Source organism: Anopheles gambiae, chromosome 3 (genome assembly GCF_943734735.2).
Source record: "Anopheles gambiae chromosome 3, idAnoGambNW_F1_1, whole genome shotgun sequence".
In the NCBI taxonomy this organism is placed as follows: domain Eukaryota; kingdom Metazoa; phylum Arthropoda; class Insecta; order Diptera; family Culicidae; genus Anopheles; species Anopheles gambiae.
This window is the reverse complement of record NC_064602.1, coordinates 38,848,805-38,920,704: the sequence shown is the minus strand read 5'-3', so window position 1 is coordinate 38,920,704 and position 71,900 is coordinate 38,848,805. Positions and strand designations below refer to the sequence as shown.

At 40.7% G+C, this 71,900-nt stretch overlaps 6 protein-coding genes across 9 annotated transcripts in view; 2 read left to right on the top strand and 4 right to left on the bottom strand.

The window, feature by feature from the left end:
- LOC1279091 (putative odorant receptor 83c) overlaps positions 1-1,243 on the bottom strand; it is a 1,304-nt gene extending 61 nt beyond the window's left edge. Inside the window, exons 1-5 of the mRNA XM_061653369.1 lie at positions 1,208-1,243; positions 604-1,148; positions 429-528; positions 275-364; positions 55-210 (exon numbers count right to left, since the gene is read on the bottom strand). Of these exons, the coding sequence (XP_061509353.1) occupies positions 55-210; positions 275-364; positions 429-528; positions 604-1,148; positions 1,208-1,243 (927 nt within the window). The remainder of the gene's footprint in view (positions 1-54; positions 211-274; positions 365-428; positions 529-603; positions 1,149-1,207) is intronic.
- A 1,469-nt stretch (positions 1,244-2,712) lies between these two features.
- LOC1279090 (uncharacterized) lies at positions 2,713-4,061 on the bottom strand. The gene is made up of 4 exons (XM_318760.2): positions 3,289-4,061; positions 3,123-3,222; positions 2,970-3,059; positions 2,713-2,877 (listed from the first exon to the last, which is right to left on the bottom strand). The coding sequence occupies exons 1-4, from the start codon at positions 4,059-4,061 to the stop codon at positions 2,713-2,715; spliced, it is 1,128 nt and encodes a 375-aa protein (XP_318760.2).
- A 10,414-nt stretch (positions 4,062-14,475) lies between these two features.
- Positions 14,476-33,114, bottom strand: LOC1279089 (plasmanylethanolamine desaturase 1). Of its 4 annotated transcripts, none has more exons than XM_061658336.1 (7): positions 32,630-33,114; positions 25,864-26,696; positions 20,789-20,969; positions 16,505-16,716; positions 16,212-16,430; positions 15,940-16,109; positions 14,476-15,863 (listed from the first exon to the last, which is right to left on the bottom strand). In XM_061658336.1, exons 2-7 carry the CDS (start codon positions 25,987-25,989, stop codon positions 15,773-15,775), a joined length of 999 nt encoding a protein of 332 aa, XP_061514320.1. In that variant the 5' UTR covers positions 25,990-26,696; positions 32,630-33,114; the 3' UTR covers positions 14,476-15,772. The 4 variants fall into 4 exon arrangements, with proteins under 4 accessions (XP_061514320.1, XP_061514319.1, XP_061514318.1 ...); XM_061658335.1 differs by lacking the exon at positions 32,630-33,114 and adding an exon at positions 32,362-32,491; XM_061658334.1 differs by lacking the exon at positions 32,630-33,114 and adding an exon at positions 32,308-32,490.
- A 3,303-nt stretch (positions 33,115-36,417) lies between these two features.
- Positions 36,418-37,880, top strand: LOC1279088 (mitochondrial ribosome-associated GTPase 2). The gene is made up of 2 exons (XM_318758.5): positions 36,418-36,690; positions 36,760-37,880. The coding sequence occupies exons 1-2, from the start codon at positions 36,535-36,537 to the stop codon at positions 37,792-37,794; spliced, it is 1,191 nt and encodes a 396-aa protein (XP_318758.5). The 5' UTR covers positions 36,418-36,534; the 3' UTR covers positions 37,795-37,880.
- Positions 37,846-40,968, bottom strand: LOC1279087 (alanine--tRNA ligase, cytoplasmic). Its single transcript, XM_061654745.1, has one exon. It carries the CDS (start codon positions 40,966-40,968, stop codon positions 38,065-38,067), a length of 2,904 nt encoding a protein of 967 aa, XP_061510729.1. The 3' UTR covers positions 37,846-38,064.
- Positions 40,969-42,549: 1,581 nt separating this feature from the next.
- On the top strand, positions 42,550-44,030 carry LOC1279086 (WD repeat-containing protein 82). Its single transcript, XM_318756.3, has 2 exons — positions 42,550-43,445; positions 43,537-44,030. The coding sequence occupies exons 1-2, from the start codon at positions 42,746-42,748 to the stop codon at positions 43,776-43,778; spliced, it is 942 nt and encodes a 313-aa protein (XP_318756.3). The 5' UTR covers positions 42,550-42,745; the 3' UTR covers positions 43,779-44,030.
- The last annotated feature ends 27,870 nt before the right edge of the window (positions 44,031-71,900 follow it).

The window sequence follows — 71,900 nt, the reverse complement described above, 5'->3', positions numbered from 1 at the left end:
GTAACAACTACTATATTCATCCATTTGAAGGATTAAAACAATATAAAACATTACACTCATGTATGACTCGAAGTTCATGGTGAGAAACCCATAAGCTGTTAACATCATGGGACGTTGCTGTCTGCACATCAGAAAGGCGAATTCCTTCTGTTCCTCCACTGGTAGTTTATACCACGGCATCGAGATGATACTGTTGTACATTTCATCGATCTACGTAGACAGAAATCTTATCAATCTTGTGACACTCTTATCGTCCCACAACGTATAGTTGTACCTTCAGTTCTACAAAATGTCCAATCACAAAGTAAATTGAAAGCTCGACAAACATCACCAACAGAAAACAATAGGTAGGAAACCAAAATGTCTAAGAAAAAAAATTTTTTGATTGTTAAAGAACCAAGTTTGTATCGTCGCTAGCTTCAACTTACCAAAGCTACCAGTAGCATTCCATCACAGACCGTGAATATTCCCATAAGCACTTGTGCTAAACACGTTATTCCGAAAATGTCTTCAGCCGTATTTAGAAAGCTTCATAGAAAAATGTTTAAAAATATAAGCTGAAACAACATCAGAGATTCGTATGAAAGGTCCATACAAACGCACCTAGTAGCTTGTTGGTGATCTTGCATGCACTGAATCCATTTTTGCCGCATTATTGATGTTTGTTTTGCACAGTCCTTTTCATGAATATGAATTTCTTTTAGCAGCGTCTCTAGCTCACGTAGGTGCACAATAAAAATATCAATGCATGTCATTGCATACATCGCATACATGAAGAATAGAAAATCGGACATTATAGCTCCCATCGTTCCAATCACCAATATATTCGCTTGACAAAACATGTTCATCGCTAGTCCCATGGTAGTTGTCCAACCGTAATAGGGAAGCTCGATCATGAACAAAGGCATCAGTTTCCCGGTCGTATAGTAAGCAATAACTGGATATAAAAAGAATCCAAATGCAGCGCTACTAACCGATGTGCGCATGAAACGAAAAATAAACCAAAGTATACGGCCAGTACGTTGCAGTACGGCAATTTCCTCTGCTTTTCCATTTTCATAGCGCTGCAGGATAGCCTGCTCAATGTTATCGCTAAGTAACTTGAGCTCACTTGCCTTTTTATGTCCGATGATGAACTTGACGTACAGCTGAAAGACAAAAGTAACAACTGAGCTTACCTTCGAGTTCAAACGCATCCGAACTATACCTGTACACAAGTGCCCAGCGTAATTAGAGCCTTCATCGTGTGCAACGTATCTTCGCTATACTTCATCAAAGTGAATACCGTGCTAGAGAAGTAAATGGCCACATGTAACGAAAGATAGTAAGATGCTGGTACAAATTTTCCAGGAGCAGTCCATATTTCTACTCCTACACCCTTCGAGTAGAAGATTAGTGGTCTTAAGAGCTGCCGAAAACTTTCAACGGTTGCCATTGGTATCGGACGAGATATCCTGGTGTCAAATTTGTACAATATACAATTTTTTATGCATAAATGTTATATTTCACAAAGTTTTACGATCTTACTGATTCTCTGTTCAAAGCAAAACTAACTGTATATTGCAATGTTTCAGTATAGGTGAGCTTGGGATTCAACAGTTAATTTACTTTATTAATTATGTATGCGCGATATAGTTTCGCCACATCTTCGCCACATACCTTAGGCCTACATCTATGATATTGCTGCACCAACATTTTCATTAGTAAAACAATCAGATTTTTCTATTTGTTTTTAAACTGTTCACGCCTTTGCTTATGAGAATGACTTCAAATTAAAACGTATTATTTTATATCCGTTTTGATTTTGTCAATTCGTCTGTAAATATTTCCGAGAAAACTTACCATACAACATTTCATCAAATGGCGTCGCGTTATGAAGCTAAAAATCAATGACATTCGGTGATATTCCATAAAAATTCCAAACAAAATCAATCAATTTACGGCGAATACTTTCACGCCATGTGTGGGCGTGTGAATTTTTTATGCATTTCATCGAACGTTAGCGCACTAGGAAATTGCTCTGTCAACCATCGAACCATCAAACATAAACGCAAACCGACGTGTAGAATCACATCGACGGGCGCAGTCAGACACTTTCGTACGCACAAACCTATCAACGAATAAAAAAATCAATTTGTTAATGTTTCAATGTTCAAAAAATCAATTTGTAAGTTTTCAAGCCTCTATGTATAGTATTACGACTTAACAACATGCCCGTCATGGGTTCAAGTCCTGAATACGCCATTGAGAAAAAGAAAAACATATTAAAAGTAATATTGTAGAATTGAATGTTTATGTTATCAATTACACAAAACTTGTTGCATTTCGTTCATATGGTACAATATCGTATCGAAGTTCCGCAGGACAACAACGAGTTAGCTTTTGATGTCTTTGTTCGATACCTGCCAGAGCGGAGCCTAAGCAATAATTTGTGCAATTAAAATTTCGAATGCTATAGCGTAAAACCTATTTGCCACTATGCTGGGAAAAATGCCATCGGACGATGCTACTGCGTGTGGTGTACTTCATTACCAACGTGCTGATATATTTCGTTTGCAAGTGTGGTATCAAATTCCAGCCACTGGTTATGTAGTCTGATCTACTTTAAGAAATTCATAGCGAGAGCAAACAGTTGGTACAACATTTTCATGATCTGCAAAAGGTTAGTGGAAAAGTAGTCGTTACACGTTTGAATGCCTAAAATAACTTTAGCTATCGCACCTGAGTGTAGGTTTCATAATTAACTGGCGTGAGACCAGCAATCGACATTCCAGATGGTTGTTGCGCACGTAATAGTAGCAGCTTGTATTCTTTCTGTCGCCTATCGTCCATCAAATACCAAGGGAAATGCATCAAACTAATATGCAGATCGTCAACCTGGAGGGATAAAGTACGGATTTGTGAATAAATCAAGGTATTTGGAAAAACAAAACTACAGGTACTTTGCACTGTTAGTGCAAGGTGCTCACCTTTCTCTCGATGATAGCCCCTAGCACAAAATGTACCGACAGGTCTATGAACAGTGCAAACAAAATTGCATACGCCGCATACCAATCGGTCTGTAAGGAAAGTAACAAGAATCTCGAATTATGGTATACTTCTGCTCTTACGATGTACATTACCAGGAAAATAATCAGCATATTGATGCAGATCCCAAACACACTACAGCTCACTTGTGCTAGGTTAATCATACTCCACAGGTCGGAAAAATTATCATAATATCTGAAACATCGGTGAAACGTGATCGTAATCGAGCCATACATTTTAAACAACACACTTTCCACTCACTCTACGATGCGTTGATGCTCCACGAGACACATTCTCCATTTGCGGCTCACCTTCGCCATAATTTCCGGCGAGTTGCGCGTCTGATAACCCGGACTAGCTAGCAGCTCGCTGAGTTCGTCTAGATGAAAGCGCAAAATGTCCACGTACAGTGACCCGTTGATCGTGAAATATGCGCACAAATAATCGACCAAAATCAATCCGCACGTTCCGGTGATGTAGAAGAAAAGCTGCAATATAACCGTGATCCAGTAGCCTTTCATCACCGTCCAATCGACGTACGGAATTTCGCAGAAAAACAGCAACATCACACGACCTTCTTTAAAATACATGATCAGCGGATTGATCCATATGATAAACAACGAACCAAAGTATCCTCCGATCATGATGTGCCCAGCAATGTACAATACCCGTCCATACTTCAGCACCACTGGATACTCGGGGCTCATCTCCTGATACTTGGTGTACATCTGCGTTTCAATATTGCCCGAAAGCTCACGGACCGGGGCCGGATTCCGAATCATCGTAAAGTACTTGATCATCAACGCGGCACCGGTACAGATGAGCGATTGCGTCTCGAGCATCTGTAGCGCATCATAGCGATACTTGTAGCCCGTCCAAGCATGCAAAGTCAAAAACAACACTATCTGCATCACGCTCGCGACCCGACCCCACAATATGCCTTCCTGCTTTTCCCACAAACCCGCACCGATCAGCCGACTGGAAAGCTTAAGCCGGTTAAAGCTGGCGTTGTAGAATTCGATCGCAGTGTACATTATCGAGAAGTCACTGTCCCGCGAATGATAATCGGCTACTGACGAGGTAGCTTTTTGCGACGTGTAGTAAAATTGAACCTATTAACACCTTCACAATCGATGAGAAGATTTTAGAAAGTATCTTGAGACATGTCTTGATGGTGATTGGCAGCATAATGAATATGTTATAGTATGTTTTAAATTGACTTTGGTAACGTCTTTAACAGAATTATTTATTCAACAGCACAACAAGAGAGATTTCATTTTCATTGTATTAAAAATATATTCGAACTTTGAAGGGCTTCTTATCATCTGTAGCGAATAAACCCCAGTTAAATTATAACAAAGGAATCGTTTCGCCCATCATGTATTATGTGTCAGTTAAATCCATGCCAAAACCGACGACATCACCTATGCGATGTCATGTCCATACAATAACAATGTGTTTTATGGCGAATATTGTTTAAGCCATGTGTTTCACGCCGTGAAGTTCTCACGGTATGTCTAAACGCACGGTCTAAAATTGCAATGAGAATTATTGAGGATGCGAGAAATATGTAACAACGGTGAAGGATAGGGTAGGATAAGGTGAAGGATATCTCTTTCGTTTAAAAATTATGAGTTTTTTTTCAATGAGTTCATTTAATTCATTTATATATTGTTTGGAAATGTAAGAAATAGGCATAATTCAAAACACTGAAGCAAACAATAATGATATAGTAGATGAACAATATAGATAATGATATAGTTTAGATAGACAATATTATGGACAATTGCACAAGTATAGCATAGACGCTTGATAGTCCTAAACAGAACAATAGGAGCTATCGAGATTTCGAATTTGAATCAATCATGAAGCTCCATTCCGCTAAGTAGAAAGGGTAGGGGAAGGTAGGTAAAGACGGACACGCTAAGGGAAATGGTAAATGGTAACGATATATAGGTGCAACGACCATGAAAATGTGCATACATTATCTTACATTATCTTATTATGTTTTATCAGAAAATTTGTTGAAACTTTTCAGTTTCCATCGATTTTTTCATGAACGAAAAACATGATTTTTTTCGTGCAGTTTTTAAATGTTCGGGTAAGACGGACACCTGATATGGGAAAGATGAACACCATGAAGGCTAAGATGGACACCTTTAGAAAACGTTGGAAATTGATGAGTTTTACAGTGTTTTAACAAATTATATAGCTTTCCACGTCCTGGTACGTTTATAAACCAATTCTTGGCCTATTGCAACGACGATTCATTCAGCCGTGAATTTAGAAATTGTAAGCGGCGCTCCTAATAGAACGTAGAATGCAGAATCTAAGGCATCTTTTTTAATATCGGACACTAATAGTGGACGTTGCACCAGCTAACAGAACACCAATTTAAAACTTCGTTTTAGGAAATTATTCCGCGAAAAACCCGCGACCACAGCATATTTGAGGGACTTGTTATTAGGTCCAGCTATTTCTTACATTGAAGATTAAACTTTTTGATATCTGTAAACCCATAGAATCTCTCATCTATTCCTGAACGATTTGATATCAGTACTTTTTCTTTTTTTATTAAAGTTGTCCAAGTCATGACAAAATATTGGATTTCGTGAAAAACCTCATCAGCGTTGAGCGAGTAATATCATAACGTATGACTGCTATTTTGACCGGTGTTTCATTTCTCGCTTATTTATTACTTTTTCTAGTTGAGTAATGGTTTATAGCTTCAAAATACCCTTATTTAAGGTGTTTGAAGAAATATATTCATCACCAATTGATATCAGAAGTAAATTAACTCGACAAATTCGGTGTCCATCTTTCCCTATGACAAAATGTCCGTCTTTCCCGCTTTGGTGTCAGCATGTTTAAACCAGCAGAAAACATTTATTTAATTCTTTCATTCTCGTTCTTTCGCCAGTTTTTTGCTTAACAATAATGACAAATCGTTCATGTAATAAAACTTCCGAAACTATAAACAATGCAAGTTACAGAGCTTAAGACCCGCAGTAATAAAATTAGATCCATAAAGGTGCGCACGTTTGAAAATTTGTTTTGTTCGTTAATTCAACCAATTTCGCATATATTACACGAAAAATGTTCTCAATTGTGTTGTTTTACCATTAGTTTGGATTCTACATTGTTCAATTACTCGATTACTTTTTTCATGCATTTATAAGAAGTGTCCATCTTACCCGCAGTGTCCGTCTTTACCTACCTTCCCCTACGTTTTTTTTCTCTACGGTGTTTCAAAGCATGTATTGAAAATTAATAAACGAGAATACGAAATGTTTTCGAAAGGAAAAGTAAACTTAAATATGAGAAAAATATATGTTGAGGCACAGGCACGGAAACTATGTCATCTAATCGTGTTTAACGAAACATGAAGATTGTTTCATTGAGCTTTGAGCTTTCGACTCGGGCAAATAGTTTATAAGTATAAGTGTAGTTTTAGAATAAATCTTTCTTCTAATTTTACAACTCAACATGCTACAACCGCCGGTAATTATAAAACGCTAGTAAAAGTTACACCAAAACACGAAAGAACAACTTATCCGAAATCGTAAGATTGAACATTATATAATACTTACTAAAAACATTTGATGTTCTAAAACAGTAATTTTCAAACTGTTAGCATCTTTTCCCCTTTGTAGAGTGAATGTAGGATTCTATTTCTCTGTCACAAGTTCTTGCGCGAATGGGGGGGGGGGGGGAGTTTTTTTAGTGTGACAATCCAGACTAGGAGCAGAGAATGACTTTAGTTTATCCTGTTTGACAATTTCGAAACTCTATTTCTTCAGCCTTCTTTTCAAACCTTTACTGCCTGCCTAATCATGACCCACAATATTTTACCCTGTAATACTCAACCCCGGCTTCAAACTGGCTTCACAAAAATCGATACAAAATTTGTAAAATAAGATTTTCTGTTGCTACCTTTCCAAAAGCCACATCGAGGCACACTTACCTTTTATATTAATACTTGCATTGATTTGTAAAATACGTTTTTCTGACGCGGCGGTTTAAACTTGAAGATTTGCCAGAAATGTGTTCTACTTTTTTAACGAAAAACAAAAAGCTGGTCATTAGAGGGTCATTCGGAATATTTTGATTCTCTGAAAGAGCACCTCACATTATTCTATGATCATGAAGTGGTATGATAAGTTGACTAAGCCGTTCTATTGTAGCAGATTTACTGCTAACAGTAGTTCAAACACAACTTAAAAACACTTTAACAGAATTACAATTAAGAGTTGAACCAACTCAAAAAGCCACCTGAACATAATTGTTGCTTACCGAAACCATCCAACTAAAAACACATCCAAATTAACCAACAATCGAATCAGGTGAGACAGTAAACTTACCATGCAATAAATGCTTAGCATACACAAATCGTAGGACAGGAAGCGCGGACCGACAACTTATAAAAACATAACGCGGCGATAATATGAAACGCGCCTCGCAACTCAGAACGGCTGTAAAACGATTGCGCAACAATAACACAAAGTGACAAACAAACAACCGGACATTGACTTTATATTTTGATAAACGAACCTCAATCCAGGAAGGTTAGCAACCACATAATGAAAGTAGGTCAATATTAGTCGTAAACATAAAATAAGTGTAAAAAGACATAGTGTCATCACTGTTTCAGAATGCGTTATAAATAAAGCTTATTCGAAACAGTGAGACAGTTCACTAGTTTCATACACGTAGATCACTCGTGTTTAGTGTTTCTCCCCATTAGCAGATGCCGCCGGAGGCTCTGCCCAATTGGTAACCACGTTTGGTTATCAGCTGTTCAGTCGGTTGACCGATCAGCAATACCCCTTCTACGGAAGAAGTGCAAGTTTGCACCTTAATCGGTTAATACTCCCGCAGCGTTTTAACGCCGCCTGGAATCCGATCCATCGCGCAAGTAAAGTTCCGTAGTTCCACCCGTTCGTTGCATAAGTGTAACTTGACCATCTCTTCCTAACGAAGTGAACGAATGATACAATTCATTCGCAATTAAACCAACTACGGCACGTTCTCGTCTTCGTCTACCCCGCCTCGTTCTGCACTCTTCCTCCACATTCCGCGCATCGACTTACCATACACGGTTCCGGTAAGCAAAGTGCGCGCCGAACCTACCACACTATAAACATAATTCAATAAATTGTTGATCGGAACCCACAACACTAAGGATATTTTCTTTACGCATTGATTTTGCAGAAAAATCAAATTGCAGCTGAAGCATAAGCTTATTCTGGATTTAACGTTTGACATCAAATCGATTTTCGTGGGTTTATCTCCACCCACCCTACAAAACATTCATATTCATATTCATATTCATATTCATATTTATTTGTCTACCTTTTGGTTACACAAATGCTTAAATAATACTTATTACCTATGTTCCTAACCTAACAAAAATTAACACAAATTATCAAAAATTTCAGAAAAAAATTTTTTTAGAAAATTAGAATCTAAAATTTAAAAATTAAAAATTAAGGCAGCACGGGATTATGGAGGGTTCTGATGCGGGATCGGAAAGAGGATAAGGGAAGGTTGAAATCAAACATAGAGTATACACAGTTAAATCGACGAATTGCACGAAGAAGGGGGTCATTACGGCCCACTGCAGTTCGGCGGGAAGGGATCACTAGGGGAGGGCGGTTTCGAAGAACACGGTTATGTTTATGTTTATTTGTCTATCGATGGACAATAATGCCCTCTCGAACCATTTTTGCAATGTTTTACAATGAGTTCTTTACAATGGATTACAATAACATAGAACATAAAAATGTGCACTATGGAACCAAGTTTAACACAGAAACACGATCATTAAACTCAGTTGGCGAAATCCTCGGCTCAAAAGCGTCGCTGACTGCGTTGAAAGCACGGCACATGAGTAGGAACGGGTCAGAGGAGCCAAATTGCGTTCTACGGTCGTCGAGGGCCAACATTGCCCGAGTCCGGAGCGGCCTGGCCGGAACGTACAGGTTGATGGCAGCCAGTAGTGACGGAGAGTCAATACGGCCGTCGAGAAGTCCCGTGATGAACGACAACCTGGCTTTTCGTATACGCTCACTTAGGATGGGTAGCCCGAGTAGTAAACACCTAGTCCGGTAATCGAGCCTTTGGTTCCATGAGCGAAGTGCAAATCGTGAAATTTTGCGCTGGATTGATTCCAATCGAGCTAACGGACGCGCTGCAGTTGGCCACCATACGATATTTGCATATTCCCTCAACGACCGGATAAGTGAGCAATAGAGCGCCTTGGTGCGAGGTATATCATTAAGCTCGCGAGTCATATTGATAACTAGTCCTAGCATTCTATTGCTGGTGGCTACTACGTGATCCAGCTGATCCTTAAATGATAGTTTTGTATCGAGCAAAACACCTAGATCCTTAACACATTTTTTTTCGCGCCAAGGACTGTCCATCAAGCGCATATTCATACAATGATGGGCAGCGAGAACGACTGAAAGTGATGACTTCACATTTATGTGTGCATAGGGATAAAGCATTACGGTTGCACCAACACTGGAACTCATGCAAGGAAGTTTGCAGTCGGGCGTGGTCTTCTGGTTCACGAATAATACGAAAAATTTTCGCGTCATCTGCGTACAGTAGATGATTATCAGCCGGAAGGATCAATGTCGCGTCGTTGATGAAAAGAAGGAACAGCAAAGGACCCAGGTTGCTGCCCTGCGGGACTCCAGAAGATGCATGCACTGGACTTGACATGTACGGGCCTAACTTCACAGAATATTGACGATCTGTAAGGTACGATCTAAGCCACATTATCATAGGGTTTGGGAGACCAAGTAAGTCGAGTTTCGCTAGCAAGATGGAGTGCGATACACTGTCGAATGCTGCCTTGATATCCGTATAAATAGCATCTAGTTGTAAACCGTTATCGATAGATTTATGGCATTTGCTAACAAATTCTAGTAGATTAGTCGTTGTAGATCGCCTGGGTACGAAACCATGTTGATTCACACTAATATAGTTGCAGGCCGAGGCCAACAATGGCTCGTAGATTAGCATTTCGAACACCTTTGCACACACGCTGAGTGAGGTTATGCCACGATAGTTTACAGCATCATTCTTACAGCCCTTCTTGTAGATGGGTGTCATCCAGGAAGATTTCCAAGTGGCAGGAAAGGTTCCACATCTCAGGGACTCCTTAAAAATCTTCATCAGCGAGGGAGCAAGCGCAGAAGCACACCACTTTAGGATAACGGCCGGTATACCATCTGGGCCAGGGGTATATGAGGATTTGACACGTTTGATGGCAGAGGTGATCGTATCGACAGTGATGACTGGTAGCATAGGGAGCAGTGCACCAACAGGTGTGTTAGAGAGAGCATCGGCCACATCTTCTGGACCAGTAGTTTGAGAAGCAAAGTTGTCCTTGAAGCGCAATGCAAACAATTTACACATTTCTGGCAGGGAACAGGCACTGTCACCGTCATAACGTATAATGCTTGGTAGCCCAGCAGATTTTCGTTTTTTGTCCATATAACTCCAAAAGCGCCTAGGGTACTTGCAGAGGGAACGTGCAGTTTGTTTCAAATAACTTCGGTGACAGGATCTATAGGCTTTTCTTTTTTCTTTTTTTAATGCATTTAGTGTGCGATCAGCCCATGGTGGTCCACGACGAGGAATTTTAACAGGAGTGCATTCACATATAGCAGATCTCATGAACTCACAAAAAGCCTCTGTGGCATCGTCAATGGTTGAATAGTCCGAACAGTTAAAAGAATTGTCAAAAGATAAAATCAATCGCTCCAATTTTGGAAGGTCAACACGAGCATAATTCAGCCTTTTATCAGCATCAATGGCTGTAGCGATCGTAACTGGGGCTACGTTGTCCAAGTCAAAGTCAAGCGGAGGGTGGTGTTCGTCGATAGTAGTAAGGGGATATTCACAGACACGTATTGAAGAACATGTAGATGCAGCTGGCCAATTTGCGTAAATTAGGTCAAGTATTCGCCCCGATGAGTTAGTATTGAAGTTAAGCTGGTATAGTCCACTCTGATGCAAACCATCAACGAACTGGACACTGCGCGCGGAGCGTGCATGAGGCTCATAGAAATCAAAAGCAGCTCCATTTTCCTCTGACGCCGATGTCCAGGATAGCGTAGACTGGTTGAAATCACCAATAAGCATGAACCTGTCTCTCGGACCAAGAGTAGTGCAGATATTAGTAACGAAGTCGATCAATGCACTTATTTTCTCCTCATTCATGCTATGGTTAGGAGGCAGGTAGGCAGCGGCAATAAACAAACGGTGGTCGCATAACTGAATACATACGCAAGTGAGTTCTAACAGTGGCGGCAACGTAGGAAGCACATAAGAGAGAAGAGAAACGTTGCATGCAATTAAAACACCACCCCCACGAGAGTGAGAGCTGTTATTGGCATCCCGGTCGCATCGGTAAACACGATACTCATCTCCTAGAAGGAGAGCGGTGGGAATACAGGGATCAAGCCAAGTTTCAGTGAGTACCAATACATCGTATTCCGTCTCAAGAGCCGACAAACGGAACTCATCGGCTTTAGAACGCAGGCCACGCACATTCTGATAGTACACAGTGATAAAAGCCGCTCGATCAGTGGGTGCTTGTTGCGTAGTGTTAGTAGGCGCTGTGGTGTTGCAATTTAGCGAGCTTATCGTAGAAGGTGAGTGTATTGTGTTTGTTGTCGAAGGATTTGCTCGTGCCGTATGCGCAAAATATGGGTGCGCTGCTGTAGTGCGGTTACTTCGGAAAAAATTGAACCAGTGTAGTTTGAAGTGTTTTTGAACGTGACGTGGACGGAAGAGTGGGTGAAGGGAGAGTGCAGTTCATATCGGTTGGTGAATGTTCGGTTTGTGTTCGTGCGGGTACATGGATATGTGCAGGTGAGTATGGATTATTGTGGGGATTATTGTGTTGGGTACAAGGCTGCTGTGGTGCCGGTGAGTGTTGAGTGCGAGGCTGTTGTGGTGCCGGTGTCTGCTGAGTACGGGGTTGTTGCGGTATCGGTGTGTAAGTGTTCGTGTGTTGTGTTCGTGAATGTAGAGATCGCGGCGGGAGTGAAATGAACTCACGCACACCGAGCCCGACCGGCCAGGAGGCTGCGTTAAGTGCCTTACTACGAAGGGCAGCAGGGATTCTGACCTTGAACGATACAGCACTCAATGGGCTAGGAACCGTTCCTGCTTTTAGCAGACTAAAAGCAATTACGTCTGCAGTGTCCAACTGCAAACACACCAACGAGACAACTTGCTCTATGGTGACGGACGCAGCCAACCTTGAAAGATGCAGCCACAAATAATCGGTTCTTGGTGTCTGTGAAACAGTTGGTATTGAAGCGGAGGTTGTATTAGTACCTGTGATTATTGGTGGTAGTGAAGGACGATCGATTCGGTGAGTGTTGTTTGTATTTGTGACGTTTGATATTGCTGCACTGTCAACAAACACGGCATCTGAGGATGCAACTGCATCACGAAATAATCTTCGTCTTTTTCCGTTTGGTAGTGCATCTGGGAGCAATTGATTGCTATGCTGCAAGGATGCCGAATGGGCCGTGGCGATTCCGGCAAAGCCATCCCGAATCTCCTGTATTACCGGTGGGACCAAGCTAGCCTTCATGGCATCAACAGCAGCTGTGAGGGCTGCCTGAAACCCAACCTGCATACCCATGCCCTTGACCGCCTTGCTACGCGGATTCCCGATGGCGTTAGTACACCCAATGCAACTCCAGTGCAGGGAAGCCATCCGTTTCACTTCATCGATGACCGATATAGGCACCTTAGTGCACACCAGATGGTATGTACCCTCACAATATAGGCACGTAATTGACCCTTCAACCGGGCCCAATGCTTCAGAACATGCATAACACACATCCTCCATTTTAGATGCCGCTGCAGATGAACGTCGAAGCAGCCACAAATAAAAGCCAAATATATCGCGAACACGGTGGTTTTCGTCAGGAACACGATGGCAGGGTCACGAGACTACACTTATGGACACACTAAAACTGGTGTTGATTAGAGCAAAACCAGATCACACCAATAAAATAGCGGATAAATGCGGAGCGATAGCAGTAGACACGCTGTGTTGACAACTGTCAAATATGATATGGTTAGGGGCGTAGAAAGGGATAGAAGAAAGAAGGGAAGGAGAATCAATATTACCAAGGAGTAATGCGGCAATAAAGGTGGACTGGGCATGGGAACGGCGGTTTTCCAATAGTTCCAGGCCAAGCTGCCGACACCTGTCCTCGTAAGGAGGTATGGGGGAGGACAATCTACCCAGGATTTTACATATAGCAAACCTGGTGAACGATCGCTGCACCCGCTCGATACGTTCCACATGGGTTCGAGCTGTAGGGGACCAGACTATTGAGCAGTACTCCAAAATCGATCTGACCAGAGAGCAGAACAGAGTCTTCAGGCACATTGGGTCGGAGAAATTGCACGCAATTTTCTTTAGGAGACCCAATGTTTTCCGCGCCTGATTGACAACTGAGTCAATGTGGTGGCTGAAGGTGAGGCCTCTGTCAAGCAAGACACCGAGGTCTTTTACGACACAAACACGATTGACTTGCACAGAATTTAGGACGTACGAGCAAGTGATTGGAGACTGCGAACGACTAAACGAAATGACGTTACACTTATCAGGACATAATGTGAGGGAATTACTAGAACACCAAGACGAAAAACGATCAAGAATATTTTGTAGGGAAATGCAATCTCTAGGAGACGAAACTGGGAGAAAGATTTTGAGATCTTAAAAACAAACCTGCATGGATGTCTTCGTCCACCACTGCGAAAATTCCGGATAACTGACAAAATGCCGCTTGCAAGGTCATAGATTATTATAGAGATATTTACCTTTAATAGGATGTTCATGGAGAGAAATTATCTCTCTTTGTTGTTATTTTCTACAGCCAGCCGAACAATGTCATTTTTTTATACAAAAGTTATTAAGGAGTTTTTGAGAAGAAATTCTTAGTCTCAAAAACTGTCTACAATGTTTGACTTCAGTTGAGTATTAGATACATAATCGTTTCTTGAAACTTACTTTTTAAGATACTTATAATTTAAGGAAATATCCTTTAAGATAACATAATTATGGCCCATTACATTTTGTGAATTTTTATGGAAATTTCCCAAAAAAGGTCCGAATTATCCCTCCTGGATGAAAACCGCGGTTCAGAATTTTTATGGTTTATACCATCCATGATCCACCATCCTATTTCAATTACAAGAAAAATGCTCTGATTGTCCTGCTGTTAGTTGCAACTACAGTTCAACACAGGTATATTTCACAATTACTCAATTATCAAAAATAGTCCCGCCAGGGACTACGATTGATTAAGCCATGACCCAACTCTGCTAAATAGGATTCTCTGAAATATTGTTCTTTCCGTGTGTATTTAACATTTGTTATTCATATTTATAATAGTATAGATGTTTGCTTACAAGCGATGTATTCATATGATCATCTCGTATAATGTACAACTTAATCAAACTACTAAATAAATCATCCCTCCTTCTCCAACAAAATCCTTTAGCTTTGCTTCTTTAACAGAAACTTACTCTTTAACATGATTCTGTACTTTGTGCAAAAAAGCTCTTGCTCATCGTTTATCTGCTCGCTTTTACTGCTTCACTTCCTTCAAATACTTCAATAACAATCGTTTTGTTAGGGTTTCATTCACCAAACTAGTGTTCGACTCTACTAATCTTATCTTTACGGTTTAAAAATTGTAGCACAGTGTGTTTATTGTTCCCCAAACCCTTATATGCCGCTATATAATACATTCAAAAAAGTGATTGTACGTTTAGTGTCTTACGCTAGTGTGAAAAAGTGTCGTATTTGTATCTGTGCATTTTTTTGTTTTTTGCTAAAATATAGTTGTTTTGCGTAAGCTTTATTTCATGTATTTTTCTCTTTTTGCTTTTTCATTTGTAACTTTGTTGCTTGTTCTTGTGCTTGTTGTACAATGAGGCATCGCGTGTCAAATAAGGATTTTGTTCATGAATTTAAATTTTGTTCATAAATAGATAAGCATTATCTATCAATTTCAAAACGGTCGTATACAATTATCCACAACAAATAAAAAAATGATGTAAAATTCCGTAAATTTAAACAATAGCCGGAATTTCGATTAATTCTTTATTGTATCTCACAATGAATCAATACTCTCCAAAACCTATCCACAGCATACTTTACATCCGTTTCATTAAATTTTACAATTGATTTTGTGCATAAAGGACTCTGATTTTGACTTAAATTATGCTCTTTTGCAGGCGTTCACTCCCTTTTAACTTTAACTTCCTGAGGCAATTCTGCTTAATTGTTAGCTTAATTTAATTCAATGTTTGTAGCTTTTTGCATGTGATCTTTCAAAGCTTTTTTTTCTTCTCTTACCTTGCAGTTTAACATTGCATCGAACAGACATTGGATCTATAAAATATCAAAATTACTCAAAACGTACGATAAAAACTGTTCTAAAATACATAAAGCAACGATGTACGGTTTAAAGCAGCGCTGAAGCTTCTTTTCGGCCATCGCGTTGTTATTTGTACAAAACACTACTGGTAAAATGGGTTTTGTGTGAGTGCAATTCAAATGCGATTCTGTTAGTCCGTTTGTTCGTTTTTTACCAATATCGTTATCATCCTAGCTCAGAACTTTTGATATCACGCAATATAATTGTCCAGCCTGCATGGTAAGGTTTAGCGAAAACACCATGATGGAAAAAGATCAAGTACGCTTTTGAGCCCATTTGAAATCATCCGCCCGGGGTTTATGGCCTGTCGATAGTTCAATGATTGCTTCCAGCGTTGACCAAAACCTGTTGAACAGAAAAATAAATTGAATGCTCTCGTACGCACATCACATGGTTCATTTATTCGTGAATAAGGAATTACTTTATCTTTTCCAGTGGCCAGTTCAACCAACCCGTCGTTATGCAGAAGTACGTTTCGTGAGGTGCCACATGGTGAATGCGATGATGGCGTCTTGGCAAAATGATATGATGATTCTGCAGAAACAGGACCCACTTCGGTAGGCCCCAGTACGTATGGGACCACTTGTGAATCTGTCAATGGAAAAATGGTATGCAGTAATAAATACTTCAGTCAACCGTACATCAACTTGTTCCCCGAAAAGGTACTAGAAATCTCTCTTTTAACCCACTTACCTGATTCGTCATGGCAATGAAGATTGAACAGAGAAACAAGTACGCACTGATGGCATAGTCCTGCTGTATTTCTGCGTTCGTTTTGGTGAAGAAGTTCCACGCCAACTTCCCGAGAATCGGTAGTGCGACCATAAAGTTGTCCCCGTTCGTTTCGATAAAGTCATGGCGCGTGATGGACGTCGGATCAATATGATGCTCCCGGAATGGCCGAAGAAAATTCTGCACGAAGGAAAACAAGGAAAACGTTTAGTGCTGCGAAGCATTCAGAAGCCTTCAATCCAATCACAACCTACCTTACCCACGATGGGCAAGTCTACGGAACCCCAGGTGTCGGCACCCCAGTGTACCAGCCCCGAACCGAAGTCTGCCGTCAGAATGCCAAAAATGGCGGCCACTAATACGTTGCTGATGCGCTCCAAACGGAAGTGCCGCAATATTAAGCCCAAATTCAGTATCATTAGTGAGATGCAAATATAGACACAGATCAGTTCCTGAGTTCGCTTTCCTGGAATGATACGAATAAACAATTATGCTGGTGTTGTATAGAAAAAAAAACCCTTTACACGCACAATGTACACACAAAACCACTGAGAAGGGAAAGAGGAAGTAAGTAAACCTATAAAGAGGAAACTATTTTAATTCAAAACCACTAAAACACGGTGTCTGTGAAGTCACATAGCTTGTGGTAACCCTCGCATAACCGCAATAAGAAACGAAATGATATTAATTAAACATTCCACGCCTCAACAAACCACACTGGGAAATAAAAAAAGAAGCTAAATTCAGACACGAGCTTTCCCGGTCTTGAAATTAATTACATTAAACCGCAACTGTCAATTATGAGGTTTCAGAGGGTCAATCATCAATCATACAATCATCAAAATGCTTGCCACCAATTTCGTATAAGCGCAAGGTACTTTTAATTATCTCTGTTGTGGTTACGTTTAACGCATTGAATGATTGACAGTGTTGGTCAAAATTAGCACATGATGTCACATGCCATGTGATGTGTTTTTACTACCTAACTATCGTTTCAAGAAAAATCTGATATTATACTGTCGTTGCACAGAAAATAAGCATAATTTAAAACAGTTTTGTCTGCATAAAAGTATGCGTTTTGATTGAATTGAAACCATCGAACATTCGACAAGAAAATATGCCTGATGAAAAGCGTTTGTTGTTACGAGTATAACAATCTGTTGGCGAAGGTTTTTTTAATTATACTAGTTGATTTGGCCCAGTTAAAAAGATTAAAAAAAAAAAACATCAAATGTATTTACAGACTGCAAGGCACATTTAAAGGTTTTCAAGCAAGCATCTCCATAAGCAATCCTATTCTCTTTTCATGTCCTCTTATAATTACCCTATATGACCGTGTTGCTATCTTGGTGCAGTTTTCCATACAACTCTTATCCCATAGCCCTTCCATCGTTTTGTCTTATTTACAATATTGATAAATGTAATTGTTTCCGTAATATTAGCATCCGTTGTCATATTTCTTTCTCAGTATGTTTGACTATTCTGCTATTAATGACCGTTTTGCAAACGCTTACAACATACTAAATTTTAATTTAGCCGTACTGGACTTTTGGAACAGCTCTCATTACATATTCATATAATATATGGGTCCCATACGGCTCCCATCCACAGGACTCACGGTCACGACTTATAGACGGTGGGGCTTTGGTCAATAATAATAATTTTTGTGTACCACGCAACCATGGATGTCCAGGCCGATGAGTGGTTTAAAACAATTAAACTAACTTAATTCAAGTTCGCTGCTTCATCATGCACTCATAAAATAAACAATATGAAACAAACTACTTATTAGTTTTTAAAATATAATTCAACAACAATTCACAATCCTATCCTCTATTCCTGTTATTTCATTTTTTTGCAAGTCGACCCATGACGCATGTTGTTAAGTTGTATGAGTTGACAGATGTACTGAATAAAAAAAGTCTAGTTTTCATTTTTGCTTTCTCGTACATTAAATCACAAACAACCAAATTCACTTCACCTCACTAAAACCACCTCGCTGCTTTTTGCCAGCCATAAAAGCGCACCCAAACCAAAAATCCAATCGATCGTCAGTGACGTCCTGAGCAAGTCAAGCAGCTATACCACGTACCGTGTGCCACGATTTTCTACGGCCAATTTCGCAGTAATCTTCAATCAACTTGATGCTAACCGCAACTCCCGTGACCGACTAAGCGTGCCCCATTAGTGTATAGCATGATGAGTATGAGTTGCTTAAACACCACCTGTACCTTTCGTTCGCCATCATGGGGTGCAGCTGTACACCCGTGCCCTCTTAAAGGAAGCAGAAACAAACACTGCCAAATGGAGCTCATTGACTATAGGTGCGGAAGGAAACGACAGAACAGAACCGACCGGGTAAATATCAACAGTCAAATCTCATTTACATAAAACAATCTTTCGACTGGCCGGCTAATGACCAGGCGTCGCCAACCGGTTCAGAACGGTCGGTCCATTTGGTGGGCAGCCCAAATGTGAAACCTGTAGCAAACCCACTCAACCAAACAAGGCTTCTGACCGATTGGCTGTGCGGGAGCTATTTATGGCCCTCCGGGCATACCGAACAATGTGGCGCACGGGGTCACAAAGGTAGTGATGTCCCGTGGTGCTTCTCGATGGAACTACAGTCACAACAACAACACCACCACCACTCGTTGAGTTTCGCAGAAGTCGTTGGTTCTAGCAATCAAAAGTGGGTTAGTGGAGGGGATTGTGAAGGACCGGTATAGTACATCCGGTTCCGATGGCTTTCTGTTGCTGTGCTTCATACCGCCGAGCAACACAAAAGTCTGTCGGAACGACCTAAAGGAGCTGCGGAGTCGAAACGGGCAAACGCTTTACCGTGGATCCGACGAATACAAATATCTTCAAACAAGTGTATAATTACTATAAAGCAAGGAAAAAGCTCCCGTGTTCTATATATAGTGCTAACCTTTAGAATTCATTCTAACATTTCCCAGCCAACATAACAAACAAATGAAAGACATATTTATAGCACAAGCCATCGTCTCAGTGCTGCTTTAGTGCTGTAGAAAATGGAGCATTTTATTGTCATCCTAGGTCGAACGGTTCCACTACGAACACGTTTGACCTTATCCGTTCAATGAGCGAAAGCATTTTTTGAACACTGGTTGCCAAATCGAATGCAACAGAAGGTAATGCATATCCTTCACTGTGCGCTCTCTCAAGGTTGTGTTTGAATTGGCACAACAAATATTGCCAACTGTCGGACGCAAGCAATCGAAACAGCAACAGTGGGTAAAGCGAAAGTGCATCAGACGGCATGGAATGTCGTACGGGAAAAATAAAGCGACATCGATGATCGATTTCTTTTCGTGCTTTTTTGTATGATTCTATAGAATTGTTTGACAAAGATGCAATGATCTGATGCAAAGAGATCCAGAGTAGAAATTTTGAAATAGTATCCTCACCAATACATTCCATAGCTACCAGTTATGTAATTTATCGCTTCTCGTTTAGTATGGAAATTGGGTAAAATATATTTTAATAAAGGAAAGCACAATGAGTTTACATTTTCATGACAACGGAGACCGGATATTGGTCGGTTCTCGCATCATGACGTTTGCTAGTATTGTCTAGTAAGTAGTAGACATCTGTTAAATATCATCGATGTGCAGACTTTTTAAAAACGCTCATAATCCTTCATAGTATGCAGTAAATGGATAACTAAACGAAGTTCAATGAATTCAAAAAAAAACGAATTAGTTTTTGTTGCACCTATTTTGATTGGCTAAAAGTATTTTATGACAGTTTTAAATATTAGTATAAAATTAATTATTAAACTAACCCCATAATGGAATAAAACCATCAAGGTGTGCAACATTTGGGATTCAATATTTCATACAAAAAATCATACACACAACCGGCACAAAACCAATTGCATTTCAATTTTGAAATGAAAGGTTTCTATTGAAAATAATTACCAGATTCCAATGACAGATACTGTTGGCAGAACGTATTTAATTTCCTAGTCCTTGCCTGTCCTATCCGTTACCTCTTAGTGCTCCATTCTATAAGTCCATCTACATGCGCCCTATCAACACGAAACCTTTGCTCTAATTGTCGTTTAGCAACCAATCGCAAAGCACCAACTGAGCTCTCTGATGGAACAATTTAATCACCGGCACTAACCGGCACAAATCATAAACTACAAGTTCAGCCAGAGAGCGGTTATTAAATCACCCTCTATGGTGTGCCTGAGCTCAACAACTCCTTTGTCGTAGATGCAAATAACAGTTGCGTTAGCAGCTGGTTTGTGAATATGTACATCCTTACTGCCAACTGCCAACAAGAAGCTACACAGACACCACACCTTTGGCTTTTGTGCTTACGCATTTCACTCTCGGATCATCTTATCGCGTAAGGTATCAGTTCAAAACGTCAATCACGTTCCGGAAATACCCTATGCAGCGCATAATTAAGCCATCCTGCTCACGAGACAGCTGCTCCGCGGGCGGGATATTCGACTTATGGGAAAGCTCAATTATCAAAGCAAGAACATCACGTCCTCCACTCACCATTACTGTACAGCTTCGCCAGCTCCTGTGCTCCTTTGTGCCGTGGTCCCCAGCGTGCCGGTTTCTCCAGGCTCGTACGGTGCTCTTCGCTCAGCTCGTTGCTTGGGAGTATTGTGTTGGAATTTGGGTCATCTTCCAGCATGGAGTTTTGGAGTATTTCCTGGTCCGTCTTGACAGGCGTCTGCAAGTAGATGTTATCGATGGATTAAATTAGAACCGACTAGGCAAGGAAGCAGGGGTAATGATTGAGCTCATAAAGAGGGTGGCGTACAATAAAGTGCAGCGAAACCGAAGAAGGCAAGCATACCGACAGCGCGACGAATTAAACTGTTTTAGCTACAATGATTATTTTCGGTCCCCTTGGTGAGCCGGTACTGCACGCGCCGGGGAGACATCGGCCGATTGGCGTCAATATTCTTGGCGTCAGCGTTCTTAACAGCGCTCCTCGCTTGTGTGTGCGATTGTGTGCAGTAGCGCTACCCCTTTCCGTAAGGTAGAAGTGCCTAGCGCGTTATCAAATTCACTCAGCTGCACGGTGCAAAAATAAGCTGCAGAACTATGGCAAGCGACACATGCAACCAAGAGTCCCGTTTGTCGTGGTTTTGGGGTCGTTTGCCCAACACGATCACGGTTGTGGCTTGCGTGCAGCATGATAGACACACTCATAGCTTGGCGCCGTTGAATTGCAACCTGTTCAACGTTGCTAATGCGCCGACAATGGCGCTACACTGCGAGGAGCGGGAGAGGAACCAGGATAAGAAGAAAGTCGGCAAATTGTGTAGCGACACTCCAGGAAGCACAGTTCAATGGAACGACACGAAACGAGACAAAAGCTCTCCATCTTTCTCCTACCCTTGACCGGCCCTGCCTAATGGAACGATTCATGGGGAAATTATTGTATTCCTTTTCAAACAAACCCTACACCTTGATAAGCTGAGCGCAGATGTTGACGATGATAATGATGATAACAATCATGCCCGTTAAATATGCACCGATGCATCAGAAGCGGCAGCAGCAGATGTGTGAATGCGCAATCTTATGCATGAAATGTTCCAACAGCCAGCTATCGTGTGCCAGAGGCAGATGCACAATCAGGAATCTAATAATCCGAATAGTATTTGCTCGATCAATCGTACTCGGAAGCGTCTTAATGCATGCGGAAATGTTCTTCGAGCCCGATGCTTTGCACGAATAAATAGAGTTTGCATTAGCAATCAATCAACAACAACATTCCAGTACCGACAGAAGGTATAGCTATGAGCATTCCATTTAATTTGCGAGCCATCGCACCCGCTGTCGCTATTATCATTTTCAACAGCCTGTTCGGCATTAATTAAGCGTACAATTAATTCTCCTTCAGGCGTTTAATTGCGCCCTGAAACGTGGTGCCTTTGTGGGCTGTGACCACAATCACTTCGGATGTTTTGTGCTGAGTGAAACCTATTGAGAATGAATTGCAGTTTCCATTAACCCAGTGAAAAATATTTATTCTTTTTTTCACTCATCATTCTCCTCATCATTGTTTGAATGCAAAAATCGATAGTACATCATGATGTGAGGTTATTTATCTGTAGGTTAGATGTAGAGAGCTATCTATCCAATTTCTTATGACATTGCGATATTGATTATTATCATTCTAATCAACCTGATCTGTTTGGTTTCCATAGAATACACTTTAAATTTTTTCTTCGTTAGTTTGATAATAATTTCAAAAATGCCTGATCACATGGCAAATCCAGAGTTAAAATATAAGTGTAATTAAATAAATGTTCTTAAGGACTTTATGTCAGCTTTGAGAGTAAAATCAATAACTTTAGATAGGTAACGATTTATGCTACGGAACAAAAAACATAGGCCCTACCAATCATATATCAGCCAATTTATTGATTTATTTATTTAGTTTATTATTACGGCTCCGATGTTGGATTTTCGACATCTCCTTCTTTAAAATAAGAGGTCCGCAAAATAATTTGTTTTAAAGTCAAGTTTTTTGTTATTTGTTTTGTTTTTATATATTAATTGCTCGGCCACATTGGGTTACAGGAATAGTGCTTACAAACTAAAGCGTACAAATATTTGGGAGTAAGAATAGGACGGAAGAGAGGAGGAAGGAGATTATGATATGAAAATGGATCGAGGACGGGATCGGTAAACGGGAAGGGATAGGTTGAAATCGTACAGCTCTGAGGCACAATTAACAGACGAAATAGGTCTTAAAAACAACTCAATGCTAGCAAAACGTGTAGGGCATATAAGTATTTGGAGACGACAGCGATATCGTAAGGAGCGACAAGGAGCATTAAAATATACAAAGGAGGCAAAGGATGGAGTATCAATCCTACTAAGCATCAGGTCAGCCACGAAAGAAGCCTGAGCGATTGAGAGGCGGTGCTTCAACTTAGCTAGGCCTAATAGAGCGCATCTATCGTCATACGAAGGAAGGGGAATAGAGTGATGATCCAGCGACCTACGAAATACAATCCTCGTAAATCGTCACTGGATCCTCTCAATCATTCGGAGCAGAGATGCGTGGACAGGCGATCAGATGATACAGGCATATTCCAGTACAGAACGGACCCAGCAACAATCAAGGGTCTTAAGACAGGAAGGATCGCGAAATTTAGTGGACATACGACAAATATATCCAAGACATTTGTAGGCCTTATTAATGACAACGTACAAATGCTCTTTGAAAGAGAGGCTCGGAGGCTAGAAGATACTGTAGAAATAGCAAGAAACCGTTAAAAGGAAGGAGAGAAGTACAGTCCTTGAGAAAAAGAATGAACAGTAAGGGACTAACGACAGCCATTATTACGATATATATGGGGTAACTGTACCAGTATTCGACAGTGTACCTGTTTTCGGCAGGGTAACTAAAAACGTGTAATTACGCAAAAACGCGTTGAAATTTGTCTCAACACATATTTTTTAAATAGAGCTATGCTCATTTGCTATTCATGTACGAAGTTTCACATCATTTCATCATCATTTCAGCATATTTTTCAAAATATCAAACAAAATGTGCAGAGTTCAACATGTTTCGGCAGATTTGGTGGTAGCCAATAGTTCGGCAAGTTTCATTATTAAGAGAACCAGAGCACTTAAACAATGGAAGTTTGGTTTTTGTGAAAGATTATATGATTGCAGAATTTATTCTAGCCCGCTTGGAATTTTAAAATCACTAAAAGGAATTAATTATTCTCTTTAAATGCTGCCGAAAATAGGTACACGATAAATGTTGATTTTTGACAGATAACTTGAGAGACGAATAATAATTTGTGAAACAGATTGTAACTCACATCAAAGTGACTGTAACCGCAGGACTCCACACAGCATAACACGGCGCGCAACATAACAACTGACAGCTGCCAAAAGCTTCATAAAACGCTTGGGAAAGCAGGTAAAGCGTTTTATCACCTGTCGGTCATCGTAGTAGGTTGGTAGCTTTTCTATGAGCAATGAGCGGCCTACTAAGGATATTCAAAACATGTTACCATCAAAGAAGCGTTTTCTGAAGGCAGCTGTCAGTTGTTATGTTGCGATCCGTGTTATGCTGTGTGGAGTCCTGCGGTAAAAATTGCGAGCAAAATGCCCAAAATGGGCAACATAAAATTAATAATTTAAGTACTTTTCTACACTAAGTTTAGGAAAGTGAGAGTGTAAAATTGTTTTAACCATTTTTGTCTACCTATTGGTGTTAATTAAAACATTTGCCGACCCGTATTCGCGTTGCCGAAAATAGGAGCACAGTCTGCCGAAAATAGGACCAAACTGCCGAAAATGGGAACAAAAACTGTAATTGCATTTTCACGAATGTCTCTAAAAAATATATTTGAATCGGCAAATAAAAAATAGCACAACACAATGCGATAGTTTATCGTTCAAAATAACGTCACTTTCATGAAAAGTAATAAAAATTGTAAGTGTACAAGCAGTTTTTGTAAAACTACTGCACTAACTTGCCCAAAATTGGTATATTTACCATGGTGTATTTCTTTTTTTTTTTTGACATCAAGATCAAGATTTTCAACTGGCATGTCTAGTATAATATTTAAACAATTTTTTTATGAAAAAGCTTTGAACTAAGTCTACAAAATATATGTCCTCAGTATATATTTGTGATGAGATTAGTGATGCTATTGGACCATTGAACTGTTCAGGTGACATCAGAATGTGATCAATGTCGTGGTGTTCTTTGTTGCAACTGCATACCTTTGTCATGACTACGCAGTAGATGAGCGTCCAAAGCATAATAATTAGCCATGAGTTTTGACATCATTATAATGAAGCCCCGCTCCACCGAGAGTTCGCCGAATCAGGGTCTTAAATATACTTGTGAAGACATCGAATAAAGCTGCCTCCCAGGTTCGTTTGAATTCCAGAAGCTCTGCCAACGAGCTAAGCAAAATTCTCGAAGAAGTCTAACCGTATGTTTACATTAGCCCTCTCGAACCTTTCGAAACTGAGCTACTGCATACCCGCAAGTGATGGAAAACCTATCCATCGAACCCGTCGTACTCACAACTCTATATAATTTTGACAGGAGTTCGATGGGTTCGCTACTGCCGATTGGCATGTGTAAACAGGTGGTAAGGAACTCGCAAATAAGAATGGGTCTGTGATAGAGGGCCTCTACTGAAGTGCCGTTTTTTCTAATTCATCTGTCTTTTCATTGCAAGTGATCCCGGCGTGTGAAGGGATCTATCCAAAGTGATGTACGAAATACTTTATAAAACGAGGAAGTTGGACTTTTAGTTTAACAGATTAATTTAAAATTAAAATTTAAATTTTTATATTAGATCTGAAGTACAAAAAGACACATCGCCAAACTGAAGCGCCTGAACTGAATCTGAATCGCCAAAAACGGATCTTGCCCAGCTACGCCAAGAAGAAGAAAACATATACGAAACATAACCATCGATATTCCTCTTTACGACATAATAGCAAAAAGAAAGCTTTCCGCACGAAACCTTAAAGGAAGCACAGAAACAAGTATTGTGGGCATGCGTGTAACGATGAATGAAAATAGAAACAAGCGAAAGGTATAAAGCTGTTGGCCAATCGGACCCATGTACCTTTAAAAATGTCGTCGAGATCTTAATCGCCGAGGTGGACGCCGGCGACAATGCCATCGGTTGCTCGTTCGCCATTGTCGTCAGTTCCGTGCGTCTCGAGCAGGGTGGTAGCGATATCAAATCCATGCTAGTGTTCCATGAAACTCAGAACAAAAAAACCGTTGATAAAACACACACACACACACACACCGTTAGTGGCGCGTGGAACAGGAAACTAGAAGAAGAGGCCTAAGCGATTGCAAGGTTGCTGGCTCAAGTAGGTACACGATTTACGAGCTGAAGCAACAGAGTGCGAGCCTTCCGGTTTGCTGCCAAGACTTTGGTTTTCACTCCACAAGCACCCACTCACACAAAAACACTCACATAACGTATATTGCACCAGAGCTTTCTTCGAAACCGTTTTTTTCTGGCCGCTGTCCGAAAAATGTGAGATACACTCAAAACGGGAATTTTCCTTTTCACTGCGGTACAAAACAACACTTGACACTGGCGTACACTTTACTAAACCAGTCTCACTTTCTCACCTCCCTATTGCTTTATCCACAACCTTTTTATCAGTCTCTTTTTTCAGAAACAGAAGCACTCACTCACTTTCACACCTACACACGAACACACCTACGACAGTACGCCATATCATTCGATGACCCTAATCATCAGGGGTCAGGGTGTACATATCCTTCGTCTCCTGTACGGATTATCACAGTTTATAATTTGTATTCAAACAAAAGCACCGCGCTTTATGCACTCTACCAGACGAAGAGTTTGTCCTTTTTGCGGTTTTTATTTTCTGTGCCTTTTCTAGAGTCCTTCTAGATTGTATCCTCACAGGCAACCTAAATTGGGTAAGAAAATATATAGATCAGGAACTGGTTAGACAGGCGTGAAGTGAAAACGAGGGATAGAAAAAACTGTGCGACTACAAGAAGATGATTTCATTATACGGTCCTGGGGTTGACACTGCAATAATCCACTCAACACCCACCGAAAGTGTGATTTAGATTTGGGTTGTTTTATTCTATATTTTCTTGTCGCCTTTTACCCCCTTTTATACAGTGAAAATAAAGCAGTAAACCACCTGTTGGACCCTTTCTAAGCCCCTGGAGTGAAAAGAAAGGTGCAAGTTACACATTTTCTGGTACAATAGCTTTAGATTTTCGTGTATGCACAACGCGTTCCTATATATGTGGTTGATTACGATAGAATAGTATACCACGTGGGATTAAAATGTTGCAACACCTACAATGCCCACGCGGATGCTTCTCATAATGAAATATTTATTCGCATCGATACGTTAGCGTTTTCCCCTCTCTTCTGAACAGATACCGCCAGCAATCCTTTATACAGGGTTTCCCACGATTTATTGGTTGGATCCCATAAATTTTTGGTGTATTCCCATATTTTTTTGGTGCGTTCCCACGATTTTTTGGCCGTTTCCCAGAAGTTTTTGTTCCAATTGTATTGATATCCAATCGGAAAATACCAATAAATTATGGAAAAGAACCAAAAATCTATGGGAACCCACCAAAAATTGATGGGAACCAACCAAAAATTCATGGGAACTGACCAATAAATCGTGGGAAACCCTGTAAAGCTTCAAAGTAATCCCACCCCCAAAACCTCGATGTGATGTGTTTTGCATATTTTATAAGTCGACGTTTAATTTATCGACCAGCTGCAAATGCCGTTTTTCTCACGCATCCAAACCATACAAGGAACCGTGCTGTCAACGTTCCATTCAAACGAACACAAACATACACTTCCCGAAGCGTTCATCATACCTCGTTAGTAATTAACGGGTAAAGCTTACTTATCAGTGTCCAAAAACCTCACCATCAGTGTTCTTCGTCTTGGAAAAAGTTTTCCCAATAGCAAAACTCACCTTGATTCTACTGAAACTAATTCGGCTAACGATTAGGAATGGTTTACTTCCTCGAAGGTTTTCCAACCAATTTTTACGTCACATTGACCTTCGATTGGCACTGTAATACATTTTGCAAGCACCGCCAAACACGGCAGACACCCGTAAACCAGCCGGGCCTGATGACGGTGGTTGACATTCTTCGACAGTGAGGATCCAAAAAAAAAACGTTCTCGCTCTCGTTTTCCCTATGCTACTCTGTGCCATGACGTCACGCTCCATTTTCGGTACCAGCTCACAGCACCCGAGGCTGCACCGGTACCGCACACGATGGAACAGTGTGCTACCTTGCGTGTCGAGCGCGTGCACTCGAACGTTACTTAGAGTAGGTAGTGTGGCAGCGTCTTCGCTGCGTCCGATAGATGTGTTGAAGAAAACGACAAACAACAACAACACGAGAGACACATTTCGTTGCTACTGAAAACTGATCCGGTAACGGTAGGCGGGAAAGGTGCCGAGGGTAGTCGCAAAATTCCCTTGACCTCGATGATGGATTACGACAGCGAACTCAAACCCAGGAATGGAGGGGAGGGCTGATGTAAATGGTTTATGTTGGCGCAATTTTCCGTCGCTTTTTTGTTTTCAATGAAGAAGGATGGGAAAACAACAACAATATTACAGCTGACGAGATGGAAGACGCGACCAAGTTGACGGGAGGGGGGGGGGGGGCTAAGGTTTAGTGGCACCTAAAAATAAAACCTCCAAAATTAGTGAAAAGCAAGTGAAAATCACCTTTGGCGGGTGTGACTGGTAAGCCTAAGCACGGTGTGCAAGGTGTAGCTGTCGATCGTTACCCATCAACCGACCCGACAATGGATCAGTCATATAATCGAGCGTAGTAAACGCGTCATATTTTATGGTATTGGGTAGGATAGAGCATGGTTTCTAACTTTTCTGAAACATAATACGTTATGTTATGGTTTAATTAAAATTTTTGTAAAAATAATACATCTCCTTTTGTAGTTATGTATTTAACAGACTTAAATAAACATAAATCATACATTTTAAGCTGATTATCAACTTGTATTTAAAAACTCTGTTTTATGCTTGATAGACAGACAAAAGACAAATATTTTCAATAATTAAAGTTACATTAGCATTAGAAAGAAAAAGAAGTGTACTAATGTTTACATTGAGTAACTTGTTTTATTTTGTTCTTTAATGTTTCTTTATCGTTGGATATCTTATTTATCACTACAATTCTTATTTGATAATTAGCAACCATTAATTGTCCATTTCATGTTTGAGTTGAAGTAGGTGTTAAGGTACAAAATGAAGCCCGTAGTAGATGGGCTAGAATTATTAATCTTCTTAGAATCTCCATGTGGCAAGAAAAAAAGTTAATAGTTGTAAAAATAGTTTATATTGTTATTCATTTCAATCGGCTTTTTATTAAATAATGGTTATGAGTTTCGATTTTTTTTTTCGCCTGCATTATAGCTGATAAATCATAGTATACTAGAACAGTTACTAATTGCCATTAAACAACTTCATAATAAATAAACGCTTATTAGCTTCTGAAAATGTGTTTAGACAAACATGCATAACTTACAAACAGAATTTCTTTGATGGTGATTGTTTTCTTTTTTTATTGCATATATGATTCCATCCAAAGGTATTATAGTTTGTCTCTCACTTCGGTAAATAATTCGATACATGTAACATGCGAAGCCACGTATAAATTATTAAAAGGTCATCGTTTCATGATTGACCTGTGTTACTCCACAGTGACCAATCACTCCCTTTTAATAAACATCACGGTAGTGCGAGTGCTACTGAAGCTTGTGACAGTTTAACCTTTAATTCATGACCACATCAATTGCGGCAACCTGCAGATTGACTCCTGCGATAGTGAAAATTTGACCGCGTGTAAAAACTGTACCAACCATTGCTTATTTTTACTACTCATCCTCTTCCGTTGTTTTATCTCTTTTCCCCCATTTGACTTATGGTCGATGGTTCGAACTAGCCGACGGGCCCCCGGTGGGTTCGTGCGTGATAGTCAATCCAAAGGAGTATGCGTGGAGTGGTGCCTTTCAGTCTCGAGAGCCGTCGACGTTTCGTTTGCTTTTTTTTCGCTTATCAATTATTTGATCTGTGTTGGTATATGTCTTTGCTTAGCTACCAAAGGGTAGTGGCATCGTCCCCAAACAGAGTGGGGTTTGGCAGGTGAGTCATGGCAGAATCAACTCCCAGAGCTAGCCGATGAGGAAGGCATTCAAAAAAGAAAATGGTCATTGTGATAATTTAGACTTAAATCTTCTTTTCAATCATTGAAGAACTCCCATTTATTTACAATTTATATTATACCAAAGAGAAATTTTAATAAAAAGCAACCTATCATAACACAACAGGCAAGGCCAACGACCTCTGCAATGTAATTGCAATTGCTGTATGCATTATTAAACGAGCCGTGATGCAATTTATACGCTAGCCTCGCGTCGTTTTATGCAACTGTAAGACAACTGTAAAAATTGCCTGACTACTTTGCCATTGCCCGTACCGATCGCTAAGCTACATTTATTCTCACTAGCTTCCGCTCTCAATAACTTCCCTAACTATGATTTTTTACATCTCCGTCTCATACCGTAAAAATGCTCGATTTACGATAATGTTCTATACAGGGCTATGAGTGATGTTGCACTCTTCCTACCACGATCGAAAGATCAGGCTCGACCTAGACCAGAGCAACTATTTTACTCTGACACGATGCATTGCTCCACAGAGAGATAAGAGTGAAATCATTGCACATTCCTGCATTAAGTAATTCTCTTCATCCTGCCATAAGAGGGGTGGTCGGTTCTATCTCTTCAACTCTTGAACTATTTCTCTATCCTTATTAAACCTCCTACTGCAAGACTCTAAAGCAAGTGAATCTATTTACAGTCCGATTTCCAAGCGAGAAAACCAACCTAAAACCCAACACAGCTAAGACAAAGCACATACCCTTTGCCAACCCTGTGCTTCAACCAGGATGACGGGTAGCGGACAAACGAAGCTGTAAAGTAACCGAAACTTTACCGTTTGCCGCACTGGCGGACTTGAATGCACCAAGTCCAATCAAAGAACACCCGGCAGGTACGGTCTCGTACCGTTTTCGTTTTTTTTTTTTCGTTCTATTCCGCCTCCCTCCTTTTGCTTATTCCGAGCCAAACATTTTTGAAGGTTATTTACGAGTATCACTGGCAGATTCTTTTACATTCGGCGCTGCGTCACGGTTCAAGTTTTGAAAGCCAAGCCAACGAAAAAGGACAATCCCTATCAAGCGCTTTGGCGCTTTTTATGCCAGCTTTACTACCTTCATTTCCTTTTGTGGTATTAAATTTTTAAAATGAAGAGCCTTCCTGCAATTCCAACACGTGCCCGTGGTGGCCACGAAGCATCACATCTGTGGTGGTGCTTCACTGGTTTTATGTGCTCTTTCAGCAGCATTTACTTGCTCCTTTATTTCTGTTGTGATTGCAAGTCCTCGCGGATGTACTCGCTGGGAATAGAGCACACTACTTGTGCAGTTCCTAGAAGTCCATTTCCGTCTCGGAAGGAAAGCTTGCTCGCCTTTGTTACCGTCACCGTGTTTAAGTCACCTGTTACTAGCTAGGAATTTTCGCCACAGAGTTTTCTACACTACTTTTCCACCGGGGAAGGAATTTCAAAATTCAAATACTGCTTTGCATGCCTTTCCCCCCCCCCCCCCCCCAAAAACACCGTTCTTTTTGATATTTTACCAGGTCAAATGTATTACCATCAAGCGACAAAATTGGGTCACCAATACATACACACACACACACACACGCTTGCACACATTAATGCTTTCTTTTTCCTCCCATTTGTTTTCATGGAACTAATTCACACGTTCTCCATTCCCACACGTGTTGAAGGCGCCAGCCAGTTCGATGGCCCTTTTGCTTTCCACCGTTCGCCGGACCACGCAACGGAAACCAAATCGGGAGGAACAACGTGCCAGTCGGCTCCGATTACAGGACAAAGCAACCAGTGAACGAACGTCCCTTACAAGGGTGAGGAAGAGAGTCCACTTCCAGCTGTGTGTGTGTGTGTGTGTGTGTGTGTGGGAGAGGTTTTTTTTTCTTGATGGACAATTTGATAGTCCAGTGTCGATTTGGTCAGGGCGTGTGAGCGAGTGTCGCAACGGGAACCATTAATAATTCACCAACCCGCACGCTCGCACCCTGAAATCCCTACGCAGGGAGTAGCGCAGAGCGGCGAGCAGCACTCAATGCGGTTGGGTATGTTCGTTACAATACTAACTATATTAAACCGTACCACTTAATTATTTTATACAAAACACAAATTCAGTTCTCCTATTCAATCACTGATATCGTTATAAAAAAATTAAAAAATACGAAGCCCTAAACTATTTCTCGCGATTGCTCACACCGCCAGTGATGATCTCATCGGTGCAGACAAAAATCACAACAAATCACACACGCACCACACACACACACAGACACACACTAACTGGCTGTCACTTCGGTGCAACGGTGAAGTGAACCGCATTCTTTACTCACGCTTCATACTGAGAAACGCAAACAAACTTGCTCACTGAACAAACAAAACCATACACTCAGCTCATACACCGGCCAGCCGAACCGATCCGAGCTTGCTCCACTCATACATACACACATACACACGTTGACACTGACACACTGGTGGCACGATCTATTCCTGACCAGCGACAGACGGTGACTGAAAGTCGCAACGGAACGAATGTTTCCTAAAACGCTCGCCGTCCCGTCTTCCGAACGCGCGTCAGGGTCTGTGTGTGTGTGTTTCTTGTTTTTTTTTTCGCGGCCCGGTGTTAGTTAGCTTCTGCCGAAGGTCGTGACTTACCGTACCGATGGATTGTTCCGTTTTTTTCTTCTTCTTCTTCTTCTTCTGCCCAAATGGGTGGCACCAAACCCACGACCAACTCCACGAAATGTACCTCTCGAAGCGTCTGGATAGGGGTCTGGCACCGATCTAACACATTCAAACGTCGATGAAGGGTCCTTTAACGACTGGCTAGCGCAATGGGGGGAGGAGGGAGGTTCTGTGTAGGGCTGGTGTATGGCTTTGTTTGTAAGGTCCTGTCGCACGCTCGTATTACTCAATGGAGACGCATGGTTCGTCACGCTCTGCTGCACGCACAGACACACGCATAGGCACGCACGCACACATACACGTAATTGTGTTGCACGCGACGTTAGTGTTTTTTTTATTATATTTTTCCCTTTCGAGTGAATATGTGTATGTATGTGTGTTTTATATTTTAATCTAAACCTGCTTCTTAAGCTTTCTCGCTCGAGCTTACAGGAGCCGCAATGTTGCCTGATGAAGAGGTAAAATAAAATACGAAAATATGTTTGATTAATACAGCGCCGATTCGACAGTGATTGGAACGGTTCCCAAAATAAGCCACCCTATGAATGGCTCATTCCGTTACCATTGGTTTTGCACCGTTTGTTAGCTCCATACATTCCACCCATCAACAATCCCCCTCTAAAGCAACCCAGAGACCGCGCTAATACAGACGTCTGGCAATTAGGGCCTTTTGTTGTGTGCCGCGCCAAGGTGACAAAAATAAACCCGCTCACAACACAGCCCATCGATGGTCCATTGATACATGATTAGCTGATATCAGCCGGCACCGCGTGGCCAATTAGCTTCATAACACCTTTCCGTATAACGGTCGCTTGTTGTGATTGTTTTATCTTATATTTATCTATCTGCTTTGTCATTTAAACGTTCTGTTTGCTAACGTAAGGTTTATCTTATCAGTGTTTAAACTGAATCATTTCTCATCGAAAAAAAATCATAGTGAGTAATGGTTGCGCTGTGACGTCACGGTAGCATATAAATGCTTCTCTTCCGTCCCATTCGCCCAAGCTGCTCGTCACATGTTTAGCACATTTGCAGCAGCAAAGTGCGCACGGCTTGTCGCATTTGTATGCGAACTTCCTAATTAAAACTAGCCTCAAAGCTAAACTTTTCTTGATTCAACTAGCGTTGGATTGGATTTTCTGGTTCGCATAGATGTACAGTGGTCTAGTATCTAAAGTGTGAAGTATTGGTATTTTTCATTCTTTCCGGCTTATCATTAATTAAAATGACCCTGACGTGAGTTGTTTCTCTAGGTTGTATTTGCTTATACTTTGAATAAGTTTTAAAACTACTCTGAAATAATAACACTATTTTTTTAACGATTTTGTTTGAAAATTGTTTCATGAACGTATTGAAACTATGAAAAATCAATAAAATAGTATTGCAATGATTTTTTTTTAAATTGTATAGATTTTTCATAAGCATGTATGTAAACATATTAGTGGTAGGTCAACCGATTCATTTCACGTCCCAATCCAGAGTCGAGTGCGAATCTTTCGGAATCGATTCCAACCCGTGGATGCAGCGAGTTGGGGTCGACTCGAATGATCAGCAAGGTGCAACGTGTTCGAGTCGTGTCGAAGTAGATTAGATACCCGACCCGAACTCGCTGCACTAACGGGTCGGAGTCGCTAACGATTTCTTGCACCTATCGGAATCGTTGCATCTACTGAACCTACTTGTGCCTTTCGAGTCGGTCCGAACGACTCCAAGAACGTCGCTTACGGATGGCTCCAACCTGGTAGATTCGGGTCGATCCACCCATAACTAATACATATACATAAACTAGGCTTAATTTGTTTAACATATTGTCAGATAGGTCGGATGAAATCAAAATGCCTTTTTTGCTCACCAATAAAAAAAATGAATCTTTTGTACTGGCATTAGTGGACTAGTGTCCTAGTAACCTTCATATATACATGTAAGAATTGTTGCACGATAGTATTAGCCGATGAGCGTGTGAATTATTATAAAGGGGAGAATTCGGATTGTGGAAGTTAGTCGTTACCCAAGTGTCACAAATCCACTAAACGACCACTAAACGGATTCTAAACGACTCAAGCTCTCAACCTGAACGGAATCTAAAAAGACTTCGTTTAGCAGACGCCAAACGACCGATGCATTCTAAAAATAGTACAAAAAAAGCTGGTGGCGCCATCTGTTGTTGGGATACCCATCCAGTGGAGCTTCCTAGCTTTGAGAGCTTTCTCTTTCCCTTTGTGCTGTTGCATGGTTTCGCATTGAACTTATGAATTGCTATAACTACAACGGCGATACGATTGTTTAAAATGCTAAACTGAAATGGAAATCACCAGCACTAAAGCAAGTGAGATTTGAGTAACGGTCGTTGGTGTTGATACCCAAGTATCTGACCACACGATCATCCAAATAGCCAGCTCGAACTCCATAGCTGATTTGAGGCTGTTTAACGAAAAATCGTTCCGATGTCGTACTTTGTGGCTGAATAAGAGATAATAAGTACTTGGTGGAACCATAAAGCCTTTTATCAAGCAAACGGTACTCTTTGGAACTTTGCGGCTGATTAGTACTATCTCTAGGTTTGACGATGGAACTTGAAAGCTTTTTAAGAAGGTGTGCCGAAATTGGTGGAACTTCATAGCTTTTTTATGCATGACATCGGTACGAGGTGGCTCTTGTCAAAGTGCCAAAGATTGGTACAGTCAATCATCTCGTTGCTGCTGCCCAAGCTAGATAAGTTAATTGAAGAAGGAATATTGATTGAAATGATTGTGATTTTTTAGTAAACTATGTAAAATTATGTGAAACAAAAGAGATGTAAAAAAAGTTTAAAAATAAACATGTTGATGAAAAAACACGCATCGTGTTGTTTATTTCATCAATGACGCTTGCTTGAAAATAAAACACAAAGAAAAATAATCCCCGTCACCCTGAGGTTCCACCAATTTCGGCACACCTTCTTAAAAAGCCTTTAAGTTCCATCGTGAACCATACACATCTGACTAATCAGCCACAAGGTTCCTGAGAGTACCGAGTGCTAGTTAAAAAGCGCCATAGTTCCGCAAAGTACTTATTATCTCTTATTCAGCCACAAAGTACGACATCGGAACGATTTTTCGTTAAACAGCCTCAAATCAGCTATAGAGTTCGAGCTGGCTATTTGGGCGATCTTTAGAATGCCAAAATTGGCTGCTTAAGCAATTTTGGCTATTTGGGCAGTCATATAGATTTTTGCTCGGAAAGTTAGAAGGCTATATAAGGCTATGATTACATGAAACCTGTCGAAACACATTGCAAGAAAAGGATAGCAATATAATGATGAGATATAAAAAGACATCTATTGAGCAAACCAGTTAAGCTATGAAACTTTCTTTTTTTCTATGGATATTTGATTTTCTAGTCGTTCAAGCTAAATCTGTGGCTCTTGGGTAGATCGGTGCGAAAGAGCCAAAAAAAGGATTCCTTCACGTCGATGAATATCTCTTTATACAGCTAGATGTAGCTTTCGTGTAGCATAGAAGCTTTTAACGAGCTCACAGGTTCCATTGCTGAAAATTTGTCGGCCCTATTCATTATTGCAAGAGTTCTAAAACGTATCATGATGACTTTCACGGAATAGTTAAAGTTATTTTAAATACTCTTTTGCATTGATCTTAATTGCAGATATCAATATCGTGATATTAAATGCAGTCATCATTCTCAATAATTTTAAATTAATAAAATCGATTTAACTGCAACCATGTCGCATGACCGCCCCAGCTTCCATAGTGCAAATCAGCTGTCACTCTTCAAAACCCACAACAAACCGGCAACGTAAACAAACGTGCAACCAGCCCAAATGTTATGCAAAATTGTGCTCCGTTTTTGTGTGCTGAACGAATGAAACGTGTTTTAAAATGTGGAGCACTATTTTTCGCACATTATTAGCCACACGCCAAAGTCAAGTGATTGCACCGGCAAGACGTGTGCTGCTGCAAGACGTTGCCCGCTACTCTAATCAAAGGATAGCCGTTCCATTGCGCAGCAAAAAGCCCAAATCCAGCAAACCCACGGTGAGAATATTCGACGCGATTGGTTGTTAATTGTTAGTATTTAACCATTTGCATTTAACAAATTCACAGACACAGTACTTTGTCGACTGTCGACACGTACGCACCATCGGCGGCAAGGGTGGTGACGGATGCGTTTCCTTCCTCCGCCTGTGGTGCAATGAAAATGCCGGCCCCGATGGAGGCGATGGTGGTAACGGTGGGCACGTGGTGCTGCAGGCCACGCAGGACGTAAAGGATCTTAACCACATCACTTCGCTGCTCCGTGCAGACGATGGCGAAAAGGGTGCGACCAAGGACTGTCACGGCAAGAACGCAAACCACACGGTCGTGAAGGTACCGATCGGGACAATCGTACGCAATCCCCAGGGCAAGGTGGTGGGCGACCTCAGCAGTGAAGGCATGATGTTTGTGGCAGCACGCGGCGGTGCCGGTGGGAAGGGAAACCATTTCTTCAAGAGCGATCTCGAGCAGGCACCGCAGGTGGCGGAGTTCGGTGCCACTGGGGAGGAAACGGCGTACACGCTGGAACTGCGCAGCATGGCACACATCGGCTTTATTGGGTTGCCGAACGCGGGAAAGAGCACGCTGTTGCGGGCGATTAGCCGGGCCCGGCCAAAGGTAGCAGCGTACCCGTTTACCACCCTCAAGCCGCACCTCGGGATAGTGCAGTACGATGATTACGAGCAGATTGCGGTGGCGGATCTGCCCGGCTTGATCGAGGGGTCGCACAAGAACAAGGGACTGGGCATACAGTTCCTGAAGCACGCGGAACGCTGCAATGCGCTGCTGTTCGTGATCGATGCGTCGGCCGACGAACCGTGGGTTCACTATCACACGCTCCTGCACGAACTGAGCATGTTCAGTGAGGAGCTGGTGACGCGCCCACGGTTTATCATTGCGAACAAAGTGGATCTTCCCGAGGCGGAGCGAAATGTGGAGCTGCTAGCACACCATGTCGATGTGCCGGTTATTCCCATCAGCGCAAAGATGGGCACTAACATCGCAGAAATGCTGCATGAAATTCGGATCATCTATGAGACGAGTCGAACGGCACGGGAAGCTAGTGAAGCAACCGCCAAAGAGCAAGAGGAAGGACCACGATGAAAAGAAGGATAGCGCAAGGGGGGAAGCAAACACAAGCAGTACTGGTTGCTATTGAGTAATAAACGAGTAATCTTTATTAAGCTTTAGCTTGCCATTGTTGCATTGTTGGGGCGGGAAAGAAACGCAAAAAATAGAGTAAAAAAATGCACAAAACTTCCGAAATGCACTTCACAGTTTCTCCCGATACGATCAAGGTCGCTGTCTTTCAGGCCAGTACACTACACCTGCCACTACACGCGAAATGCTTCACCAGAACGCCATTGGACGCGCTTACTCCAGCTTCGAGGCGGCGAAAAGGCGAGCCAACTCCAGAATCTCGTCCGCCTTGTCGAAGTTTCCTCCGGAGGCCTGGGCGGACTCCGGCTTACCGCCACCCTTACCGCCCATAACCGGCGCAATGTGTGAGATCCATTCGTTCGCCTTCAGGCCCTTGTCGACGGCCGACTTTGGTACGCTGGCGAGGCAGAAAATCTTCTTCGAATCCTCGTCCACCGACAGGAACAGCGCGGACTGCTCCGGATTGACCTTGCGCACCTCCTTCAGGGCGGAATCGAGTGCCTTCGTGTTGTTCAGCGCCTCCAGCCGCTGCACCAGGAACGGTGCATCCTTGTGCGCTTGGGACAGTTCCTTCGCCTTCTCGACCACACCGCTAGCGACGGCCGCCCTGGCGACACGCTCCTTATCGTCGAGCGCCTTCTTTAGTCCCTTCAGTACCGTGCGCAGCTCGTCCTTCTTCACGTACGGTATGGTCGCCTGCGACACGTCGTCCGTCAGCTCGATAATCTTCTTCACGTGCTCTTTCGCTTCCCGGCCCTCCTTATCCCCGTCGATAGTGGCCCGCAGTTTGCTCAGCTCCTGCTCGAGCAGTTCCGTCTTTTTCAACGCCTTCAGCGCTTCCGGTCCGGTCAGTGCGACGATGCGCCGGATTCCCTTCGCAATCGCTTCCTCCGTCGTGATGACAAAGTCCACCATGTGGCCGGACTGGTGCAGATGGGTGCCACCGCAAAACTCGACCGAGTTGATCACACCCGCCTCGCCCGTTGGGTCGGCTTCGAGCTGCTCTACCGGCACACCGAACGAAATGACGCGGACCGGATCGGGGTACACCTCATCGAACACGGAGCGCAATCCGCGGATCGTCTTGGCGACTGCCAGGTTCGCTTCCTTCGCGTACACCTGCACATTCCGCTTCACGACTTCGCGCGTCAACCGTTCCGCTTCAGCGACCTGCTCGATGGTCATAGCCGATTTGTTGGTGAAATCGAACCGCAGCTTCTCCGGCACCACCAGCGAGCCTCGCTGATCCGTGTCCTGGCCAAGCACCTTTAGCAGCGAGTGGTTGAGGGCGTGAGTGGCCGAATGATTCTTCATCGTCAGCTGACGGCGCACCACGTCCATGTGGCAGTGCACCTCGTCCCCGACGCGTAGCGTACCCTCCACCACACCGATGTGCAGCACGTATCCTCCCCGGTTGTACACGAGCGACACGTTAAACTCGCTGCTCTCGTCGTTCACCTTCACCAGAAAGCCCTGGTCGTAGATCTGGCCGCCGCTTTCGGCGTAAAAGTTGGTACGATCCAGTATCACTCCACACTCCTGGCCGGCCTGCACTTCCTCCACGAACGCGTTGTTAAAGCGCAGGGCCACGATCTTGCCAGTGCACGGTTCGAACACGTACTGCGCCAGCGGGTCGATCGATTCCGCCTTGTACCGGTACTTGAACGAATCGTCCGTCGCGGGCACCTTGCGCTCCTGCAGCTCCGAGATGCCGTGCACGTCCAGATCGATCGTGGCCGTCTTGGACTTTTCCTTGCCCTGCGATATAATGTACGATTCGTGCTTGGCCTTCTCGTACCCTTCCATGTCGATCGTCATCTGCTTCTCCTCAGCCATCAGCAGCGTCAGATCGATCGGGAAGCCGTACGTATCGTACAGGCGCCAGGCCACATCGCCCGGTATCACCTTGCTATTGCCCAGCTTCGCGATCGTGCGGTTCAACAGATTACGTCCCCGGGTAAGCGTCTTCAGGAACTGTTGCTCCTCCTCATTGATCACGTTCTTGATGTGCTGCGGATCTTTGCGCACCTCCGGAAACGTTTCCCCCAGCAGCTGCACCACCGTATCCACGAGCGTGGCGAAGAATCCCGGCTTTGCGTTCAGCTTCTCCGTGGCGTACCGCACGGCACGACGCAGAATGCGCCGCAGCACATAGCCGCGCCCAGTGTTGTCCGGGAATCCACCGTCGGCCAGCGCGATCGTGATCGTACGAGCGTGATCCGCCAGCACACGGTACGCCATATCCACCCCATCACTATCGTCCGCACCGACCCGGCCCTGGTATGCTGCTGCACCCGTGCCCTTCTGAATCGCATCAAACAGCGGCATAAACACGTCCGTATCGTAGTTCGACCGCTTGTCCTGTATCACCGACACGAGCCGCTCGAACCCCATTCCACAATCGATATGCTTCTTGGGCAGCAGCTTCAACGAACTGTCCTGCTCGCGGTTGTACTGGATGAACACCAGATTCCAAATCTCCAGCACGTCCGGATCGTCCATATTGACCAGCTCCGGCACGCTGCGCCCACCGATGCGATCGAAATGCAGCTCCGAGCACGGTCCACACGGGCCAGTTTCGCCCATCTCCCAGAAGTTGTCCTTCATGCTTCCGGGCAGGATGTGTTCCTCCTTCACGCCCAGCTTCAGCCAAATCTCGCGACACTCCAGATCCGGCTCCAGTCCCGACTCAGGATGGCCCCCGAAGTACGTCACGTACAGACGCTCCTTCGGCAGCTTCAGCCGCTCGGTCAGCAGCTCCCACGCCCACGTACAGATCTCCTTCTTGAAGTAGTCGCCAAACGACCAGTTGCCCAGCATCTCGAAGAACGTGTGATGGTACACATCCTTGCCGACGTCGTCCAGATCGTTGTGCTTGCCGCCGGCACGGATGCACTTCTGCGTGTTGGCCGTGCGCACCCACTTCGCCATGTCGCTGTTCGGGTCGACCGTGCCGAGAAAGATCGGCTTAAACTGGTTCATGCCCGCATTGGCGAACAGCAGCGTCGGATCGTCCAGCGGGATCACCGACGACGAGTGCACGTACAGATGCTCCTTCTCCTTGAAGAAGTCGAGAAAGATGCTCCGGATCTGGGAAGCGGTCAGCGAGGTGTCCATGGTTGATAGGCACAGAGGGTTTGTGTGTATATGCAAAATGCTGCAAGAGTAATGGGGAGAAAAGAAAATCGATCAACAGCTGTGCCTTTTTAACCTATAAAACCGGTTTGAACGGTGCGTGTAGTTCGATCGTGGAAGTTACTTTCACTTCTTATGCATTCCGAGCATGCAATGTGACACGCGTCCAATCTTGGGGAAAGGCCTTCCATGTCCCTCCCAATAGTCCACTACTATTTCATCACCCACACCCGATTGCGGATTTGTCGCTAATCTATCTTCACCTTTGTACCGGTGCCCATCCTCTCTACTTACCGGTGCCGCAAAGAGACGAGGAAGCAAAACTACCAATGCAGTACTTTCGGGCACCTTAAAATCTGCACCCTACGCAATGCGAACTGAGAGATAAGCCTTTCCTTGCCGTAAGATCGGACTCTTTATCCACGTTTTATTTTCCGGCACAAACACCACCACGCGAACCGTGAAATAAAAAACAACCTTTCTGCAAGGGCCTGTGCGTGTGTGTGCCGCGGTCTGTCTGCAGGTAAACTGACAGCCGGTTGACAGTTGCATAGTGGGTGCCGTTTCATCTGTTGGTTGATTTGGAAATTATTTTTTTAGAAACATATTTTTCTGATTCATAAGCCATTCCAGATTCCTTCTTTCATAACAACGAAAAATCACACCTTTTTTAATCTAGAAGCAACTGATAAGAACCATTCATCAACAAAATTGACGAAAAAGTACGAGACACACTGTGCCTGGGAACTCGTTCGCAGAGTACGAAATTTGAAACAGTATTATTTCATCTATTTTTAAATGCAACAATTACATCAGAATGAAATCGTGGATTTGTATGTATTACAGTACGATCCATTGCACTCCGAATTTTACTTTAAAAAAAAAAAACATAAAAATACAAAATCAAAAAGTAATTGACGTCATGACCGCAACGGACTCCACTGTCCACCCCCTTTGACGTTTGAGCGCAGTGTGGCCAGATTATGTTGGCGGATTTCGGTAGGAGCACCAACGTTTTACCTGTAGTTTTCGGTAGGTTAAAACTAAAAATCATGAGGGAGGAGGGTGCTAACGCGTAAAATAAAAGTTTCATCTCACGAGAATATGCATCCTTTATCTAGGATATGGATTAGATTTGGTTCAGGGGTTATACAAATAAAAGTCTATCTGAAGTGTCTATCTGAAAATTGTACTAGGAATTCTAAGCCAAAAAAGGACTAAAATGCACATTTTCTTCTCAGTGGTGGCAAATTCTTTTTCTCCGGGCTTTAATTTATTGTAAAATTTTAATGGATCAGATTTTGAATTTAAAACGCACGTAGCATTTTTCAAGCGCCAGGCAAACAAACGTGCATTTGCGCGATAAGTAACAAATAAGGACAGCGATCCTTGAAACAGCATCCCAAGCGCCACAGAATAAGCTTAAACGACTGGAAAATCAAATATCTGTGATTTTCTGTAGGACAAATGAAAAATCGGTAGTTTTAGGGTGGTTATCTGTGAATCGGTAGGCATATAAAAAATCGGTAGAAATACAGATAAATCGGTATTTCTGGTCACTCTGTTTGAGCGCTCAGCGCTGTCGTGTTGTTTCGGCATCAAAACGTAAACAAGCCCAAGCGCACCGGCATCATCACCGCAAAAGCAAGCTCCCACCGCCAAACGGACAGTATTCAGCAAGTAGATTTGCTACCTTCCCCCCTTTCTTTTCACCCTCCCGTACAGTGTAAAAGCCGGCAAAGTGGCGGACGTACCGAAAATGAAGTTGATCGACTCCGTCGTACGGAGCTTCAAGGTGGCGAAGGTGTTCCGCGAGAACACCGACAAAATCAACGCCATCGACTTCTCCGCGAACGGGGAGATGCTGATCTCGTGCAGCGAGGACGACCAGATCGTGCTGTACGACTGCGAGAAGGGTACGCAGATCCGGACGGTTAACTCGAAAAAATACGGCGTGGATCTGATACACTTCACACACGCGAACAACACGGCGATACATAGCTCGACCAAGGTGGACGATACGATCCGGTACCTGAGCCTGCACGACAACAAATATCTGCGGTACTTCCCGGGCCATACGAAGAAGGTCATTTCGCTCAACATCTCCCCGGTGGAGGATACGTTCCTGTCCGGGTCGCTCGATAAGACGCTTCGGCTGTGGGATCTCCGCTCGCCCAACTGTCAGGGTGTGATGCAGCTGAACGGCCGACCGGTAGCGGCGTACGATCCGGAGGGGTTGATCTTTGCCGCCGGCGTCAACTCGGAAAGCATAAAGCTGTACGATTTGCGCTCGTTCGATAAGGGTCCGTTTGTGACGTTTAAGCTGAATCAGGAGAAGGAATGTGACTGGACGGGGCTCAAGTTTTCCCGGGACGGTAAAACCATTTTGATCAGTACGAACGGATCAATCATTCGGTTAATTGACGCGTTCCATGGGACCCCGCTGCAAACATTTACGGGTAAGTGTGTCAGCAGATCAAAAAAAAGCGTCGGCTTGGTCTTTTACCCTAGCTAATTGGTTTTTTTTTTTTTTTGTTATTATTTCTTTAGGACATCTCAACAACAAGGGAATTCCCATCGAAGCATCGTTTAGCCCCGATTCGCAGTTCATCTTTTCCGGCAGTACGGACGGCCGGGTGCACGTGTGGAACGCGGACACGGGGTACAAAATTTGCGTCCTAAATGGTGACCATCCCGGCCCGGTGCAGTGTGTGCAGTTCAATCCGAAGTTTATGATGCTTGCGTCTGCCTGCACCAACATGGCATTCTGGCTACCGACGGGCGAGGAATAATTCGGGATATTGCTTTTTTTTAAAAGGGGATTCTATTAAGAGAGTGTAGTTGTAGAAACATCTTGTCAACAAAACAACCTCAAACCAGGACATTGCTAGCGATAGCTTTTTTTGGACCGAAACAATACAGCAGTTCACGAAAGCGGCCGCGAATATCGTACGACTCGTGTGTATCATCTACGAAACACTACGCAATAGTTTCTAATATTGAAGAAAGTATGTTTAAGAATCAAATAAAAAGCATAAAACATATTCTTGAGATTGTCTTTTAAATAAGTAAGGCCCATTTGAATAATAATCAAGACTTATTTAGAAAACCGGGCAAATCCCATGAAAAGAATTACTAAGTGCTTTCAAAGGTACAGAACTTGCTCGGTCGAAGTATGCCAGATGTTTGTGACTATGGAAATTCAAGTGTGTGTGTGTGTGAACAATTTTGGCACCTGGTTACCATGAAATTTGGAATACCGACATGTGCTCTGTTTATTTAATTTGAAAAGGTCCTCTACCGTGAATGTTCTACGTAGTTTTGTCAACACGACAGGTCAGGTAAGTAACATAAGCTGTCCTCTCTTGGTCGTAATATGTTCAAAAACAAAGCCAAATGTGTGGTCATTTCCTAAGTTTCAAACGCTAGATTGTTTGGTGGCGCTAGCACTTAGCCCAGGTATGTCAAATTGGCGGCTCGCAGTATGCAGTAGTGATGGGTAAACTAAACAAAAATCCGGAAACGCTTCCGAATGACTCCGCCAAAATCGGAAGCGGCTCCAGAAGTTAGGTGTAAAATATCAAACTCGGAGCTGTCCGGAGCCGTCCGGAGCCGGTTGGAGCCGTCGGAGTCAAACTTCAGGCTGTTACAACGACTCCGACAGCTCCAACCGACTCCGTCGGCTACGACGGCTCTGACGACTCCAATCGGCTCCGTTGGCTACGACGGCTTCAACGGTTCCGACTGCTTTATCCGGCTCTAGACGGCTCCGACCGGTTCCGGACGACTCCGACCGGTTCTGGATGGCTCCGGGCGGAATCTACGGTTTGAATTTGTCGGAATCGGAACCGGAGCAGCATTGCTAGGAAGCGATTCCGAGCCGTGGGTGCGATGCCGATGACACATCACTATTATGCAGACCACGACACTAGTGATGAGAAACATAGGTTTTCGTCGGAATCGATTCCAGCTAGCTCCGAAGTTTTCTAGATCCAGAATCAGTTTCCGTAATCAATTCTGGAATCGGCTCTGGAATCAAAATTGGCTCCGGAGTTGTCCCAGGAATCGGAATCGGAATCGTTCAGGAAAACTGCAATATGCTCCGCAATTGGAATCAGCTCCCGAATTGGCTCCATAATCGGAATCGGTTTCAGAATTTGAATCGGTTCCGGAGTCGGAATCAGGTCCGGGATCGAAATTGATTCCGATTATGGAGCCCCCGATTCCCAGGACGATTTCGATTCCAGTCCAAATCCGATTCCGGACTCGGATTCATCTCTGGAATCGGCTCCGGAGTTAACTCCAGAGTCAACTCCGGAGTCAACTCCGGAATTGGCTGAGAAATTGGCGCAGGAATCGGAGTTGGCTCCAAAATTGATTCCGAACACGGAATCGGAATCCTATAGGTCCAATTCCGAGCTCCAATCACTACACGACACTATGAAGTAATGATTCATCCCGTCCATATTGGCTTAAATATTGCGATATTTGACTTGAATATTGCGGCTCGCGAAAGGCTTTTCTGGCGCACAAGTGGCTCGCCGAACAAATGAGTTCAACACATCTGACTGAATTACCTTTTAATTAGGTAATCGCTAAAATGCTGCTCCTTAACCTCCCCCCTTGATTATGGTGCGGTTAATGTTGCCGCATGCATGCCATCGTAGAAGACGACTAGAATATGTACAGTCTGCTCCCGAGTTACGCGGTTTGTGCGTTCCCGAGGAAACCGCGTAACTTGAATACCAGCGTAAGTCGAATCTCGTGGTTTTCGTCCAAAATAAAATTGATAACTCGGTAATTTTTATTTAATATAGTACTGTTTTACACTTTATCACTCTGAATCCGCGTAAGTCGAGAACCGCGTAAATTGGGAACAGACTGTACATACGGCACCGTGGCAAATTTTCAAATGGGTCTTTTGCTGCGTGCAATTTGATGCAATACACGCGGCTGATGGTATTATTTATTAAAATTAAGGGACTTTAAAGTATTTAAAGAATACTGTTTTCTCTGCCTTCATCAATTTTAAGTAGCCAATGTTTCCTCGTTCTCGTTTTGGTCAAATGGTCTGAATGTGCACGCAATTATTGACCACACAAATTGGTAGTCAAGCTCACTGTGCGTCGACGGTGTATAGCGCCCTCTAGCAAATGCTAGCTAAAGCTAGGCTTAAGGGGGTTGCTACAACATTTGAATTTGAATTGGACGATTTGTTTTTGAGAAATAACTGCTCTTTAAAAATGCTTGTGTTTGAATCAAAAAAGGAGTTTAGCTATAGTACACATAAATTCGCGTGATTTTGAACTAGTAAAGTAGGTTTCTACATTTTGTTATTTGATGCGCAACGTAAAAACAGGCTCGTTTTGACTGCAGATGGATGGATCGCCATACCCACGGTCTATGGTCTATGTGTCCATTTTTGATGATAAAAATGTTTTAAAATTAAATTTAAATTATTTTGCATCCGTTTTGGTATTGCAAACGCGTTCGAAAATGTTCCTGCAACAAATAAACGTAAAACAGATCGATTTGTGTCTCTTGCAACAAAAATGTTCCCACAAAGTGTTAGTTTGATGACTCGTCCAAACTATTTGGCAACAAATGTTCCCACAACATTTTTTTTTTATACCAGGGCCTAAGCCAAGCCAATCTGCTCGGTGCTAGTAATGGGGAGGCTAAGAAGTGTGTGATATAAATAAAATAATCTCAATCTACGTTTCCCTTCGTTTAACCAATTGTGTATTTTGCATATTTTTTGTATTAAAACTGTTAATTTATATTAATTTATATTATAATATGGGTAAAATCACATAAACAAGCATTACGGTGAAAACCGTTCCGTCTGATTTTTTGAAACATATGTTTATTGATTTATGAATGAAATAAACAATGAATAGTTTTCTCAATCGGTAACAATTGGATTTTTAATGTGAGTTTTAAAGATTACATTGGGATGAGGCCAAATTTAACATAAAAGCAACGGTTTTGCAATAAAATATTTGAGAAAACGCGAACCTTATACTGTTTAATCATGTCCGTTCTGCTCCATTTTTTAATCCCTAGGTGTGACTTTGTTTTTAGCACGAGAAGCGTTTAGTGTAAGCAAAGAATCTTGGCAAAGAAAGTCGCACCCCAAATCGAATCTATTCGTACGTGTCTTTTGCCACTTTTTGTAAGCAAATTTACACGGAAATTATATGAAATAAATTGAATTTCGATAAAAAAAGGAGGAGGGCTTTATTTGATTTACTCAGGAAATGTTTAACGGATCATCCCGGTATCGCCACGCAAGAAACGAAATCGATTCATGCAAATTCGACTCAATCGACTCAAATGAAGGAATTGCAGCAATTGAAGACGAATTTAATTTGTCAACGATCTACTACGCGATGAGAATGAGCGATGAGGTTTCTCAGAGATGCTTCATAAATAGATACATTCTGGAATAAAAACAGACATGGACCTTTACTTCTTTTTCAGCGCTATACATAATACCCCGTCGAAAGCAGAATGGAATCTCCCCTCTTTTCGAATTTCTAAAGTGGTACGTCTGAAGCATGAGCATTAATATGTTTACAAAAAACGTCCACCACGATTGTAGCCAACGATTGTAGTGATTATCGCAAGCACAACCAGCAACCACGTGCGAATCGTTCCCGTGGACCACATATGCTATCGCTCTGATATGCAAGGCGAAACCGTACCAAATTGTTCCCAAGCTTTCAATTTGCTAAACGATTTCGAACGTTTAGCAGTTTTTATTTTATAACCGACAACCGAGCGGCAAACAACGTGCGGCCTTCCTCGAAACGCTTATAACCGGCTCGCAAAATTGTCGAACGATCCAGCAGCAGTTGGATTGCTCCCTTGTGGTTTCCATTTCGCGGGACGGACCGCGGGAGAGCAAAAAAAACCCAACGGCCATTGCAATATCTATAAAGCAATTTATTCTCCAACCAAACGATGATTGTTTTTCGTCGATTTTGTTTCCTTCCTCACCGGTCGTTCCGCACACACGCTAGTTGGCTGGGCCGGGCTCGACTGAGGTCAATTCCGATCGGTGGCAGTGTCCCAGTGTCCCAGACGCACGGCGTAGCAATCGAAATCGAGAGAGGGGGTTTTGCTTTTGCAATTTCCATCCCCGTTGCCCCGTTGCCAGCCGTTGTTTACTGGCGGAAAACCAATCCGATCGGGTGTGTTTGTTTCTGATATTCATTTTTTTTCCTCTCGACGTACCGGCAATACCGATGGCATTCGATGGTTCCGGATGTAAAAACGCGCACATACCCATAGACACGCCAAATCCAACGGAACCGGGTCCTCCACACAGGTGGATTGGTGGGTCCGTTTTTCCCAAGGCACGGTTTCCAATTTGCCGAAAGCTTTGTTGCTTTCAATATTGTTATTTTCGGAATGAAATGTGTCATCTGCGTATCGGGTGTTGGAGTTATGCGTTTTCATTTTTTTCTTACTTTTGTTTGAATGTATGACGTTTATTGGTTCTTGTAAAGTAGGAAGTAATGTATGAATTAAATCTGCTTTTTGTAGCAAGTATTGTCCATTTCATGGTTTTCTACTTTACTGAATTACAAAATATTGTCAAAGGCATGGCCAGTCAAACTCTTTAAAAAAACTTCAAATTAGTAAAAGTTGAAGTAAATTGTCTAATATTTTTTTTATATTGCATCTCAATGTATAAAAATCATATTTATATTTTTTAAAATGATCCATTAAAACTGTGTGAAATTAGCATTTTTATAGTAGATAATCGATAGCAAGATTTTCTTTATTTTAGATGCTTATTTGGTACAGTCGTTCCAAAAAGTATTCGTCTAGCTCAGGGGTCTCCAAACTTTTCAGTTCGCGGGCCGCATTGCTTCACAATCAACGTTGTTGAGGGCCATTTTGACGCTACCTTTAGAATGAGTGGAAGTACAAATCTCGTTTTAATAAGAAAATACTAACAAAATATATCAAATTTCTGCAGCTTTCTTTTATTGAATCTTGATTTTCGTCTTTCATAAGTAAAAAATTAAATTTTGATTAATTAGGTAGAAAAGAAAGCTATTTAATTTACATTCACCCAGTCATCGCGGGTCTCATTAAAGGCTCTTGAGGGCCGCAAGCGGCCTGCGGGTCGTAGTTTGGAGACCCCTGGACTAGCTGAATATTTTGCAGAAAAGGGCGATTTATGGCCGCAATACGTCTAGGGTGATAAAAGTAATGATGAGCTTTCATAAAGAGACCATCAATACACACGTTTTTTTCTAAAAAATAAGCATTCAAATAGTGCAATAGCAACCAAAAAAAAAAGGCGTTTGATGGGCGCGCAAAAAGTATTCCTCCATCTAGCTTTTTAATTATTTACGCTGGACAAACACTACGTAGACGTGAATTAAATTTATTATTATCAATCTGCTGGTGACTTCCTTCTAAATTAATGCATTTCTGTTGTTTCAATTTCACTTCAAGCGGTTAGAGAGGCACTAAAGGCGGGGGAATTAAATGATTGGAGCATGAAGGCGAAAATCGTATCTTTAACTTATGCATATCCTATCCTACCCATTTTTGAAGGTTAAAAAATGTGTGGAAGGCCTCGTTTCTTCATTTGATCAGAGTTAGGCCATTTTTCTGATACTAATTGTGTGACAAACTGCCATGTAAGCAGCCATCCTTGACAGTTAATCTAACGAAAGATGCGGTTTAATGTCCAAAAATCAAATACTACTCAGTAATCAGTGAATTTTATGATGACCAATAAGATAAAGAAAAGAGATAAAACACATTTGGTTGATGGGTCATGCTGCATTTCATCGTAGCTGGTCAAGTAATAGCTTGAATGAGTGAGTTGTTACAAAAATGTTTTGTTTGAATAATACCATACACAGAAAGTGGCCAAATTTGTTAAGGTGCATCACATAATTCAGGAATTTGAAATTAGGCTCTACTAACATATTAAAACATATTTAAATCACCAAGCTCATACGGCCGACGTCTACCATAGCGAAAACTGTCTAGGCAGCAGCAAAATTTTGGCAGCAGCAAAATCTCGTGTAACGGTAGCACCATGTTGTCATGATACTAGGACTCAGTGAGGAAAGGTGAGCTAGAAAAATGTTTCAAATTGATAGGAGACGAGATGGGGAAACATGTTCATGCAGTTTTTAAGTTCTTTGGGTGCCAGTGCTGAGATAGTGTACTTAAAAAGTATCACATGTTTCTAGAACAGTCGAGCTGGACAACATACAGAGCATTGCCATTTGCCCGAAACACCAAAATAGCTGAAACCAAACGGATGAAAATGATTCGGTAGACTCTCAATATAATATCAGTTGCCATGTTTTCAATGGTACTTGGCCAAGTAGTCCGGAAATGCAATATTTCTACCAGAGAATAACTGGAACGAGTCTTGTGGATGAGTGGGTCAAAAATACACATTTTTTAAGGTTCAAATGAGTTCTTGCGTCGTGCAAGTAGTCACCAATAGTCATAAATGCAATAAGAAACAAGATCAGGACATTTTTTGATTCCATAACCTTTGTTTTCATACACATATTACGCCAAAATTCTGATAGACGAATACTTTTTGCACACCAATCAAATGACTGTTTTAAGTTTTTCAAATAATTTATTTGTTATTGCACTACTTTACAGGGTTTTCGAGGATTATATAGACATGTTCAGCGAGTTGTAGATTCGTTCAGGCATATAATAGACTCTTTCAGCGAGATATAGAATTGTTCGGAAGTCGGTGTAGACATGTTCGGTTATACTGTAGAGCTGTGCTAGAAATCGTTCCGTCGAAACGCGGCTATTAAAACTCAACGACCTACAAATTTCTGTTGATAAATGTTCATCTATGTCGTTTCACCGTTCTAATTGTCCAATAGCGTTTAACTACTGTATTTCCGGTACACAACTGCAACGATGCAGTGTAGTAAAATACCTAGGAGTTACCCTTGACCGTAAACTTGACTTTCATGTGCACCATAACGAAATTATTGTTCGAGCAAACAAAATGTTAGGATTTATACGCAGGCAGTTGAGAGATTTCTCCGACCCACATTGTCTTGTGACACTGTACAAATCACTAGTCAGATCCATCCTAGAATACTCCTCAGTACTTTGGTGCCCATCGTCCTCGTTATGATCGAATAAGACCGAGTCAGTGCAGAAGAAATTCACTCGTTTAGTCTTATGGTTTACACCCTGGCGTAACGTGACAGTGAGACCTAGTTATCATGCCAGGTGTTTAATTTTTGGAATCGAGTCCCTCGCTACTGGTCGCGAAACGGTGCAAATCACTTTTATGAAAAAAAAAAAACATCCTAAGAGTCCGGATCTTTTCACCGGACCTTTTAGCTAGAGTTCATTTCAACCTACCTGGTCGTACTTTAAGAAACTATATGTTTTTAAGAGTTGAGCAAAATAGACGTCCATATAGCGATAATGAACCTATGACTGCGATGGCTATAAGATTCAATGCACAATTTGACTCTTTTGACTGGAACTCCTAATGTTACCCTGTATGTCTTGCTGTGATACCCTTTTTATTTACTTTCTGCTGATGTTACAATGTACTGTGATGCTTTATGTCATTTATTGCTTCCAATCATGATGGCCAATCATTTAAGACATACAAATAAACAAATAAACAAATAAACAAATAAACAAATAAACAAATAAACAAATAAACAAATAAACAAATAAACAAATAAACAAATAAACAAATAAACAAATAAACAAATAAACAAATAAACAAATAAACAAATAAACAAATAAACAAATAAACAAATAAACAAATAAACAAATAAACAAATAAACAAATAAACAAATAAACAAATAAACAAATAAACAAATAAACAAATAAACAAATAAACAAATAAACAAATAAACAAATAAACAAATAAACAAATAAACAAATAAACAAATAAACAAATAAACAAATAAACAAATAAACAAATAAACAAATAAACAAATAAACAAATAAACAAATAAACAAATAAACAAATTAACAAATTAACAAATAAACAAATAAACAAATAAACAAATAAACAAATAAACAAATAAACAAATAAACAAATAAACAAATAAACAAATAAACAAATAAACAAATAAACAAATAAACAAATAAACAAATAAACAAATAAACAAATAAACAAATAAACAAATAAACAAATCAACTCAAGTGATCATTTAAAAAAAATAGGAGTATAGTTTTTTTAATCACAATCAATCAATCAACAATCAAGACCCTTATTACTGAAAACTTTAAGTAAATTCGATACTCAAGGAGTTGAAGCACACTGGTTCGCAAATTATCTTGAAGGAAGAACACAAACGACATCCTTTATAAATAGTTTATTAGATTCGCTGGAAAACACACAAGCAAAGAGTTGTATATAAGAGTTTGATTTTTATGTACAAAGTCCTGTATAGTTCGAATGTCCCGTCTTGGAGAGCAGATTGTTAGAGTAACCGATGTCCGAAGCTATCCTACTCAAAGCGCAAATGAGCCACTCATTATTTTTTTAAGGTATTCGTATGTACAACTCGTTGCCATTGGAAATAGTAAATGCTGTAAACCTTCGACAATTCAAACATAAATGTATAGTTTATATTTAACAAGTTGCTGGGTAATGCTGTGTTGAGTAGTAATAAACGTATATAAATTAATGTGTAATGTTTTTTGTGTGTAGTATATCAACTGCATTTATCAATGTGGAGATGATGGAATTAAATGATTCGTGCAATACGAGCAAGCAATGCCTAAAACATACTCGAATGAGTTTCTTATAGTGTCTTACAGTAGCTCTCCTAGTTTTGGGACATTTTCTTGACTATTTCTTACGGGAAGTGAACTGCTTGTGCTGGGAATTGGACTCTACGGAAGCCGTTTGGGACAGGTACATTAACAATTCTTTTTGTAATAAATGAACCTGTTCAAAACGGGTGCCTTTTTTATTGTTTAATTTATTTAGTCACATAAGGAAAATGTACAAAATTATTGTTGAATAGCATCAGTATTACCAGCCGAATAAAATACAATAAATGAAAAGCTTTGATCACATTAAACGGTCTATCAGCACAGAAAGTACGGTTGGACGCCATAATATTTAAATAATAAATAAATACTAACATAACCTTTCCAAGTAGAGTGTCCTTAGCAAGATCTTAAACCATATATTTCCCGACATAAAACTAAGCAACGTGCTACACAGCAACTTTTACAAATGTCCGGTCGACCCACTCCCCCCATAGGACCGTGTGCCATCAAATGCTATTTGTTTGGTACGTGTCAAAACGTTTAATATGAAAAATCGAGCAACAGTGAAAATGTTTGTTCCATCTGCAGACGGGTAAAGGCGTTACCATTTAATATTCATAATTCCACCGGGTTAACCGCAACCGCCTGTACCGAGTGAAACCGATTGACTAGCCCGCACCGTGGAGGATATCGGAAAGGGCCGCAACACTGCTTGATTGCTTTACTTTCAAGATGGCGTAAACGTTCCAGGATCTCTCTAGTGGTTTGCTACAGATATGAAGAAGCTTTTCACGCTCGATCGGATCGGACGTGTAGAGAGAAAAACAGAAAGAAAAACTTACTCACACAAACGATAGGAAAGCGCTTCAGCTCAAAGACGCCATCGTTCAAGGAAACGGTTAGCTTTCCCCATCCGTTTCCACTCTGCAATCGAGCAGGAAGGGTTAGCCAACATCTTCAGCATCCAATGGGCAATAGGATTGCTACGGGAGGGGAAAAACACTCAAATGATTGGCAGGGGACAGCTTTTCTTTGCTATTGCGTGACATCTGTGTGGTATCGATATGTTTGTATCTTGTTTGCAACTTAGCACGACCGCGTCGCGGCGATGGTCCTGGGAGACAGTTCGTGTGAAGCGGTGGTGTCATAAAAGGTAAAACGGACGATACTTGATGTTCTTTGTGCTGGTTCGAAGATGGAGACTCCGAGCCCGATAAATTATGCATCCATCAAACGCTGACTCGGTTTTTAGGGTTCGGAGTGGGCACATTTACGCTAAACTGGAATCAACTCCACTCGCCGGTAAAGGATTGCGCGACCATCAAAATTCGAATCTTAATCGAACGTTTCACATTGGCGTACGTCTTCTTGTGACGACACGTGAGGAGAAGCATAAGAAATATTATAACCACGCTAAGGTAAATTTGATTGGTTTCTGATGCTTGATTGAACACACGTTCAGGAGATTGATATTCGCATTTTTATGGCCGAGCCAACGAGTCAAATTCATTTTTCATTCGCTCACCCTTGCTTGCGCTGCGGATATTTGTCGTACTGTCACTGTGTTGGCGTTCGTTTTGAAATTGGGGAAAAAATTGACTGCGGGTTTTGTTGGGACATCTTTTATAATGGGTGGCAAGAGGGGAGAGGTGAGAGTGACATATCAACTGTCCATCAGTTCAGGGTAGACTTTTTCATCAACCCGTAACCTTTCCCGTTTGAGTTGCTACATGTTTACATATTTATGGACTTTGATATGGGGAGTGAGTGCTACTCAGGAGATTTTGCCCGTTTCGCGTTAACATATGGTGGTCGTAATATTTCAATTTCTTAAAATTGAGCCCAAATGACTTATCTGCAACTCGTGACATGGTAGAATTGGGAAGAGTGTATATCTTTACTGATGAAATGAAGCCCAAATGAAGCAGTGGCAGGAAAATAATACACTGACTGGTTCGCATGACATTCGGTTGAGCATGGTATATTCTTTTTATTTCTATTTATTCTGTTGAGGAACGGTGGTAAAAAGCGGGTCTCGTGGTACAGCCGTCCACTTGTACGACTTAACAACATGTCCGTCATGGGTACAAGACTCGAATGGACCGTGTCCCATACGTCCACGTCCTGCTATGGGTAACTGTGGGTCACTGAAAGCCAAGTGCATTAAGTGATATGGAGATGTCTTGACCGATAATGATTGTTATGCCAAAGAAAAAGAAGAATGGTGGTAAAAATGGACTGTTCTAAGTTTGGCCGATTTATGTCAATCCTGGAGCATAAAAAAATCACATGTTTTTTGTTGAATTTAAACAACATGTTTAACAACTAAAATAAATTTAAAGAAATGTAAGAAATATTTTAAATAATAACAAGAAATGCTTGAACTGGGGCCGTAACAAATTTAAAGATCAGCTTTTTTTAATTAAGACTATTGTATGTGTTGTCTATAAAAATCAGTTAATAATCCCGTAAGTTTAAAATCGTAACTGAAGACTGTAAGACTGAACAACATACTTTAACCAGATTATTGCCAATTTATATTTAAAGCAATGTTCTGTGTTTTTTTTTAATTTCTTTATTAATTTGACATTAAAAAGAGAATAAAAGGAAAATAACAGCCTTGAAATCATATAGAAATTTTGACACTAAAAATTCTATATTATAAGTTGTCAGTCTTTATGCTCCTATGTTTGAGAATGTTTCGTGACTGCATCTGGACGACTGCATAATAATATATAAATCAACATTCAGGACCAATAAGTTGTCAGAAATTGTCCAAAAAGAAAACAATAACCTCTTACCCAGACCAAAATCTTATGAAAAATGTTTGTGAAGTATGAGTTTGAGAGGTCTAAAAAGAAAAGACACAGTACGGTACCCGTTATAACTAAAAAGAATCTTGCATAACATGCAATACAATAGTTTATTAGTATGATTTAATTCTTTCAAAAAATTACATGGAAACATGAAATATATTATTTTCTTTTTAGTACACTGTTGAAAAATTATGCAGTCAAAAAGATCATAACTATTAGCTCAATTTAAGTTGTCTTATGCCTAATTTCTCAAGAAAACTAAGTTGTGGCCATCATTTTGAAACACACTCATTTCTAGTATTTTTAATCATCTAGAATATGTTTAGTAATTTTGTAAAATTTTAATTAATAAAATATTGTTGAAATACAACCAAAAAGCGGTGATTACGTAAAAAAATCAATACTTAAGGATTGCCGTAAATCAACTAATACTAGGTGGGGCTAGATGAAACGCTGTTTAATAGAGAACTCATGAAACCCGAACATTACGGGGCTTACAGGGGTTCTCATAACACTTTAATAACATAACATAATAACATAACCCTCTTGGGAAACTTTTTATGACCTCTTCTTATGAGGAACAAATGACCACTCTTTTTGGACAAATATAATAGGAATTTTAAATTTTACTGTTCAATAGAGAACAATTACCCTTATATGAAGTATAATTCCCGGAAAAAAGCGTCAAAACATATCCTAAAACTATGAGAACCACTGAGAAGCCCTGAGGCCCCATACTGATGACTATCTCTTCTCTAATAAATGAATGGAATTGTGAATATATATATTTATTTTTTCGTTGGTTCATTATTCAAAATAGAGCATGCAATAATACAAACAGTTCAAAAATACATAAATTACTTAGCCTTCTTGCTAATCGAATGAAGTCAATAAATATAATAGTAATCAATAGTTAAAATACAGAAAAGCAAGAAAATACAATGATCTGCAAAAGTACAATCCACAGCATAGATGCGTAATTCCCTACCGCTTGCGTTAATTGTCAAAGCCATCCCCCTTGTGCACTAACCTTCTAAACCATAGCTATTAAGTTGTGGTACTACGGCGGTGTCGGTTTGTTGCATGATCCTGGTTGTCTGTATCATTATCAGAGCTAATTTGAATATAAGGAGGCATGATTGCATTATAGTTGTAGCACACAGCTTCCAAGACATTCAAATTCCATGACTCTCAATGCGCCTGCGGCTTTTATGGGATAAAACTTTTGCTTCATCTTTCACGGGCCTCCCTCTTCCTTGCGAGATAATTTTAGCGTAAAACACGGCCAAAGACGTGATTACTCTCGGCACAGCAACATCCTTGAATAGCCACTTTTCCTCAAGGGGCACAGATCAAACTTTTCTTACGATCTGCCCATCCGCGACGCTTGCAAGAGGTTGGCAAGCGGGTAAAATATTGCCATTCTAGACGGACCAATCGTAATGTAGCAGCGCACCGTAAGTTTATTATTGTGCGGAAAACGTCTTCATTTTCAACAAATTTACATTATTATTACTTGCAAGAAAAGTCTTTCGCTCGATGTTATACCGTACCCAGAAACAGCATCAGACTATCACGTAGGTAGCAGAGAAAAGGTAAGGTAGGAACGGGTGTAATTGAAGGTACATGAAGTACACCGCGAGAACTTCGTGCTATGGTTAAAACTTCTCTGTGAGCTATGGAAATTGGCCCACAAAGTGTACGGGGGTTGTTCTTGCACTGCAAAACAGATACCTCATTCTCATCCTAACGCAGATACACCTTTCAGAGCAGCAAAGCAAGTCCAAGAAATAATCCTTTTTCTGCTTCGTTTGGGAAGCACTTCAATGCGGCAAAATAGTAAACATGGGTTGAGCCGGATGCGAATTATGAAGATATGCTTTCTTTTGAGTCTTCAAATTGCACTTACTCTTAATTTATCCGCGTACTCGTTGTACCCAACCTAGGGAACATGATCTGAAAACAATAATGATGTTGCGAAATTGTAGAGGCTTGGTGGAATTTTCACTGCTGCTAGTGCTTTGTTAATATTTATTGTTGTACGAATAGGGAAAGATAAGAGAAAGATATTTTTAAGTGCAAAGCTAACATGATTAGATGTCCGTTTGAAGCAGATCATCTCTATCAAGACATGATAATAGAAAATTAATTTAAAAAATCAATCATGTTTTAAGACAAATTAAAAAAAACTTGGATCCCCAAAGAAAACATGCTACTTACGTACTACTTGTGTGTGGCCTCCTATACATAGGACTGATTATCCTGTTATGCGTACAACAATTAAGCCGGTCTCGTAGTACAGTCGTCAACTCGTATACTCTAACAACATGCCCGTCATGGTTTCAAGTCCCAAATGGACCGTGCCGCCATACGTAGGATTGACTATCCTGCTATGGTAATAAATAAGTCATTGAAAGCCAAGCCCCACAAGTGGTATAGGCAGGCCTTGACCGACAACGGTTGTTGAGCCAAGAAGAAGAAGAAGAAGAAGCGTACAACAATTGTCACAAAGAGCTAAGCTCCTCTTGTTAATTCGGCAGCCTAGACTATCAAAGATGGTTGCGTCAAATAAGAAGAAGTATTAAACTATTAATCAATTGAAAAGTAATACATTAATGCAATGTTCTCCAGCCTCCAGTTTTAGGATCACGGACCCCTTAGCTTTGCATATACAGTGGAGCGCTGTTTATCCGGGTACCTTTTATCCGGTTGTCCGTTTATCCGTGCTGTTGAAAAATGACAGTTCAATACAAAGATGACATTGCGTGCTGAAGAGGATATTTGAAAAAAAACGGTTATCACAGCACATTTTCTTAACAAAAAACGCTTTCTAGCTTTTGATTGTCTATATTCTTTCCTCGTTGCGCTTTATTTTATGACATTTTATTATTAATCTTTAAGAATATCTCACCACACCTTTGAAAGGACAAATTATCTGTTGGTAATTTTATAGGAAAAGGTGACAAAATGGTGTTTTTCATTCGATGCGAAAAATAGCTATTGAAAAGTTCTAACTACGCTTCATAACGTAAACATCAGGGAACAAATCAAAGGCAAAATCATCCGATTTGATGAACCGCTGTGTGGCCAAAAACACGTACATATTCTAACTATATTCACTTATGTTACATTTGGTTTCTATAGTTGTGAACTCATTATACAGGTTTTATACTAAGGTTTTTCAGGGTTACACAGCTTTTATACTTATTCTGTAGTAAAAAAATGTTATTATGATTCGGACATTTTTTATCTCTGATCAAGCTAATGATTGATAGGGGAAGATAGGTAAAGACGGACACCTTAAGGAAAATTTTAAGAATACAGGAATATATAAATACACCTACCATGAAAATGCGCATACAATATCTTAGACTCATGTATTATCAGAATGAGTGTTGTAATTTTTTTAGAACTTTGAAAAAAAAAATTGAAAGTTTTTATCGATTTTTATGTTTTTTCATGAAATAAAAACTTGTTCTTTTTCATGAAGTTTTGAAATGTTCGGGTAAGATGGACACCATGAAGGGTAACATTGATTCCTGTAGAAAACATTGGAAATTGAAGGGATTTTAATATATTCCATTGCATTTCACGTCCTGGTTCTTACATAAACCAATTCTTGGCCAAATGCAACGACGATTCATTAATGTTGTTGTTTGAATAGTTTATAGAGGCTTTGGCTCCAACGGAGTTCTTTCGCATCGTTGATTCATTCTGCCATTAATTCAGGAATTGCATGTGCCACTTCTAACACCTTGAACATTGCAGAACCTAAAGCATTTTTGAAATATCAGGCAGCTGACGTTGCACCAGCTTACAGAACAACAGCCTAAAACTTCCCTTTGGGAAATTAATCCGGAAAGTCCGCGACCACAGCGTGTTTGGATTTGTGGAATTGTTAATAGGTGAAGCCATTTTTCCATTGAAGATTTAACTTTTTGATATTTATAATTCCATAGAATCTCTCATATATTCCTGAACGATTTCATATTAGTGTTTCTTCTTTTTGAAAATTAAAGTTGTCCAAGTTGTGGCAAGCTATTGCTTCTCGTGATGTGCCTCGCCAGAGTCGAGCGATAGATAGCGATAGATTCATCACCAATTGATATAAGAAGTAAAATAAATCAACAAGTTCGGTATCCATCTTTACCTACGACAGAAAGTTCGTCTTTGACGCTTTGGTGTCAGAATTCATAAACTACCAAAAACAATATTTTTATAGCTTACATTCTCTTTTTTTTGAGCAGGTTTTTGCTTAATAATCACAACAGCTCATTTATCTAATAAAACTTCCGAAAATATAAACAATGCAAATTACAGAACTTAAGATCCGCAGAAGTCAAATTAGATCCACAAGAGTATGCACGATTTAAAATTTGTTTTATTCGTGAATCTAACCAATTTTGCATATATTATGCCAAAAATGTCCTTGAATGTGTTGTTTTACCTTCAGTTTGAATGCTGCACTGTTAAATTGTTCGAAAATTCTCTTTTTCATGCGTTTATGAGAAGTGTACATCTTATCCGCAGTTTCCGTCTGTACCTACCTTCCCCTATTAGTTTTGTAGACAACATAGAGAAACAAAGATCAGTTTACAACACCATCAAACATAAAATTGTATATGATTCCCGGAACTAATCCATATAATACACAAAGCTTTGCAAATAATTATATCAAGAACCCAACCTTTTATTCGACCAAGAGGAACGATTTCTACAAATTATAACCGCTGTGATACGAATCCCATTAGCTACGGTTCTTTATTTTCGAAGATCTATGCTAGTATCTTTCATAGTGTTACTCCAAATGTAGCAACCCGCATTGTCTTTACTCAAAGAAAGGATATTTTGCTATCACCGTTAAATATTAAATTAATTACGTCCGGATATAATTTATTGTTTGCACAAAACTGAATACACCCGCCCGGCAGCTTGACGTTGTATGGTTACATCTTGCCTGGGGTTCGGTTTGCCAGAACAAGTGCCAGCTTTTCTTTATCATGGCACTTTTGTATCCATTTGCATTTAGAGCGAAGCATTGTGCCACAGTCGCATGCTCAGGCGCTAGAAAGAAGAGCAGAGGTTGGTTGTAAAGGATTCCTTGCTGTTGAAAATTAGTGCCTTTTCCAACCATAAAGGTATCTAGAATGTGAACACTGCATTCCGCCGGTTTGCAAACCAATCCCCATTCAGTTCGGTAGAGGCTTGTTTTCTGACATGGAGGATTTAATGTTAACGCTGGAATGGTTGGAGGGTTGGATAGTCGGGTTATAAGATAAATTTCAAAGTGATTTAAATGATAATTTATTATACCGTTCAGCAATGCTGTGATCTTTTAAGATCTGTTGATGGGAAAGATGCCATCCGCCGCCTAGTAGAATAGTATTTGGTTAGGTATTAAGGTAGAGAAGAACGAATATTGTTGAAGATAACATTCAGACCAACTTACGATCGTAGGAATTCAGGTGAGACGTATGTACCGCACAACTCCAGCGATTATCAAAAAATATTTTAATTATCTCTTGCGGATGTCATGATAGCTGTTAGTGATATTGTATTGAGTGTTAGTTGCAGAACATGACTGCTGAGTAAAACGCCATTCTTGGGTAAGAGTTTTTCATATTTTGATCTGCTTCTTGTTAAATTTGCCTGCTCTTCGTTGTGCCTTGTTGTGAAGAATAAATTATGACCTTCCCGTTACAACGACGTGGTTTTCTGAACATTCTTGAATGATAGAGTGAATTAATTACAGCATACGCCTTTCAGAGCCAAATGGCTTCGGAAAGGGGAAAATTACTAGCATAACATTGGAAAGCTATTTCATGACTATCATCGTGTTACATAGCCATTGGTAGCACGATACAAACTTGATGTGCAATAATTATGCAAAAATTCTGTTCACCATACCATACTGTAATAACGGTAGAAAGTTTGAAGGTATTTTTCAATGGAATTAAATATAATTAACTCAAATGTAAATGAAATAGTTGTTCGTTTTGTAGATGAGTTCTCAGTTTAAATTTTCTCTAATCTTTTATTTCCTTTACTAAAAAACGTGAATACAGAAACCGAATATTGTTATAAGTTTTAAACGTCAACTCTACCGACATGATTGATTTATTCCCTTCTAGCGCCTTATGAACCACTAATTTAAAACAACTTTGACGGCAAATCAGTGTCATATTACAATCTAGCTTCACCCGCTTCAGGCTTTCAAATTGACGATTCACCACGTGATAGCTGACTGCCAATAAATCAAACATTTTCACCAGCGTGCTGTCACCTTGCCCTCGTAATCAATTACTCTGAACAATTTTGATAAAATTAAATCATTACTGAGTCCATTAAAATAATAACATCTTTCACTTATCTTTCACAGGACACAGTCAACGAAAAATACCAGGACACTTGCTCGAGGATATACATTACCATCAGGAAGACTAAGCCATCAAACAACATGCACTACTGCGCCAAGGATCCCTTGGAAAACGATAGCTTTAGCAATACGATGGGGGGTTTTGTTGGGTTCATCAACGATGGAGATGATGGGAAGTAATGAGGAGTGCATGATGAGCGAGACCAATGTAATCATGCTTGTTCGCATCGAAGTATCAGTTTACGCGTCAACAAGCTGTACACAACTTGCCACGATGGCAGGGACAACGAAATGGGAAGGTGTTCTGAACGTGATAAGCATATCTGACAGTTGAATTATTTTCCGTCGATTGGCCTGGATCGACCCTAACACCGGGATAAATTGATATCAACAGTAATGAATATAGAGAAAGAAACTGTGTCATCAACACCATGAGCAGCGTGTGCTTGAAATTTAAAATTAAATTCGAGTAAAACCGGTAAATCGAATGAACAGAGCCAAATGCAACGAAGAAACGTTATAAAATTATTTGAGAAAATTTGTAAAACATAACTGGAACGATATTGATTCTGTCTCATGCCAAGCAAATCATTTATATTTGCAGATAAATTATTGATGATTAATAATAGCCCTTTAAATACTCTTCACCAACACTATACCTTTTTCACATCAGCCATTGAATACAACACAAACCTAGAACAGAAGATTGACCAACGTCCTTACTGTGGAAGCATTATGTCGACACGTTTTGCTTTTGGTTTGGCTCACTCATTGTCTGATTGTCAATTCCTTGAATCTGCACAACCACAACTCACTTACCAGTTGGCTAAAAGCAACGCCGTGAGGCTGGAGTTCAAGTATGGAAACTACCGAACGCATTGTAACCGCACATCGGACCGACCGTTTGAAATAGCACTGGTCCCATTATAATGGTCATCATTTAATTACTTTGCGTATTACATTTTCTCATACCTTTGCCGTACCATTCAGACTGCCCACGCTGCGTTATAAATATCACTTCCCTTAAACCTCCCATTGTGTGAACGGTATGGGAAACGAGCTATTAGTAGCGCATTCATGGGGTGACCTCAACGGCGAGCCACAGAGCACACGCCTTAAACGTGCAAAGGATGTTTACCAAATAGGGTCTCTAAAGAAGCCACAAAGTCTGCCGTCGTTTGGCCTTCGTTCCAATAAATACCGCAAATTTATGGATTCGGACACTGGGCGCACGTTTGCTGCTACGGTAGTTTATGGTATGGTTCGTGGTAAAGAGGTTGGAGAGTAGTGAAGCGGAAAGGTTGCAAACGAATGGTAATAGAATTTTGCACCAATGGAAAGGATTTTGGGTGCAGCAGTACAAGATTAGCAGCGCAGTGCGATAAATGGGGTAAGTTCTCATTTCACAAATTATCATTAATAACTACCAGGCCTTGTGAATTTTGGATTCATAAATAATACGGCACAATCGCCCAAGATTAAGTATAATCAAACGAATGCGTGCAAGAATATTGAACAAAGTTATTTATTTTTAAGTTACATTACAAAGCTACATTCAAAATAATTATCAAGAAAATAGTTCTTCAAACCAATGTATATTCAAAGCATCGAAATTGTAGTTCAGTAATCCTACATAAAACATAACTACGAGTACATTATTCAATCAATATATAATAAAATTGTCGGACACGGTTCTACTGATTGATTGATCATCATGATGATTGAATCAAAAGCAGAATGTTTTCTTACTACACCAATTTGAAATGTGCAAAACAAATTGAATCTAGACATACACATAGCTTTTTTTCATAGTGATATCTTTTCAGTTATTGCATTTGTTTTTATTGGATTCAATGTCTTGGTTTTGCATAAGACATTTCATGTAGGTCCTTTTTCTTTCAAGCAAGAACATACTTTCCGGCTGCGTGGTACTCAATAAATCTTTAAATATTCTGATAAACCGGCATGGCCGAGTAAGTCATTTGGGCAGAAAGATATAAATTATCAATTCTTTTGCACCTTAAACTTCAATGTACACAATTTGAAGCACCTGATATACATCGATTGGCATCGAGTTGGTGGTGATTTTGCGAAATGTTTTTGGATCTCCTCTTCTATGGTAAATTTCTCAAGAATGATTAAAATATACAATGTTATTAATTGTCTTACTTTGACAAATGTGGGATATATTATTATAGTCAATCTATAATGTCTCTTTTCTAAATGATCCAAAGCTTATATATGTGCAAATTCGAAGATAAGCCGGTGTCGGTCTGGTGGTACAGTCATCAACTCGTACGACTTTAACAACATGTCCGTCAAGGGTCAAGTCCCGAATGGACCGTGTCCCCATACGTAGACATGACTATCCTGCTATGGTAAAAAATAAGTCATTGAAAGCCAAGCCCACTAATAATACAGACAGGCATTGACCGACAATGGTTGTTGTGCCAAAGAAGAAAGAGAATCAAGTAATTTGATTCAGTGAAAAAAACATGCATTAAGCGTTAAAAATCGTTTAAATCAACGCTCAAGAATAATTTTATCAAAATGGCAAATTCTTAGACGAACGTGAAACACTCCATCCCTCCTCTTTTGAAAGGCTCGCATTAAAACAGACACTTAAGACGACCTACAAAAAGTTGTAAAAAAGTGTACATTTATGGGTGACTGTTTTGCAAGATTGCAGATCAACGACCGTCCCAGACGGGCCCGTCATTTGCTTTACGAGCGTTGAGCATTATTTTGACCGGGATTGGGTGGCGTTCTTTCGTTCTGGGTGGCCAAAGATTGCAGCAGCTGTGGTCATTAGAGCTTTACAGAAGCGTGCAAAAAGGAAGGAAGATGTGCTAAGGAATGCTGTAGTGACTAAAAAATTTGAAATCAGTACTCGGAGCCCAACACAATCATAAAATAAATCTTAGGTTAGGGTAGTGCGTAAAGATTTATGTCTCCATTAATGGCACCTATGTACTAATTTATGGTCGGTTATGTACTAAAATGCAGGGCTTTTTTTGAGGCAACATTATGACGATAATATACCTGTTTTGTTGGATCGTACTTTAAAAATGGCGATAATCTACACTGAACAAGGGTTGGAAGCGCTGTAAGCAGTTTAGTATAGGAGGCTATGTGAGGGCAGTCACATGATCATAGAACTACTCTGCAGACATAAACGTCTAGGTATAAATCGTTGGCAACCGCATGTCCTTTCATTTTATTGAATAACGTACACGGGCTGCTTCGAATTGGTACTGGTTTCGCATTTCATAACCCAATGCATGTTGAAATACGACTCGTAATTTCGAACATCTCAATCATTTTTCGCATGCTGGTTGTCTGAATGAAAATCTTGTTAATTTGTTGCAAGACCGCGAACCATTTGTAACATTAAACTCCCTGAGTTGTTTCGAGCCATTCTAACATGTGCGAGGCTGTTGCAATTGTACATGTAGGCATATGAAGGGGGCAAATCAACTGGATTTCTCTTGTTTCTTTGTGAATGAAGTGAGCATTTTTTCAGCCAACTTCAAATAGAGACCAGACAACCACGAAAGTGCAGTTTTCATTATGTTGTCTGCAGTTCAGTTGTTTTATTCATACAATTTGTATCCTTTTCTGTCTAGTTATGGTTAAGAGCTGGTCCCTTACTTGTAGGATTGTATTGGTCTGTGATATGCAAATAACACAGGGTACGTCAATCAAAATGAACATCGCTACTTTAATATTTATTCAATTACCGGCAACACATGTCCATTCGGGGGTCGCAATTGGAAATCTACATCGAGCTGAGATTACGCCACTATCAATGGGATTAGTTGTTATATTATACCTTCAAACTTTGGCACCAGAATAATGTGACTAAGTGTATAATGACTAGGACTGAATGGAAAAAATTAATTATTGTAGTTTGTGGTTGAACAAGCGAAATAGATTAAAATGTTATTCTTCGTTATACCTAATCCAATTCGATTCCTCAGATCCGTTCTTAATAACTAATTTAAATTACAAGTCAATCTTTCTTTCTCGTCGAAAACTTATTTTAATCCAATATTAGACTTAAGAACATTCACACGGATCCATTGTTATCCATTGAACGAGTAATAAACAAATTAAACAAATTAAACAAAACTATTCAATATTGTGGCTTTAACATCAACTTCAACAAAACGTAATCCTTCATATAGCTAATAACTTGGACAGAAGGGAAATTCAGTTTTATCTATTCTTATACGTCTATTAAATGGATTAAATATGAGTTATTGTTTGTTACTCCCCGTTCTTTATTAACGTCCTTCCTTGTCGACGGTTGTAATAAAAAGGGCCCGGACTGATGTGCTCAACTGACAGCGGAAACTAGCTGCTGTCAGAGAATTCCCGGTGCAAATGCTTAAGCAATAGTTCAACACAACCTTATTTGAATAAAGTTATACTAGCTATAACTTATGTATTCTTTTAAGTTGTTATTCCCACAACACGAGGTCGATTGAATCAATATATCAATAATGATCGTCATTATTGCCTATCGTTGCCCTGTAACATACTTAAACTTCATTAGAAATATGGTGCTCAAAGTTGCTAAATTGAGAACCAAATTGGAGCCCTTCCATCCTGAACATTTGCCAATGCTCTCGAGAAGCTGTGCTGACAAACCATCACAATTTACAATCTATTTGAGAGCACTAAACTGACCACAGAGGCAACATAAAAGATGAAACAGTGCTCCTGCAACAAACAAAACCACGAGTTGAAAAAAGAAACGAATTGTTGATAGCTTTTTTGTCATACAGGGTCGCGAAGCAATCTGGCGGTGGCAAATTTGATCCAAACCAGCACCGTATCAGATTGCCGAAGTAGCGCCTACGCTCCAAAGGGAATGTATCATTGAAACTCCCCTGGTACGCACTTCCCGAACTCCCGTGGATTATGAGAACAAGTAGGTTGCGCTGCGTTTCAATATGGCGGTATCCTTCTGGCTGGTGGAGAAAAAAACCGCGTCGCCAATGGCGCACCAAAGCTGAATCCGGCGCTGAACTCTCGGTCGAGAATCAGAGCACATTTTATGTGCACATCCGGTGTACGTGTGTTTGTGAAAGCAATGGGTTCTGCTGTGGCGAGGGGTTGCCAACACAGTGTAGAAGAGAAACAGATACAGGACGAGCAAGTCCTTTCAGCAATGATTTTAACCAAGGATATTGATGATGGCGATGATAACGCAATACTGAGGCATTTTAGTATATAAGCGTGACACAGTGTGAGAGAGGCGTAGTTCCCTATCGTCATTGTGATCATCATCATCATCATCATCTCTCGCAATGATTACAAACACACCGATAGCAATCATCAAAGCGGGGCCCTATCTCTATAGTGATTTCATTCGGTACGGGTGGAATGTTTTATTTTACTTCGTTATCACATCCGCTTTGGTTTCCCGTCGGAAATTGGAGCGTTCCGTGCGAATTCCCTCCATATGAATCTGTTTGAGCTTATTTCCGGCTGTTCAGTGAAGTATTGGAAAAGAGCAAAATGGGAGGGTTGGTCATCATGCTTTATTTTCTTTGCCAGGCTTATATATAACGAGAAATTGAAGCAGCTGAAGAATGATGGCGTGTGCTTCTTTTTCCCATATCCTTTTTGTTCATAAGGGCGCGTGATTTCGATGGATACTGATTTCTTTCTCCGCAAATGGGGTACCTCTTCTTTTGGGCTTGCGTCACGTTCGGCATCGTCGTGCTTGTTGGGTGAGGTTAGCGAATGAAATCATCATCACTCTGTGGAGAAACCAGCTGCTCTTTTTTATTTTGGGTCCATTATTACAGTCGCAGTATGACTGCGTGGGAACAGAAATCTGTTAAATTTAGATGAATAGTAACCACACAGATTTGAAGAAAAATGTAGTGCCCCGGGATTACACGTGTGTTGTTGAAATTTATGTACTTATTTTTAGAATTGAAGTATAATTACATATAGAGTACTCCTGAAAATAAAGGAGTATTGTTTATTTCTCTTAAATGAACAGAATCCTGAATATTTAGTATCTCAATTATGTTTCTTATCATTTTCTTGCAGAGGCTCAAATAAAGCTTTATTAAAATATGAAATCACAGCAAATGAAATCTTCGAAGTCTTCGTTCTATTTTATTTTCCACAAAATATTGAAAAATTATATGAAAATTGTTGTGCTCTATTGTTTTCATAAGTTCATGTTTGAGCACATTTTGAGAGCATGAAAATAAGAAGGTTTACTCACATAATTGTTTATCTGTATGGTAAGTTTAATATAGCCAGTTGCCATATATCTTGGTTAGGGGTACTGAAACAGAAACAAAAACCGCTCCAAAATGTAGCTCTTGACTAACCTATTTTTGTTTAGAAGCTTGTATGGATGTAAATAACCGGTCTCGTAATACAGTCGTCATGGGTCATGGGCGTCATGGGTTCAAGTCCCGAATTTACCGTGCCACCATACGTAGGACTGGACTATCCTGCTACGGAGGGAATCAATAAGTCACTGAAAGCCAAGCCTACAAGTGGTACAGGCAAACCTTGACCGACAACGGTTGTTGAGCCAAAAAGAAAAAAAAATGGATGTAAATATAATGAATAAATATATCATAAATAATATAAAATCATTCGAAATAATTTAATAACGTTTATACACGGCCCACTGTCATGTGTTTCTTAATCAATTTTAACAGTAAAATCAGATATTTTGATTTAGGAAAGTGAAGTTTGTAGACTGAGTGCACATTTTTTTCACCTGAATAATTAATGACGGTTAATGGTCTTACATATTTTGCACCTCCGCCCGGCGGTCAGTCACATCTGATTTGGGTCACCTTTCTAACCGAAGCAACGGGAAGCACTTTACGCCCAGACTGGGTTACTAAGCTGGGTTGCTAAGCTTACATTAATTAAAATTAAGTCCTCAGCATCTTCGGTTTCGTTCATTCACTAATGCACTCTGTACATGCGGAAGATGTTAAATTGAATAGAAAAGAAGATGAGACCACATGCTTCAACCGATGCTCGTCTGCATGGTGCTATTTTCAAGTAACCACGCTTACAAGGCATCCTGCTTGATTCCCGGGTTTGACAGTGTAACGTCACCCCTGTAGGAAGGAAGGAACAAAATGGTTTCTCAGCTTCCTGCGCCCTGTGAAATGTGTATCACCATGCATTTTATACTGTTTCCGCTTTCTTATTTTGTGAGCAAAGGAGCAAATCTGTTTCAAAAGTAATAAAACCAACCGAGTGAGGTTCTTTTTGCGCTTGACGCCGCTGTGTTTAGAGGCTGGGAAGGGCTGGATTACATTAGTGTAATGAGAAAATTATGAGTTCATCCTTAGACTATGACACCAGACTGTAAACAACACATCAAAAGGCTTAGGTGAGTAAGTTTGTTGCTTAGAAAAAAGGGTGGCTAATTAATTAGTCGATTGTTGCTGTTTTCCTTAGCTAATCCTGGGGGGGTTTGGTGCGTTGTATGTCGGCAATAATGCGTTAAAGTGGGTGTTTATTTTACCACTCGTGACAATTTTTTTTATTATTATTTCAGATGTTCACCTTATTCAGAGACTCTTCCTTGTTGTTTTTAAACGTTTTCATGTAAAATTTCAAGAATTATTGGCTGCATAAAATTTGTTCAATACACTGCTTAATATTATCCATCAATTTTTTCTCACATAAAAATCATCAGATATATTTTTGATAGCATTTTATCCATCGATGTTCTTGTAGTAGGTACTCAAAATATATACTATTCTTTGCAAGTCCTTCAAAGGGCAACCAAAATACATGCACAAGCGGGTCCATCCGGATGCGTATTTTTTAAATTTGTAATGGAACAAATGCAAGTTCATATTGAACACTGTCTGCGGGAATTTATTGTAAAGAAATAATGTTTGTCTCAAGCGTTTGAAACTCATTTTTCCTGATTGCTCAATACAGCTGCGCATAAGCAATTAACATAGTTTGTGTCTAGTAATGGTGAGATGAGTTTATTTGGTTCGTCTTTTGCCTAAAATTCCTTTCCAGACGGACAAGGCCGATGAAGGTTCTATGTGATGAGTCAATATCGTAACCATGTTGATATTTCAATTACACCCTTTTGCCTTTTCTCTTAGAAATTCGATTTCTCTATCACAGGTTTCAAGACTCAATCAAGAGAAACAAGACGTTGAACGGTACCTACGGCTTTCACTCATGTTGGCCCCGACAGCCGAAAAAGACGCCATGTTGTGATGACTGTTATGCTGAGGTGCTGAAAATACAAGCAGAAGTATGGAACCTTAGTTGCGTAAGACAGCTGTGAGAATGATGTATTTTCAGCAAAGGCAAAAAACCCAATCCCGATTTAATGTCTGATTCCGAGAAAACTCTCCGAAGAAGGTGTCAAAGCAGAAGAGCTTCTGCTGAACATAAGCACAGACCAACAGTTTTGGTTAATTTTGTGTCCAATGCAGAAGCCAAAAAAGAAATCCTACTTTTGTGCTTGTGTTGATGATATTTATCAAATCTTGGCAAAAATGGAAAAACCTTCCCTTGGGGTGACTTGAAATGGTTGATTTTGGTGTTCTGGTCGGAAGGCGTATGTTGTTTGAAACACATACAGCGTTAGAAAAAGAGGCAAAAATTGAGGGAAGATGACTTTACTTCTGGAGCAAAAATGAGGAGCGAGGAGATTTTTGCACCATCCTCCATGAATCAGGTGATAAAATATTCAGCTCGTGGATGCTCTAGATTTATTCCAGCAATGGAAACTCCTTTTTCCAACTCACCTGGGACCTGGGAGTCTACACTCAAACAGCACACCACTGGGAGTCAAATTTGGTATACATGTATTCTGCAGGGCGTTTCCAGGAAGCGATCCCTCTCGTGCAATCTGCAGAAGAAGTTCAGAAGTGATTTTTCCTAAACTCATTTTCATACTATATGGAAGGTTGCTCGTCGGACAGTATAGGGCAGCATCGTATATTTTTCGCCCTGCTGCTAGTGTGCTGGTTATAAAATCATAGAATTTTTATTTCTCTATCCTTCTACAGCCATCTGAGTCCAGTCGACTCTAGCTATCAGCTATGATTGCAATACACCGAGAGTATGAAGACGAACAGAAACAGTGTAACATTGGAAAGAATTATGTTGAATGATAATCTTATAAATATTTTGAAACAAAGCAGCTTTGTTGTAGAAAAGTTTCTTTTTAGCTTTGTTTGTACATCAAGACTTAAAATTGTTTTTCATTTGATAGGAAAAATGATGAATGAAAAGCCGACTGTAAAATTTTTATTGATAGTGTAACAATATTAATTAAAAACAGTTGATAGTTAAACGTTTTTGTTCCATACAAACTAAACACTTCGTTTAAGGCAATATTAGTAGTAATATACAATACAATCTTCTTTTTAAGATATTTCATTACAATTGCTTGTAGTTCCGTTATCCTAAAATAAAGTCTTTCTGAAGCTTAATCGCGCTATTTTTTTATACCTTTTCTTTCACAACTAGAACAAAATTCAACTGACAAAAAAACGATGAATAAAATATACCGTACATGTGTCAAACAAAGAGCAAATGATCAATATTTACATACCATTTACAAGCAAACGCTCTCAAGCGTGCATGATTGTCCAGCCGCCGAGGCTTACCCAGGAGTATCAAATGTCATGACGCGATTTCTTCCCGCGACATGCGTCAAACTTTTGATTCCGTGGGGAATTACGTTCCATTCTAGCAACAGGAGAGCGTTTACTACCAGAACAATGTAAGAGTAGACCAACATCTTAATCCTGATGGTCGGTTGATGCGCCTGTGTGTGTTTTATTGCTAAGTATGGGTGAGATTTTTCCCGCTACTTTGAGCCATCCAAGGATGTGTTGCGATAGCAAGCCAAAGTTAAATAAAAATGGAGGCCTAATTCTACATGCGTGGGCTACATTCATTTCATATGTTT

Coding starts and splice junctions, on each gene's coding strand:
- LOC1279088 (XM_318758.5), top strand. CDS start 36,535: ATGTGGAGCACTATTTTTCGCACATTATTAGCCACACGCCAAAGTCAA. Junction 36,691..36,759: donor CCAAATCCAGCAAACCCACG/GTGAGAATATTC, acceptor ACAAATTCACAG/ACACAGTACTTTGTCGACTG.
- LOC1279086 (XM_318756.3), top strand. CDS start 42,746: ATGAAGTTGATCGACTCCGTCGTACGGAGCTTCAAGGTGGCGAAGGTG. Junction 43,446..43,536: donor CCCGCTGCAAACATTTACGG/GTAAGTGTGTCA, acceptor TTATTTCTTTAG/GACATCTCAACAACAAGGGA.
- LOC1279089 (XM_061658336.1), bottom strand. CDS start 25,989: ATGGATTTGATATCGCTACCACCCTGCTCGAGACGCACGGAACTGACG. Junction 16,431..16,504: donor ACTTGCCCATCGTGGGTAAG/GTAGGTTGTGAT, acceptor TCCTTCGTGCAG/AATTTTCTTCGGCCATTCCG. Junction 15,864..15,939: donor TGGCCACTGGAAAAGATAAA/GTAATTCCTTAT, acceptor TCTGTTCAACAG/GTTTTGGTCAACGCTGGAAG.
- LOC1279087 (XM_061654745.1), bottom strand. CDS start 40,968: ATGGACACCTCGCTGACCGCTTCCCAGATCCGGAGCATCTTTCTCGAC.
- LOC1279090 (XM_318760.2), bottom strand. CDS start 4,061: ATGTACACTGCGATCGAATTCTACAACGCCAGCTTTAACCGGCTTAAG. Junction 3,060..3,122: donor ATATGCTGATTATTTTCCTG/GTAATGTACATC, acceptor CTTTCCTTACAG/ACCGATTGGTATGCGGCGTA. Junction 2,878..2,969: donor GGGCTATCATCGAGAGAAAG/GTGAGCACCTTG, acceptor TTATCCCTCCAG/GTTGACGATCTGCATATTAG.